The following is a 72,089-nucleotide window of genomic DNA, read 5'->3' on the forward strand; positions in this document are numbered from 1 at the left end:
GGCAACTGGGCGAGTTCCTGGCTTTCTGCGGGTCTCCATTTGCTCGTGTTTAGGGAGAGAAGAGGATGGGTGGTCTTTCATGGTTCTCTCAATGCCACTGTTCTTTGCTTCTCTAGTGTTTCGAGCATAGTCTGCTCATTTCCATGGGGGAAGCTTTGACAATAGGCTATGTAATGGGATTTGAAGGGAATATTTTCAATGGCTTCCGGGGAATTTGGAAAACACGAGTCACATAACTGCCCCCTCTAGTCCCAAATTGGTAGTAAGGAAACAAAAATTGGAGTTGGGGGCATATGACGCTCAAAGCAAATTGAATTTTCACAGCCGGGAAGAGATCTTTTAAGATCTTTTTCATTGTCAGTTAAGGATTATAACCATGTAACTTTAGGTATCAAATTTAATTCTTTTTTTATGACAAAATTTCTCTTTACGTAATGGTCTAAATTACCAGTTCACATTTGCCTTCAAAATGAGGAGACCTCTAATTAGTCAACTGCCTGGCTCTGTCACCACGAAGGTTGAGATCAAGGTCAAGGTTCAATAGCATTCGTTTGATTCTGTTCCAAGGTCACAAATACAAATTCAACCCTGCTGGCTTTCTAAAAACGGTGCGAAAGCTATGCCCAGAGAGTGTACAAAGGAAAAGCAATTCACAAGATGGCTGCACGAACAGTGGGGTGCACTGTTATCCCTGGTGAACCAAGACAGCTCAGTGTCAAGGTTGCCCTGGAAACTGAGTCGCCGGTCTGGGGTAGTGTTGTGGCGCCTAAAGCGCCGCGATAATTCTCATAATGCTCAGGAGTATAATCGGACCTAGGGCCCCGGACAGTCAAGGGCACAGAAACCATGGTGGGTGAATTATTTGTCGTCCTGGCTCTTCAGACTTCATTTATGGATACTTACTCTTTTCCGAGTAAATTGAAGACATTAAAAAAGAGATGGCTTTGGGGCACCTGGGTGGCTCAGTCCGTTAAGCGACTCGATTTTGGCTCAGGTCATGATCTCAAAGTTGGTGAGTTCGAGTCCTGCGTCGGGCTCCACGCTGATGGTGCAGAGCCTGCTTGGGATTCTCTCTCTCTCCCTTTCTCTCTGCCCCTCCTCCGCTGGTGCTGTCTCTGTCTCTCTCAAAATAACTATATAAACTTAAAGAAAATGACCTCTATTTCATTCCATAGTGCCCAAAGAAGCCGGAATGCATCAGATTTTATGTTGATTCAATAAGTTAATTTCTGAAACTAAAAGCCAAGTTCCCTAAGCCTCCATCACCCGAGTATAGTTAAGGATAATCAGTTAAGGATTATAACCATTGTAACTTTAGGTATTAAATTTAATTCTTTTGTACGACGAAATTTCAAAAAATGTCCTCACCATGCATTCTAGAACCCTATCTTTCTCTTTTTCTGGACCTCCTTCCACACACACACACACACACACACACCGTCGGGCATTCATTACAGTAGGATATTTAGTAGGAAAAAAACACTAACACGGTCAAAATCTTGAAGATACTGTCTTTTTATTTCACGACATGGGAATAACTCAAATTTTGAGTCTCAAGGACCAAAATATATTTGAGCCAAATGTTCCGAGGATGAGTCAGGCTGCCTTTGGGGCAGCAAGCTTCACATGGACAAGTGGATGGTTGAGAATGATGTCCGCAACATGGCTAAAACTATAGCACACCCACAAATAGATTCATACTTGAGTTGTCTAATTTGCATGCATGAGTATAGTATGTTCTCCATGCCACTAGTACGTGTATGCCTTTTTCAAAGTCAGTGCAGGATCCGTATTTGTGCAGGTCTGTAAGAGTCTGCTCCCTTTCAAAATGCTACCGTAATTTATCTGCAAGAGCCTTCGGGTGACGAATTCCTTATGCCACCTTTACTTCCCAGGAGTCATTTCGGAACAATAATTACCGCTCTCGGGAGCTCCAGCATCCGTTTGTTAGCTATTTTAATGTTGGTTAGCCGGCTGCGAGTGCGCCTGGCTACGCACATCCACATGCTCGGTGCCTGCAATTTGAAATGGGTAACCTTGAGCAGGGGTGGCGACCTGAGACCAAATGGCAAAATAAAGACCGGAGCAAAAGAGAGCCAGGCGGGATCGCGGAAAGGGTTGCGCTTTCCTGCTTTCCGAGGCGAATGCTCCCCCAACGCGCACCCAACAGTGACGGCCTGACCCACGCTTGCACGGGGGCCCACGTTCCCGACTGCCGCTGAATTGTTGGAGACCCAAACGGCATTCAGTGCCAAGGCGGGGGGGGGTGGGGGGGGTGGAGGGGGGTGGGGGGGGATGCCTGAATCTGAAAAGGAACCGAAAGAAATTGTACCAGGGAAAGGAGACGGGGATGGAAACCAAGTTCCCAGAGCATCTCTCTCTCTCTCTCTCTCTCCTCTCTCTCTCTCTCTCTCTCTGTCTCTCTGTCAACAAGCATGGAGAGTCTTTATTACTAGAATATGCAGAATCCCGTGGGAATTGCTGCATCTTTTGGGGTTTTTTTCCTCCTTAACTCTTTTCTTGCCAGTCCTTCTCCCTGGCTGGATGATCTGCCTCGGCGAGGGAGGAGGATGTCCCGTCCAGAAGCCGCTGAGCGGCCGGTCTCAGGAGCCGCACTCCTCGCAGTGACAGGAGAGGATGTACCGGTAGGTGGCTGTGAGCCTCATGCCCCCGGAGCAGCGCAGCCGCAGTGCTTTTAGCTTGGAGGTCTGGGGCCGGCAGCAGTGACAGGAGGAGCGGAAGGGCTGCTTGAGGACAGTGCTGAAGGACACCAGGGGCTCCGAGCGTGACGCCTGGCTGCAGTGCCCCTCGCACCTGGCCAGAAGCACCATCTGGGGAGAGAAGGGAAATGGTTACCCTGTGGGGGTGCCAAAACCTCAGCCGGGTCCCGCAGCATCCTAACACCCTTGGCCAATTCCCGCTGGATGACACCAGCGGCTCCCAGCCCCGCTTGCACATTAGAATCACTGGGCGAGGGGCGCCTGCGTGGCTCAGTCGGTTGAGCGTCCGACTCCGGCTCGGGTCATGATCTCACGGTTCGTGAGTTCGAGCCCCGCGTCGGGCTCTCTTAGGTCAGCACACAGCCCGCTTCAGATCCTCTCTTCCCCCTCTCTCTGTCCCCCCTCCTCTGTTTGCGCTCTCTTTCTCTCTTTCAAATAAAAAAAAAAATAGAAACAAAGATCCACCTGGCAAACTTGTTTTTAAAGTGTCAGCACCCAGGTCCCATCTCGAACCAATTAAATTAAAATCCTTGGGGACAGAGCCCAAGCTGTCATGGTTTTCAAAGCTCCTCCGGTGATTCCCAAGTGCACGGAGGGTTTGGGACCACTGCATGAGGCCCATGACGGGCAAATAAAAACGTGGGGCGCCTGGGTTGCTCAGTCGGTTAAGCGTCCAACTTTGGTTCAGGTCACGATCTCACAGTCGATGGGTTTGAGCCTTGCATAGGGCTCTGCGTTGACAGCTCAGAGCCTGAAGCCTGTTTCAGATTCAGATTCTGGGTCTCCCTCTCTCTCTCTGTTCCTCCCCCACTCACACTCTGTCTCTCTCTCTCTCTCAAAAATAAGTAAACATTTAAAAAAATATGTTTTGAAACAAGAGAATGAAACAGAAACAGTGTACGTTTGGGGCCCCGGAATCACATTTCTGGGCTTATATACGCCGAAGGAGCCTGAGAGTTGCACAACCCAATCTTAGAGTCATTTATGGCAAATTACCATTCTGACCATTTCCATTTCCGAAGGTAGGTTAGGGTGACAATAAAGGTTGGGCTGAAGTAACAGAGGCTGTGTGTTCTCTCTAGTGGCTCTTAACCTGGCTTTAGTAAAGAGTCTCCTTTAAGAGTCCGATGCAAACTACCAAGGTTATGCTCAGAACGATGGACACAAGCATCCAGCTCACGGGGATGGAGTGAGCTCATTTATGTCTCCCGTACATAAATCCCGGGATCCTGGCAGTGGCAGACATGGGTAGGGTAGGGTGGGGAGCTTGATTCACTAAGAATTAAAAAAGAAGGGGCACCGGGGGGGGCGTCAGTCTGTTAAGCATCTGACTCTTGATCTTGGCCCAGGTCACGAGCTCATGGTTTGTGAGTTCGAACCCCGCATCGGGCTCTGAGCTGACAGTGGGGAGCCTGCTTAGGATTGTCTCTGTCCCTCTCTCTCTGCCCCTCCCACACTCATGCACGCTCGCTCTTTCTCTCTCAAAAATAAATAAGCATTAAAGAGAAAAGAATTAAAAGAAAGACAGGGCCTGCTCATCTTTCTCAAAGGAATCCAAGATGACTTCTGGTAACTATACACGATCAGCCCCATTATCGAAGAAGATGCTCGGATGAATCCCACAAGAGGATACGAGTTGCTAGGAAGCGACCAGCTGGGCTTGGTGAAGTGGGGGGGGTAGGACCTATTGATTTATTTTCTCTGAAAGATCGCAGGGGCAGAGAGGAAATGGCAGCTATAAACCGTCTCGGTTTTATGAAAGCGTTGGTGACATCCTGCCTGCCCGTTGATAGGCAAAACAGGACCTGAAATAGGTTTTGAGAGATTATGCCGTAAATCAGCAGCACACGGGCCAGTCTCTGGTGCCCACCCCATCCCTCTAATGAGAGGGATTCCAAGGTCTTCTAAATGTGCTCATCTCTAATGCGGGTCATCTCCTAGGCAGATTAAGCAATATTCAGAGATCACCTCCCCAGACAGAAGTCTTCAGAGGTCCAATTTCAGTCCAGATGAATGTAGTGAATCCGTGTCCACAGATTTAATTCAAAGGGGCACGGACATGGCGGTGCATCATACCCGAATGATGCAAATGCAGGTGAACTGAATGTAGACCTTGGATGACCATGCAATTAACACGGTCCATAAAACGACCAGGTCAGCAACGTTGGGCCATTGGTAGAAGCACTAACCTGACCGTGATTTCACTAAACGTGTTCAAGGGTCTCAAGCTCCACCTTCGGCTCTTTCGGAAGGACAAGAACTCCAGCGCTGAAAAGACCCCGAGAACACCTCCAATGGATCCCCCTCTCTCCGCAGCTGGATTTTTGCGCAAGGAGAACGCACAGACATGTGCCATAAACGCATTTGGTGGCTGCCTCCAGCCTTCAGAATAAAACCCCAGATCCTGAAAGGGTATTAAGATCCTCTGTGACCCTGATGTCACATCTTTCCAGTCTTACTTAAAACTGTTCTCATTGTCATCACCCACTCCCTGTTCTGATCAAGCCTAATCAGTTAGGAGTTCAGGGAACCGCCCTGAATTTCCCTGCCTCTTGCCTTCGCTTGTGTCTTTCGTCTCTCAGGAATGCCCTTTCCTCCTAGCTCTGCTTAATGAAATCCCGACTATCCTCCATTGCCACGTTCAGATGCCCTCTCCTCGAAGAAGACACTATGAAAGAGTTATCGGGGCCCTGGATGGTCTCGACACACACGTGCAAATCTCCCCTCTGGGAGATTTCCAGTATATAGATCCCATCACAACGCTGGAAATGCTATAAAAGGCTAGCTTTGTTTTGTGAATGTGCGTTGGAGGGGTACAGCAGGGAGCTTGGAAGGGAAGATCGAGAAACGAGTGTCGTTACGGGATGGAAGGGATAAATGTCTGCTTTTCCAGGCTTGCTCTCGGCCGTGCCTCGCCTGTTTTATGGCTCTCACGAGGATCTTCTCACCTCTTCCAGGCCAGAGCTTCTCAAACTATAATGGGCATGTCAATCAGCTGGGGATCTTGCTAAAACGCAGATTGTGACTGAGTAGTTCCGGCCGAGGCCGGAGAGCCTGCGTTTCTCGCCGGATTCTGGCTGATGTCGGTACTGCTGAACGTCCACGCTTTGAGTAGCAAAGTGGGAGAGTCTGACAGGTTCCACACTAGATGGGCCACTAGATAGCAGTCATTTAGCCAATAATAATAATGGCAGCTAACATTTACTGAGTGCTTACAACACTTACAATCTCATTTACTCCTCATAACATTCCCCTGCTGGGGTACTATTATTATCTGTAGTATTATTATAGATGAGGAAACCGAGGCTTTAGAGAGTTTAAGTAACTTGCCCAAACTCATATATCTGGTGAAAGGCAGAGCTGGAATCAAACCCGGGTCTGTCCAAAACCAACCCCCCCCGGTCTAAATCATAGCAAAATGTTTCCCTGAAGCATGAGCCAGCTCCCACCCTTCTCTCATCTACTTTGACCTGATTCTGGGAGCCCTAACCCGATCAAAAGCATAGGAGTCTGCCCTTTTTCTTATGAACTTCTTGGGAGATAGCATCACCACCTCCGAGCTTACGCAGAGCTGAATGGTGAAAGTGCCCTCCTAAATAATATCTCCTCCGCTACCGAGACCCTCCCCCGGTTCCATCGTCCAGCGATTGGGGGACTTCCGGGGACTCCCAGAAATTCCTCGGATGGTACCACACCACACGGTGTCTAACTCCTTAACCCACTCACCCTTCGGTTCAACAAACCTTCACCACCTTCAAACATCAGTTCACCCGCCAAAATCCAGTTTGCGGGTCAGACGCACCCCCCTCATGCCTGGGGGACTTGGCCGTGTCTTACTAACACGGGAAGACTCTTCACTGTGCACTTAACTGCTCCTAACAAAGGGCATCCACACGACTCCTTTGCGAAATCAGGAAACGACCTCGTTTTGCCAGCGAGCCCGCACGGGGCTCCACCATTAAAGGAGAAGCTTCAACAGTTGGTTGGTGCTCATTGACCTTCTGTTGACGTCTCACAGCTCAGGAGGGTGACAGACACACATTATCTGCTTTGGGTCCAGTTTAATGTTTGCTGTCTTATGTTCCCCAGACAAGTGGCCTGATTCTGGGAAGCTAGGCGACTTCTCCAGCCGTCCCTTGGGAGCCCCCCAACCTTACAGTCACTTGGCTCCCGCTGGATGTGGCCAGCTCCTTCTAATACCAACAGAGCTGTGGGCTCCTTCCTGTTGTCATCTGATTTCCGTGGGCTGGGGCTAAGGGGAATGCAAGGCCCTCGGGTAATAATAACAGAACAGTAATAATGACGATATATAACACGTATTGAACATTTAGCAGGCTCCAGGCTCTGTGCCAAGCCCGTTATGTGCAATCTCATTCTTAACAGCCATCTCAAAAGCTAAGCCTTCCCCATTTTACAAATGAAGCACTGAAAAGGCAGAGGATAAGTCACTGGCCTCAAATCACATAGCTGTATAACGGAGGGTCAGAATGCTGAACAGAGACAGCTTCATTGCTGAGCCCTCCGTCCTAACCATGACAGTCAGCCTGTCAAGCCCCTGTCAACCTCAGCGAGTTGCTCCAGGTGGTCATGGGCAAGTTCAGGCTACATCGTGAGGGTTATAGCCTGCTGTGATTCCTGGGTCGCGACCAAGGATTGCACCCGGAGACTTGCGACCAAGGATTGCACCCGGAAACTTGCCTGTACGTCTTGGGCAGTTGTGTCCTCTCCTGTTGTATACACCTATCTTCTGAGTGAGAGAAAACCCAACCACAGATGGTTTTCCTCGCTCCTTGTTGAAAGATTCTTACCGTTGCCAAAGCCACTTTCCTCGTCTGTCATGTGGAACCCCTGTGAATTCCTGGCTCAGGCCATGACTGACGAGGTGTCTTCATCAGTTTCAGAATAAAGACGCAGAATAAATACTTTGCCCACAGATGGGGCGCCTGGGTGGCTCAGTCGGTTAAGCGTCCGACTCTCGATCTTGGCTCAGGTCCTGATTAGGTCTCACACTTCGTGAGTTCGAGCCCTGCATCGGGTTTTGTACCGACAGTGCAGCTCCTGCTTGGGATTCTCTCTCTCCTCTCTCTCTGCCCCTATCCTGCTCTCTCTCTCTCTCTCAATAACTAAATAAACTTTTAAAAAAAAAAAGACTTTGCACACAAAACATCCTAATGCTAAAACCGGATTTTGGCTATTTTGCTTCAGTTAAGTGATAAACTATTTTTTTTCTTTTTTCTTTTTCTTTTTTTGCCTTTTTTCTCAGCAGTGAACACGACATACCCCTTATTCCCTGGCACCTCCTGGAGACCCATTTCTGCCCTCCCCGGCACCCTCAATAAATGACTATTCAGCTCATCTCCAGGCACCCAGGTCAACCCCCGAAGGGTCCGTGCCCAGCTGAGGGTGTCAGCAAAATTGCAACCAGAGGAATGATGGGATCTGGTCCCCTTCACTCTGGTCACAGCTGAAACAGTTGCGAAACCTTTGCACACAGAGCATTGCCCTTCCCTCTATATGCCATTTACTTAAAAGCATTACGACGGTAAAAAATGCTGTCTTCTTTTCCCCCTGATTTTTGTGCCTCCAGTACCGGCCACGGTGCCTGTACGTAGTGGGCATTCAGGATAAAATCATTCCTTAGAAAAAAAACAACAAAAAAAAAAACCCCAAAACAAGTCCTGGGGCATCTGGGTGGCTCAGTCGGTTAAGTGTCCGACTTCGGCTCAGGTCATGATCTCACCGTCTGTGAGTTCGAGCCCTGCGACAGGCTCTGTTCTGACAGCTCGGATCCTGGAACCCCCTTCAGATTCTGTGTCTCCCTCTCTCTCTGCCCCTCCCCCGCTCATTCTCTCTCTCTCTCTCTCTCTCACACACACACACACACACACACACACACACACAAATAATAATAGACATTAAAAATACAAAATAAGAAAAAAAAAGAAGTCCTATCTCTCCAAGAGTTGATTCTGTGATTTTGTTATAAGTTCAATATTCCGGACTCTCCCTATGTCTTCTACCACAGTATGAGCTTCCTGGGCGGCACTGGGAGAGGGATCGTAACAGCTCCCTCCAAATCCCAAGGCGTAACCCTTGGCCTGCCAGGCCCCTTTACCTCTGGGAATTTTCCCAGGCTTTATCCCCTGAACTGTCCTTCTCCTCGGCTGCTGGGCCTGTGGCCCTTGAGTTCAGACAGCCATCTGCCCTGGTCCCAGGTCCCTGCGGGGCCACCATCTCCCAGCTCTGACTTCACAGGCCTCCCCTACCAGCTTGCCTTCCAGCCTCGGTTCCTGAAAACCCCTCCCTGGCTCGCATCCAGAACCGGCCCCGCCCTCCTCCACTCACCTGGGAAGGGAGGTCAGACAGCGGGATCTGCCTCTCTTCTGCTTTTATCCCCACTCTTAGCAGCCAGCGTGATGGCTTTCGCTTACGTTGCTTTTCGGCACGCTCCCCCCACCCCCGCCAGGTTTCCGTGCTAAACCAGAACCCCAGTGAGGTTCGTTTTCCTAATCCTTTAAGGCTATCTGAGATCCCAACCGTTATTGAGGTCTTAGTAGTGACTGAAATAGAAAAGTGAGTCTGAACACCTGTCCAGTTCATAACTTCATCATCAAGATCATAACATCGTTTCTTAACGTCTATGATATGCCCGACTCCGTGCCGCGTGCTTGGCAAACATCATCACCCATGCCCATCCATACCCCACCTTCAGATAGGCGGCATTGGCTCCAGTTTACGTGGGAACAAGTCGAGGCACCCAAGAATTACTTCACTTCTCCCAAAGTCACCCATTGGGCGCACTGTGGAGCTGGAATAGGAAACCGGCTCCCTCTCACTTCAAAGTCTGAGATGCCTCAGCTCCCTTCAAGATTCCACTAACCACTGACCTTCTGCCTGTTAGCTCTAGAGCCTTTACGCACTCAGAATTTCAGGGAAGACTGTCAGTGAACCTGCCACTCCCAGGATCCTTTGTACCCAGTCCTAGGAAGTGTCACCCCCGAAAGCTAGCAGGCACATCTTAATCTGTGGCCACACTGACCTCCCTGGTGGACCACGGTGGCCAGTCTTCTCTGCCGGACTCCATCACGGCCCTTTCCTGAACTGCTAGGCGATGGGCTCCAGGCCTCTGGAACTCAGGGCAAGGGGGATCAGATAGGCTCATGGAAGACTCCCACTATTCTTCCTATTTTCTAGAAACATTGCTGAGTAGAAATCACTATCTCCCGTGGATCCGAAGCTGAGCCTGGACTTCGAAATAGTGGCTTCTCCAGGGGCGCCTGGGTGGCTCAGTCGATTAAGCATCCGACTTCAGCTCAGGTCATGATCTCGCGGTCCGTGAGTTCGAGCCCCGCGTCGGGCTCTGTGCTGACAGCCCAGAGCCTGGAGCCTGTTTCAGATTCTGTGTCTCCCTCTCTCTCTGACCCTCCCCTGTTCATGCTCTGTCTCTCTCTGTCTCAAAAATAAATAAGCTTTAAAAAAAATTAAAAAAAAAAGTGCCTTCTCCATTCTACTTGCAATTTTCCAACGTGAAGATCCCAGCGGTTGAAAGAAATGATCTGAAACAGACACTCTCACTCTTGGACTAAACGAGGAATCTATGCTGACTACGTTTTCACGCTTTTTAATTTTTTTTTAAATTTGATTTTTGAGAGAAGGAGAGAGAGCAGGGGAGGGGCAGAGAGTGAGGGAGACACAGAATCGGAAGCAGGCTCCAGGCTCCGAGCTGTCTGCACAGAGCCCGACGCGGGGCTCGAACCCACGAACCGTGAGATCATGACCTGGGTTGAAGCCGGACGCGTAACCGACTGAGCCACCCAGGCGCCCCTGAGTACTTTTTTAGGTTTTCAGTTTTCCCTACCGGTAAAATGGGATCGGTAATGCCTTCAAACATGGGTTTGCTGGCAATGATTAGATCATATATTATGAGATGCTCTCCCTCCCCTAAGCCTGGCTCGCACTCTCCCGTTCACCTGTCTTCCCAAGGCCAGACAGTGGGATAAATGTAAGTCAGGAAGTATTAACAAGCAACAGGCCAACGGTAGACATGTGTCTAGTAAATAACAGTCTTTGAACAGCATGTGGAGGGATGCTTTTCACAGACAGGAAAGATCTAGCCTGGTCTCCTCCACTGTAAAAACCCTTGGTGCCTGTTTTCTAGACACAGGCTAAAGGTTTTATCCCGAGTCTGTCAAGATGAACAGTTTCGTTAACGAGACCCATTAGAAAGAAGACCAGCCTGAGTCTGTGAGAGTCAAGAATTATAGAATATTTAAAAGTGAAAACCAAAAAAATAAAATAAAATAAAATAAAATAAAATAAAATAAAATAAAATAAAAATGAAAACCAGTTTTTGTTCCTGGACACATAGAGCAAATCTAATCCAGAAAAGGTCTGGGTGGTTCAGATTCTGCCGGGCATATTTTAAGGCCGAGAAAGAAAGGTTTATAATTACGAGCACCATTTACATAAAACTATTGTTATATCTGACATAGTTTGGGATGTTTGGAAACAGATAGTTCCCACAGAACTACAAACATTTCTGCTACTATCACAAGTTTGTGCTATTTATCGTGGCATTCTGGAAGAAACAGACGTGAACAAAGGTGGGCCAAAGTTTGTGTCTGGGAATCATGCTGCAGCACCGTGAGTGTGTGGGGCTCAAGTTCACGGCATCTCTTCTTTCAAATACTAGTGAAGGAGAAGCTAATAATTGCTGAGGCCCACAATCTTTGAGCAATCACAGTTGTAAAAACATGTCCCGACTTCTTTCCCTCAATTTGCTTTAGTTTTTTTTCCCCCAAAGAAGGGATTGCAATCTTGCAAAAATGTAAGTTTATCTGTTTACTCCTTTTTTTTTTTTTAGTTCTATAACTACAAATGAGAGCCAGAAAGTTTTTAAGTGGAAAGTCTCTCTATTTTCCCACAGTCCTAGATCTTATTAATATAATGGGTAAAATGATTTAACTCAAATTCTGATTCCCCCAAACTAAAACAAGCCATTATCATCGAGGTGAAATCAGAGAAGTGATGGAAATTTTAAAGGCAGACAGAAGTCATAATGTTCTTAAATGGAGGGTAGGGACATTAACTTATATGGTCTTAATTCTCGTGGTTGATATTACCCAAATTTCTTAATTATACTGGTAATTTAAAAAATACTTGCCATATGAGAATGCTTAAGCGGTTTTGGTCTCAGGACTGCAGTGAAAATCTCTGAGGTTGGGCTAAAAGGATTCCTATTTACCAAATGTGGGCACATTTCATTCATGTGACTGGGGGCAGTGACGGTCGTGACATTTTTCAGTCTGAGTCTGTTCTTCGCTACTATGTGCCTCCCTTCTGGGTGGTCCAGGTGGCCGGCCACTGTCGGTGGCCTTTGAAGCATGGTACTCCTTCTCACGCCTCGTCCCAACACTGAGACATTACCCGCACAGGTTGCCTCCACAAATGAGCATACAACCTACTCCAGACAAGAATGATTTGGATAATCCACGTAAGAATGATAAATGATCAAATTGCCACTTATCTTTCAAAATCATCTTAACGTAAACGTGGCAGGTGGAGAAAGGTTTGGGCCACGAGGCCGGTGAGCAGCTATGTCATCAGGCATGGCTTTGAAGAGTCCCCCTGAGAAGTACGATTTGCTGCTCAACCACATTTCTTGCCTCTGTTTCCTCTTTATTGCCAGTGAAAGTAGAAGGAGTTTTGATAACCTGTAGATTCCACTTTTTTTAAGTTTATTTATTTTGAGAGAGAGAGAGAGAGAGAATGGGAGAGGGGCAGAAAGAGAGTGAGAGGGAGCATCCCAAGCAGGCTCCGCGCTGTCAACGCAGAGCCCGATGCGGGGCTCGAACCCACGAACCGTGAGAACATGACCTGAGCCGAGATCAAGAGTCAGATGCTTAACCGACTGAGCCACCCAGGCGCCTCTACTCTACTTTTCTTTGTCGATAAAGAACATTACTGCTCGTGAATTTCACAGCCAGGGACGAAACACACCTCTCTCCCCCGTGCTTAGCAACAATTTCCTTGGGAGAACCTTCGGGCCTTTCCTACGAACTTTGAGCAGCCTGAAAGGAGAGAAGCTGCCTGGGTGTGCACATGGTCAATTAGGCGGCTTTACTGACAAAGGTCCAAAGCATGCTGGGAAACCCGAAAAGCAGGAAAAGCACGATTCTCCCGCAAGCCCCGTGGGCCAGCCATCTAGCTCAGGTTTGGACTACGATCATGGTTCTGCAGCCCCTGACAAAGGAACACGGCTCCTCTCCCGACTCTGGGAAGTCGCACCACCTTCACCGAGCCCTTCGTCTTACCTTTGAGCTACACTTGTACAACGGGTGACTGATAGAATCAACATAGTGGTGCCTCATGCAGCGCAGAGGGTCCGAGTCGATCATGAACGAGCTGTCCGTTTTGCTGTCTGTATCTCCCATCAGCGCCAGCAGGGAGAGCATAGAAAAAGATGCAGCGAGTGCATGATTTCTCATTGTTGTAAGGAAAACTTCTCAGAAGGAACAGCAGAGGGAGGCAGAGGACTAAAGATTGGCAATGCCTTCGCCCCCTAGGATCCAGTTCCTTCCCAGCAAAGGGCACGATCTGGCCGGAGCTTTCTGGTTGTCATTGTCCTTTGTGTGTCGGAGTCGGGTCTCACTGTTTCCACTTGCAATCCACCCTCACGATATCTGCCACACAGCTGGAATGAAAACAGAAATGGTTTTCCCCGGAAACATTTACCCAGAAAAACGAATGGAGCCCTGGAGGTATTGAGTAGAATTTTTCCATGTCATTTTGAGGAAAGAGTATCGGTTTCCAGAGTGCCATTAGCACGGGCTGCCCTTCATCCTACCAGCTCCCGCCCCATAGCTTGTGCAACGTATTTATAGCCATTGGGAGGTGGACGCAATGGTTTCAGGAAAGCACATGTTGATTTCAGTTGCCGGAGCCCCACGTTTCTAAGGAGCAAGGATAGTTTGAACTCACGGTCAAGATGAAACATGTGGTTCTGGCCCCAGCGTAACTGAATACGGGTGGTCCCATCCCCATCCCTGGCTGGTGGGGGCGGGAGGGTCTATCCAGCTTCTCAGTGAGCTCTGGTGGCCACGTCAAGCGCACAGGACTAGAAAGGAGGCAGGCCAGCCCGAATGAACACAGGCGGCGTCCCAGGGGAAAGCAGCTCAGTTTTCATTTCCTAGTCCACCCACCTAGTTTTCCCCTTCTGTGCTCTGGGCCCATCCTGTTTTCGTTTGAAGCCCCGTGCCACCCAGCATCAATGACAAAGTGCATCTGAAATACGCATCTGAAATACACATTATGCGCGCCGGCCCCCAGTGTGGTTAAAGCGACACCCGCGTTATTTGCCAAAGAGTCACACGTTTCCGCAGAGCCTCTGTAGCCTGAGCACCTGGTATAATGTGACAAAGTAAGTGGTCATCAGAGCAAACACTTACCATTACGATGGGATCAGGGTATACCAGTTGTCCTGGAATTTGCTTTGTGCTTTTTTTTTTTTAATATATATATTTCTTTAAGGTTTATTTATTATTGAGAAACAGAGAGAGACAGAGCACGAGCAGGGGAGGGGCAGAGAGAGAGGGAGACACAGAATGTGAAGCAGGCTCCAGGCTCCGAGCTGTCAGCACAGAGTCTGACGTGGGGCTCGAGCTCACAAACCGCAAGATCATGACCTGAGCCCGAGCCGGAGGCTTAATCGACTAAGCCACCCAGGCGCCCCAAAACTTGCTTTGTTCTTTTAACTATGTACTTCTTGGGCAAGGGACTGAGGTCCTGAGATCTCCCCATTTCACCTCACTAGCCCCCCTCCACATGGCCAACATGGGTGCTTTTTATCCCACCAGATGACAGAGCATCAAAAATATTTGCAAACTTTTAGGAAAACTAGGGGGACCTGTCGTTACATCCCAAACAAAAGGAACATGATAATAAAAGCTTCAGACAAACTTTCAAAAGGTATTTCAGATAAGAGTTTGATTATTTTGTTCATGGTACAACATTTTTTTTAACTTCCTACTTATGGCCAGTCCAAATAAACAGGGCAAAGTAATGATAAGATCCAGATAAGAACTTCAAGTCCCTGTAAGTCAATTCGTTTTGCTCCAATAGAATGGCCCCAGACCCACTTAGCCTCAGTTAGCTCTCTTGTGAGTGGGGGGGTGGGGGATCCCAGGCTGAAAAGTGTATGTGACAAAGGGCCGTTTCAGAGAACAGCATCCCTGGTGATGGCATAATCTCATCGCGAGTGTTTCTGGGAAATCCTATAAATGGCAGGACGGGCAGGGACCAGTAATGAGGAGACCCACCTGGGCTGGAGCACTGCCATTGATTAGCTGGGAGACCTTGCACAGGGCATTTCAACTGGTCTGGCCTCAGTTTCCCCATCTGTAGAGTAGGAGAGTTGGAAAAGATGGTGCCTACCGTCCCCTCTTGTTCTAAAACGGCCCCGCCTGTTACGCATGGGTTCAGTCACCACCATCTCCAAATGTAGAAGACAGTCCTAAAGGTAAGACCATATCTTCACACGACTTTGCACCACTTTCTTTTATGAGCTTGCTAATGGCAACATCTCATGAAAACTGATCAACCTGGGGTGCCTGGGTGGCTCAGTCGGTTAAGCGTCCCACTCTTGGTTTTGGCTCAGGTCATGATCTGGCGGTTTCGTGAGTTCAAGCCCTGCGCTGGCAGCACAGAGCTTCCTCGGGACTCTCTGTCTCCCTCTCTCTCTGCCCCTCCCCACTAGCGCTGTCTCTGCCTCTCTCAAAATAAATAAATAAGCTTTAAAAAATTTATTTTTATTTATTTATTTATTTAAAAAAATTTTTTTAAGGTTTATTTATTTTTGAGAGACAGAGAGAAACAGAGTGCAAGTGAGGGAGGGGCAGAGAAAGAGGGAGGCACAGAATCTGAAGCAGGCTCCAGGCTCCGAGCCGTCAGCACAGAGCCCGACGCAGGGCTCGAACTCATGAAGCGTGAGATCATGACCTGATCTAAAGTCGGTCGCTCAACCAACTGAGCCACCCAGGCGCCCCCCCCCACAATTTTTTTATTTTTAAAAAATTGGTCAAACCTGACCCTAAAGCTCCAAACTGGCAAAGAATGACAAAGAGCATTTTGTTTTGTTTTGTTTTCTTTTCGGCCGCACATCACACTGAAACTCACCAAGATTTCACCTCAAAGAGCCAGAGCTTTCTAGGGTTCAACGTTCAGAAGCTGCAGCATTACTGACCATTTCCTGAGTTTCAGTATGACTATGTTATCCCAAGTGGTTATCTGTCTCTTTGAAGCCTTAATTAGTCTCAGAAAAGGAATTTATGGATTTCTCCTTTTACCGCTCCAGCCCTACAGGTATTTCCCCCCAGGAATCGGCGGTGAAGGGGTGAAGGGAAAGGCAGACATTCCGGTCCTGGCCCTCCCTCCCCATTTCCAGTCACTTCTCTTCAGAGCCGATGGCCGGCAGGGATGGTTAAATGAACAAAGCAAAATGAAAGAAAAACCCATAGCTTGATGGCAAACAAAACAAAGAAACAAACAAACAAAAAAAAAAACAAGCAAACAACATCCAATAACAAGACCCTATATATGTGAATGTTGAGACCCAGCTAGTCCATTTCTGAGAATTACCCTCCATGTGAGATCACACAAGCATATGGCTATTCACTCCAACATTGGTTGTCATGGCATAAAGTTGGACACTGCACAAAATACCCATCACCAAGGGACTGGCTAAATATATTATACAGCATTCACACAATGGAATACTATGCAACTGTATAAAGAAGGATGCAGTGACTCTACTAATTTGTGTGTGATAAGAACATATATTTGTGTTCATTTATATTGGCACAGAGTCGCTCTGGCAGGGTAGTCAAGAAGTTCTACGATGAGCTATTTGCGACAGCGGGAGGATAGGCATGGGAGGAAGACTTTTCACTGTATACAGACATCTATTTTCTTTGTGCATTTCCGAACTTGTAAATGTATTGCCCATCCAAAATTTCATTCAAAAAAATTACACTTTGTCTTTTCAAAACTTGGCTTAAAAATAGCAATTATGTTAATGGATGCTTACGATTTGGGCCAGTTTGAGTATTTTCGTAGTATTATAGTTTTATCTCTTATAAATATTGGGAGACGTGTTAGTCTCTTTTTTAATTTTTTTTTTTTTTAATTTGAGAGAGAGAGAGAGAGAGAGAGACCACCAGTGGGGGAGGGGGCAGAAGGAGAGAGAGAGAGAGAGAGAGAGAGAATCTCAAGCAGGCTCAGCATGGAACCTGATACAGGGCTCGATCCCAGGACCCCGGGATCACGACCTGAGCCGAAATCAAGAGTGGGACGCTCAGCTGCTCAACCGACTGAGCCGCGTAGGGGCTAGTCTTGTTTCTTAGTCAAACATTGTTTCTGGTGGATCATTTGGTTCTTAAGCACTACTGCCACCTACTAGCAACATCCTGAATTGCAAGCACAGTTGAATTTTTTTTTTTTTTCCTAAAAGGTAAAGATACTTTTTGCAAAAGTATTTTGCCAACGAATGCTGGGAAGCATATAACGGCAAAGAGATAGTTAATGTCACACAAAATGTAACTTTATTATCTGATTTTCTCGTTGAAGATAAGCTGAACCCAGAAGTGGTAATAAAGATAAAGTATAAAAGCATGACAGGGAAAATGTTACTTTACTGCTGATAAGAAATACATTTTTCATTTCCACACACTCACAAAGCATGGTACTTTTTGTTCAGTTTTCATGTTAAACTCCGAAACAAGAATCCAAGCAGCGATGTACATATGCCACAGAACTCACAGAGCTCTCAAAATATAAAGGTCAGATTCTTGCAACTTAACATTGGGATTTTTGCCTGAAGTGCTCAAATCGAATGAACCGCCACCATCGTGTGGAAGAAGTAAACCTCATGAGGCTCAAACAAAGAGCGATGTTAAATCAAGTTGTCCGAACGCCGTGTTAGTGGCGGGTTCATAGGGGAGAAGCACACAGGGTCAGGGGAAGCATTCACGAAGAGGAACACGAAAATGAGGGAAATTCACATCACTCGAGAGCCCTGATTTACGGCGGCTTAGCGGCAATTGATGTCTGTCTTGAAGGAGCTCCTGTCACTTTTCCCAAAGTTAAATTAATTCCAATTTGCTTTCTTTCTTTCTTTTCTTTCTTTCTTTCTTTCTTCCTTCCTTCCTTCCTTTCTTTCTTTCTTTCTTTCTTTTTTTAAGCCACATAGCATCAAAAATCAAATGCTGCCCATCGAGACTGAGAACCTCGGCCTGGCCAGCGATGGATTGAATGAGAAAGCGACTCTCTTGCTGAACTCAGGAGCTCCAGGGCCGCCCCGTGCGCTGGGTACGGTCTCTGAGACACGGACTTGGCCGACGTACAGAGCCCACATTCTCATCCCTCCGATGTAGAGCCTCTGCCGGCAGGAGAGGCACGTAGGCCCGCGTGCCCGACTTTGGAGCTACCCTCCAAACGATACCAGTGGAAAAGAACAACTGGTGCCCAGATTTCCCCACCTGTCATCCTCGGGGAAATAATATAGCAGAGCTTACAGCGGGCCCAGCCTCCTGGGTGAGAGATGGTGTTGTGTCCACAGATCAGCTCACTCTTGGGCTGACCTTCTGCCTGGCAGAGGCCGGACTGCTGGTTTCACACAAGTTATTCCGGCAACAGGCTAAGACGAGCGGCCTGTGCCAAGAATGGCCTTATTCTTGCCCCGCTTGCCAGGCAAGAGAGGGCAGTGCTTGGGTATCCATATTCCCACCCGGAGGCTGTTTTCAGTATTAATAGATGCAAGTAATGCCTCCTGTGGCTCCTTTCTTTTCTTTTCTTTTTTTTAATTTTTTAAAATATTTTTTACTTATTTTTGAGAGAGAGAAAGAGACAGAGCACGAGTGGGAGAGGGGCAGGCAGAGAGGGAGACACAGAATCCGCAGCAGGTTCCAGGCTCTGAGCTGTCAGCACAGGGCCCCACGCAGGGCTCAAACCCATGAACCGTGAGACCGTGACCCGAGCCAAAGTCGGATGCTTAACCGGCTGAGCCATCCAGGCGCCCCTCCTGTGGCTTCTTTGTACAAATATGTATTTAACACACATTCGTTAAGCACCTACGATGTGTCTCCTTTTGCTCTAGCAGATAACAGTTAAGGGTCGGGGGGGGGGGGGGGGGGCGGAAAAATAGGGCCTATTCTGGTGCCTTCTTCCGGCTCACTGCATCTACGAGCAAAGAGGCTTGGCCTGTTGTTTCCTGGGTAATTTTTTGGACACAAGGATCAACTCTCTTAACATCTAATTCATATCTAACACGCATTGCATCATTTCTAAGAAGATTAAGTTAAACAGATAGAACATCATGACTTCGGAATGGCGTCAGTGTAACAGACAGAATGATTTGATATTTCCTATCATTTAAAACAACCCTGGCGCCAGGGTGGCTCAGTCGGTGGAGCATCCGACTTTGGCTCCGGTCATGATCTCGCGGTTCGTGAGTTCGAGCCCCATTTAGGGCTCTGTGCTGACAGCTCAGAGCCCAGAACCTGCTTCGGGTTCTGTGTCTCCCTCTCTCTCTGCCCACCCCCCCCCCACCCCCCACTCATGTTCTCTCCCTGTCTCTCAAAACTAAATAAAAACATTTAAAAAAATTTAAACAAACCTCTCAGGCACGAGTAAGGGTAAACATGGCAGAACACACAGCCTCTCTCAAAGGAACGGCCAGAAAGAAAAAGAGAAGACTGAAGTGTGGAAGAAAGCTTGCCTTGAGAGAACGCATCACACCTAGGCTTTTCGAAAAAGAAAGAATTCTAGGTCTAATCAGAGAGTGTGAAGTGCTAAGTAACTCCTTTTCAGGAACTCCAAGAATTCCAATTGGATCTAGTCAACTAGATGCCTTGGAGAATAAGTCAGATGCCTCTTCCCAAGGCACTTAATTTATAAACTGTAAACAGCATGTTGGATTTTATAAAGCATGCCATGCGCTCAACGAATGGTTTTTGATATTATTCCCATCTGGCGGCACATCAGTAAGCAGCCAAGCAGTCAAGCCCGGGCTGACCCGGGGGCAGCGGTACTGAGGCTGGGCAACCACAAGGTCACTGGGGAGGGTGTGGCTCGCGCCCTTGTCATCTCCCCGTGTCTATTCTCCGATGGGGGGGGGGGGCGGGGCGCGTGGGGTGTGAGGCCACGCCTGCCTCCGCGGTGCACCTTGGGAGAGAGACGGCAACTTCTTTGCAAGTCGACCTGAGTCTTCCGGTCTGGGATGGGACTCTGTGTTCTCACAACCTGCATTCCTAGCCACGCATGGCCAAAGGCAGCAGTGGCAGTGATGGAGAGAGGAGTGGTGGGACAAGCAAGGCGCGGGGGGAGGACCACAGCCTGGGAAAAAGGCAGTAAATCACGATCCCGGAGGAACGAAGGGTGCAAAAAAGAAGGACTGGGAATAGAAGTGATTTCTGAGGATGAGTCAAGTGTCAAGTGTGTGTGTGTGTCCTTGGATTAAATAGTTTTACTGTCTGGGGAGGGACTGGTGTGGGAGGACTTGACCTTGAGACTTGACTGAAACTTAAAAATCCTGATTTTCGGGACCTCCAGAGGAGCCTCTCGTTAGTCAACCTCCCGCTTACCTACAGCTTTCAATTCTTCTTCCCCAAACCCACTGCCAGCCTGGGTTCAGTGTCCCATGCCCCAGTGTTCTGCACTCATTTGTTAGAAATATTAGATAATTATTCCACTGCATTCTGAAACCAGAAGGGCATTTTTAGAATTTTTTTTAAAAGATCATTTTTGTGTGTGAAAGAGAGAGAGAGAGAGAGAGAGAGAGAGAAACAGCATGAGTGGGGGAGGGGCAGAGAGAGAAGGGGACAGAGGATCCCAAGCAGGCTCTGTGCTGACAGAAGCGTGCCCGACATAGGGCTCGAACTCGCGAACTGCAAGATCATGACCTGAGCCAAAGTCAGACGCTCAACTGACTGGGCCACCCAGGCGCCCCTGAAACCAGAAACCCTTCCCCTCACTGGCTGTGTGATCCCGAGCAAGTCCCTTGCCTTCTCTGGGACACAGTTTTCTCATGTACAAAATGAACGGACTGCTCTAGATGTTGGTGGGGTTTTATCCATTTCCAACATCCTCCAACTCTATCCTACCTTCTCAGAGTACAGCAAGTGCTTTGGGGCTTCATTTTCCCCGAAGCAATACTACAGTAAGAAAGGGTTCCTTTCTTACTCCAGAAGTTAATGATTGCAGAAAAGTCCAAACAAGTTGTAACGTGGGGCCTGAAGCAAAACCAAAGGTCAAGCCATAAGAATTTGCCCTTTTGATGAGACCATATTGGTGGCCTGAAATAAAAATAGCCCTAAATAACCAATTGACTCAGTCCCTGAATGTACCAACTATAGTTATAAATTAGTGATATGCTGTTCATAGTAAGAAGTGGTTGGCGAGGATATGTAACCAGTCCCCATGTCTCTTAGACTTGTCTTAAAATTTGCAGTGTTTCTTTCCAGTCTCCACCAAATGGGGAGAGGAGAAACACTGATGGCAGCCAATCATGGAAGAAATGGTGGATTTCTTTCTTTTGATGATGGTGATATAAACTGAGTTCAACCCTCCTGCACTTTTCCTACGAATGACCTTATTCCTAAACCGAGGTTGAGCCCCAGATCGGCATCCCCTGGTGGGGCCATCTGAGATACTCTGGTTCGGGATAGAAGAGGAAGATTAGTTAGAAGGGTCGTCTTCTTGGTGGATGCAAAATGAATAAGGTCCTAGCGGTCAAGAGCAAGGCACTCTGCTGGTAAAGCATCCATAGAACCTTTATGCTAGTGGAGGTACATTCCTGAAGCCCCGGGTGGGGACTCGGATCTAAAAGAGTTGCCTGTTGGTGATGGCTCTTGGATCCAGTGCTGGGCTTCTGTGGGCTTCTATGGTTTCTATGAAAAGACCCATTCTGAGTTCTTAATGGTTGATATAACTAACCGACTTTTAGAGTACAAAACCTTGCATAAATTGGAAGTGATGACGTCTGATTACCCGTGTGTGTCAAAAAGCACGATCTGGTTGAAGTCTTTTCCTCGGGGGGTTTGGATTATTTCTGTAAATCTACCACTCCACTGAAAGCTGTGGCTGATACGGTGACGAGCTGTCAGAAAATGCTTAGGGGTGGCCTTTCCACGGTGCCACGAATCAACGACCGCCCTAAACATGGAGCCCCTTTCCATCCTTCCATCAACAGGGCGTGAAAACAGGGAGAGCAGAGCGGAAGCCATAAGAGAAGCAACAGAAGAGAAAGAAGAAGGATTTTCTTTTCTTTTTTTTTTTTTTTATGTTCAAAATCTGCCACTGCTCTTTCAACGATTGCAAATAGCCCAATTTCAGAGAGGGAAGATTCCCTACATTTTACCCACTCTTTCTTCCCCTGAAGGGGGTTTCCCATGAGGGGTGAGAGTTTTGAGATACCCAACCCAGGGGACTCAGTCCTGCCAGAGCATGAAGGTCTGCTCTCCCTACGGGAAAGAAAAGGTGACCAGGTGTTCTGGGGACCCTAGTGCCGGTGCAATTCGATACTTGCTCGGCCGCTGGACCGCTGGCTTTGGTGTGGCCTTAGGAGAAGAGAGGTGACCAACGTTAGCTCAGGGTACAGGCTTCCTTTTGCCCTGGAGCCAAATGAGTATGTTGGCTTTTCTTCAAAGTATCCAGCAAAGTGTTTCCAAAGCTGCGTTTGAATCTCCTCACCCGCAACAACGATTTGGAATGATGGGTAGTGATCTCACCTAACAGCTGTAGAGCCCTTAGTTAGAAATGGGGCATAAACAATGGGACAAACTCTCTCTTCCCAGTCTCCATTCAAATGGCCTTTTCTGCCCAACGGTGGGATTTGAATACCGAATTCAATCCTCTTGTAATCCATGCAGACTTCCGTCAAAGGGGCAAGGTGAAAATACAAACACGCCAGGGTACATTTTCCTCCCATATTGCTAAGAATTCTGAACTCATTGGGCTGTGGGTTTTCCCTTTGTATTTTTGCTTTGCGTAAACTCTGCACACTCACGGCTAGCCATGGCATTTGATTGTCAGTCCGCCTTGAACAATTCCGTTCTGCTGCCTTTGGATTTCCAACCTCAAAAGAAAAATCTAAATTCCGAAAAGGAGTAATTTCCCATAGTTTGAAGGAAAGAAAAAAAAAATCACAGAAATGTATCAAGTCCTAAAATATCGCCTTGTGCTTTAAAAAATCGGACTTTGATTTTTCACGTCCATTTTAGGCACGTATGTGCCTACATTTCACTGAGAGCTGAGGATGGGGATATTTTTTCACTCGAAGAGTTGACCTCCTTTTCTAATGCCAAGTAAAGAAGGCAACCTCAGAGTTCAAACCCCTCTTCCTGGGGGGGGGGGGGGCGGGGGAGTAGGTGAAACTGAAGGAAGCTTCCTTTTCTGAAATGGTGCCATTTGAAAATGTGGGGTGGCAGATTTTGAACATCAAAAATAATCCTTCCTCCTTCTCTTTTGTTGCTTCTCCCGTGACCGGCTCCCTCCCTGCTTTTATTCCCTATTGATGGCAGGACGGAAGGGGACGCCCTGTTTAGGGCTATTGTGACATTCTGACAGTTCATCAACTTTTGTGAATGTATTAACCTGTTGCCCTTTCATTTTTAAAGGATACTGCAATTGGTTGGATCACAGTTTGAAAGGAAAAACTGGGCTTGAGCCAGGCCTTGGAAGAGAGAAAATTGTCTGAAAAATTCTTAGCTTTTGCAGAAAAACAAAAAGAGAAACACATCCACTGCAAACCTTCTAGAAACCAGTTTAAAGCTACCAGTCAGCGTTCATGTGCAGATTTTGACATGAGGGCGAAACGGACCCCAATTGGATGAATTCCTGATTCTAAGCACTGGGGATATATTGTCGACTGAAGTTACCCATTCTTTGAATTTTCTGAGTCAGCACTCTTTCTAACAAGAAAGCGGTTGTTCCAGACTGTGAACCCCATCCAGGGTGTTACATTCTGACGACTGAAAATGGGTCTAGGGGGTGTAACTCTCAGCCATCGGCACAATCGTCCTCAGAAACTCAAACGTGGGGTGTTTGTGTGTGTGTGTGTGTGTGTGTGTGTGTGTGAATTTGCAGCATGCAACCTGAACAGCCGAGCCAGCACTCATTTCTATACCAGCCTCTCCCGCCGCGCTGCACACGCTTGGGGGTTTCGGAAGGATTCCCCACCCTTTGTCTTCTGCCCGAATCAAACACAGAAGTTCATGGTTGCTGATCTGACTGGTGAGGAGTGGGTACTACCAGCTGGAACGTTGCCACTGGCAGGGGCAGACAGGAAAATAGAAATGCTCTTAATGTCCTCCCAAAGAAAACCTTTGATGGACAAAAGAGCGGTTGTATTTTTACCCTCTCCCTTCATGCTGCCAGGCGTCTTTAAATAGATCCTCTAGCCTAGGGACTTGTATGGAATAATTCATATTAAAACCCAAGAAGTGGCAGAGGAGGGTTCTTTCTTCTCTTTCTTTCCTCCCCCCCCCACCCCCCACCCCTTGTCAAGCGAACAGGAAAAGACTCATTTTCATTCAGCTGTGTTAAATTTCTCCTTTTGGGTCTTTTAATGAACTTGAGCTAATTCAGAAAAGACTACGAAAACCCCCAGGAAAAGAAAAGGAATAGGAAGCTGCATCGTTGATTGCTCTTGGATACCTTTTGGTCCCAAAGACATTAGCAGCATCTTTCAAGGATGCTTTTAAACCCATCTTTGAAGGGTTTGCATGAGGCTCTTAAATGGGGATGCCTAATTGAGAAGCCCAGTGCCTTCTATTGGCAACTCATAAACCAAACGGTTGTTCTGCTGGTAGGAGAGAGAGAGAAAAAAAAAGGAAGGAAGGAAAGAAGGAAGGAAGGAAGGAAGGGAGGGAGGGAGAAAAAGTCCTCCCCATCTCCTCGGCCCCATGCATTTTTAGTTCAGCTCCGGCTAGGATCCATTTTTTCCCTCTCCCTTTCGCCCAATTGGGTTTCCAAAAGACAGTCAAGCTCGTGCTAGCCAAATGAAAAACCCTGTCTGTCCTTCTTTTTCCTTGGGAAGGGACGGCTGTGGGAAGGACGGAGAAAGGGGGCGGAGTGGGGCCTGAGGATCCAGGGAGCTTTGTTTTAAGCCACTTGTCCCCGGAACAGACAATAATCACATTTCTCTTAATGTAGGCCGAAGTGCATCCAGGCGTTCCCATAGCTGTCCACCCCCCAGCCCTGCGCCGGAGGAGATGTGCCGGGTCACTGTGATGGTATGCCTGTCCCAGCCAGCCCGGGGTCACTCCAGCCCCGCTCTCAACCGCCTGAGGGGCAGGCCGAGCCCTGCTCCTCTCTGCGAGTGGGTTCAGGCTCAAGGGCTCCAGAAGCCCCCCGATCCTAGCAGACCTCACGGGGCTGCTCTCCCCCCATCCCTCCCCCCCACCCCCGATGGAGCCGGACCCAGGCTGTCTGGAAACTCAGGCAGGGCAAAAGAGCAAAGCTCACAATGGCAGAAGCTCCGGCGCAGGGAAAAGGGGGCGGGGTGCGAGTGGTGGAGAGCAAAAGAAAATAAAAGCCACATGCCACCCAGGAAGATTCCAGGGCGGGCGGGAAGGAGGTGGCGGAGGAAGGACTTGCAGGCAACAAGTGCCCAGACGTGGCACTGCCAGTCTAGCTGGATTCTTTTCTGAATTAGATTATGCGAAAGAAAGCGGGGAAATATATAGCCCGCCAGCTGTTCAAAGGCTTACAACCTTGCTTTTATTGTCCGGGTAAGTTGGTGAGGTGGGGCATCAGAGGAATTCCACACATACCAGCCCCGAGAAATTTTAATATGTTCCACAGTGTCATACACAAAGAGGAAATGACAGCTGATCACAGCCCAGGGCAGGCCACAGCGATCTGGGCCCTGGAGCTTACCCACCCTCACATGGCCCAGCTCTCTTCCATTGCTTTAGCACTTCGGTCATTCCACCTGCCTCCCCATCCCTTCTGCCCCTGCTTGGCCCAGCCCGGGGGTGGGGGGGGTGGGGGCTGGGGGGACGGGGAGAGGTGGCCTGGACAAAGTAGCAGGAGCGGAGTGTCATGGGAAGAGGTGAGCCTGGCCTTAGAGGCCGCTGGCCAAGAAGCTGAGGCTGGCTAGGGTGAGTCAGGCACCCCAGGGAGTCAGAGGCATTTTAATCCAACCACGGGGGCTTATCTGCTGATAAGGACCGAGAAATCAAGGACTCTGGTGATGCTGTCTTCAGGGTGTTTTTTTTTTTTTTCCTCCCCCGAGTAACCTACCGAAGCCAGAAAACACAAGACTGCCTTATTTCAAAGGAACACTGCGTGTGGCTCTGCCTGGGACCTAGGCTTGGGGAATGACTTCCGGCAACTTCTTCCCAGGGGCCCCCTTGAATTTAGGCCAGACCCCAGAGGTCACTGGTTCGGATCCTGGGGGCGGGACTAGTGAGCGGTGGGAGACAGTGATAGCATCTTCCTCCGGGCATGTTTTTAATTCAGTGATTCATCCAGTGGCCCTGATGTCAGCTGCTGAGTAGGTGACTCACAGCCATCCCTGATAGAGACAACACGTGATCCTCTCCAAAGTGTGCTCAAGGGAGCAGAGAAAGGATTAACTGCCCTTTTTCCAGGCTTCCTCTACCCAGGCGGGAAAGGTCCGGGCCTTGTCAGCTTTGAGTGATGTGTACCCGAGATCCGGTGATAGAGGCCTCAGGGGAACCCCTTCGTCACAAATGGAAAGAAAACCCATTGATAAGCGACAATCATTTCACGTAAGCCTGGGTATCAGCAGATATTTGAAATAGCTCTTTGTTACAAGAAAGTCATTGACCCGTTTCCCCGTTGGCAAAGTCCATCGCAGTCCCCAAATCTAACTGCAGAGGGCATACAGGCTGAGAATGAAGGCATGGGACAATGCCTCATTCACCTTTGCATCCATCAGGACTAGCGGAATTTCTTAAAGGAATGATGGAATGAATAATTCACCAGTAAGAATAATAGCACTTGAATCCTGAGTCCTTAAGGTCTGGTAGAAATTGCCAGCCACCATTGGTGGCTATGATTCCGAGAAACTCACATTTTTCAAGGGCCCAGGAAAAACGAATGAGTTGGAAATTGTTAAATGTATTGAAAAATGATTTATTTTCCCCTTGACAGTGTCACTGGAACCCGGATTAAGATTGAAAACTCCACAGGCATGTTTCCATCTGTGGGTGTCAGCTGCTTGGTTACAGAGCCGCTCAAGAAGGCCTCGGTCAGTTGTCCCTTTACCTGAACCAAACGTACTTTAAAGTAAATGATGCAAAACTTTGCATTTTGTGTTCGGACATTCTCATACAATGGTCTGAATAACAGTAGAAGACTATTGTTTCGACTCAGCTGATGGCTCTGTTAACCGCAGTAGTTTAAAAAAATCACCATAAAATTGCATAGCAATAGAACCCATAGTATCGTTTCAGGCTTTCTCAAACGGCGAATAGCCCAAAGTTGTAAATGAACTCATTCAGAAGCTGCATTTCCACTCAGCAATGCCCGGGAGGCTAGTTATTAGAGAAGATCAGGCAAGTTCCCCATAAACTGAATAGGACCCTAAAGTTCACTTTCAGAAGCCAGACTGGCGAGAAGGAAATGGGCAGATATTTGCATTTGGTCTAAGGACACACTCGAGAAGCATTCTGCAGTCCCCGCTGTATGTGGCTGACACCCACAGCCGACACTGTATTGCAGGCGTCTCCACATTTTCAAATATACCAGGTACTTAACGTTACATGTCGGAGCAGTTTGCCGTAGCCAGCTCCTTGTAAATTAAAATACACGAATATTAGAAACGAAGAGACGGTTTCACAGCATCCATATCTGTTATTACTGACAGTTACAAAGGGCAAGGGAGTGGGACTCCCATCTCGCCAGAGAGCTTCCTTTGCTGCACCTGAATCTCACTGGAGAAGGGAGTCTACTCTTCTTGCAGGTTTATCTGGGCTCGTGAATTACAATGAGCCTCAGTTACAACGCGTTCTGAGTCATTAACATTCTGTACACAAACTTCCCGTCCCTCAAGAAAGAGTTATGCCCAGGCCTCCTACAGCCCAATTGTTCATTTAAAGAGAGAACTTGTATTCAGGAGCTCGAAAGAACCCTCCGAATATTCCTCAGGTGTCTGTAGGAGTCATTCCTACAGGTCCCGGTCCCTGCGCTGGTGGGAGCATCCTTCCTCGGTCACCGCTCGGACAGTGTAGCATCGGTCGAGCCGCAGGGACAAGCTGACTACTAAAAATAACCCTTTGCGATAAGGCCAAGGCAAACAGCATGCATTTCCTTGGACTTTTTGCCCAATCAAAATCCTATAGTAAACCCGTCCTTCTCTCTCCCCGGCGCTCCTGACTGCGTCTACGGAAAGCGAAGTCCTTGCACATTGGGAGGAGAGTGCAAAGGAACAGGATTCCTGCAAAGCGTGACAGAGAAAGCTAGAAATAAATGTTGCCTATTGTTTGAAGTCATTCTAAGCACTCCGGCGGAGCCCTGGCAGGAGATCAGCAGCATACAGAAGTAGTAATAAAAGTAAACAGTGCGCTTTTAAACTCGGAGGGTTGCCCGCCTTCATAGTGCCCCCATTGTAACAGGGATGAGGGCGGTGGGGAAGATACTGGGGCTCCAGGAATCCATGTCGCCCAATGCTCCTTCCCAGCCTCCTTTCACCGGGTCAGATATAAGAACCATTACAAAGTTCCATCGAACTACGCAGAGAGTTCGAAAATAAAATCTCTTTCGGTCAAACCCAAAGGGATTTTCCAGCAGCCTCTCCGAGAGGCTCCCCGGCTCTGTCACAGACTTCAAAGACCCGTTCATTTAAAAAAAAAAAAAAAAAAAAAACCCACAATGCTAGCATGCTACCGATTAATGCAAATTCAAGTAATGCAAATTTAAGTGGTATTTAAAGGTTGTCTCTTTGTCTGAGAGGAGGATGAAATGGTCGGTTTGGAAAGAAGCAATTTCCTAGGCAAGCCGTCAGCGTTTGTTTTTCCTGCTTACCTTGGGGGAAACGTAGGGCTCCTTTCTTCTCAGACTTTTCTGAGAGCTAGAAAGAGGTCCTGTTACTTCCAAATGCTTTTGTTCTTCTGTCCCTCTGTCACATGGCTTGCCTTTTATATTTGCAACACACAAAAGTTAGGACTGTTGTTTAAGCGACACAGGGAGAGAGAGAGGGAGAGGGAGAGGGAGAGAGAGAGAGAGAATGTCAAATGGAAAAGTGCCATTGCAGTCATATATCAATCAGGCGTGCGGCCGCAGCAGCGCACTAGCAAATGAGAATGCCACGGAAATGTGAGGCGCTCCTTATCGGGGACTCGGCCACTGCCCACCGCTCGGCTCCCTTCCACGGAGCATCTTACGATGGGATGGGAACGACACAGAAGAACAAGGGCAAGGGCGAGGAAGTTTCCTCCCCCCACCCCCACCCGCCTTTTGGAATAACAAGAGGCTGAATGAATATTCTGGGTTTAATTCTTTGGCAAGCATGCCCTGGAGATGGGCAGTCCGCAGGGAAGAGTCGTAGTTTTGGAAATACAGGGACGGTGGCATTCTGTTTAACGATTCAGCAGCTGCCCGAGATGAAGTTGAGATTCTAAGTATAAGGGAGGAGGAGGACGGGAATCAGAACGACTTCTCAGGCGATGCTGTAGAAGCAAGTGCAAAACGCTGCCCCGTTTCATCACGATGTGTGTGGGTGGCGAGAGCTCTTTTCTGAGTTGTTCATCCATTACATGATTTCTAGCAGCGTGTACATGATGAAATCCACAAGGGCACGTTAATAAGTGCCTTCATCTGCATCACTTAGAATAAAACTCCCCATATGGTTTTGAAACAATGAGAAAGTGCAGCCCTTGGCTCCTGGGAATATAGGAGTGTGAAACTAACAGGTAACTCTCCATACGATTTTGAAACCATGAGGAAGTGCAGTCCCTGGCTCCTTGGAATAGAGGAGTGTGAAACTAATAGGTAAGGCCGACTCACCAGCGAAACAGCTAGTTTTGTAACAAAAGTGGCAAAGGTCACTATGTGTGGGCGCTAAGTGCTTGCTAGCTGGATAACGCTGTTTAGGAGCTGTGAAAAGACAAAGGGGAATATTTCCTTCAAAAGCTTAAAATTAAGACAGAAAACCATGAAGCAATTTTTGTGGAGAACACAAAGAACCATTGAACCATTTATGCCTTATTTTATGTCACACGGACACAGCCCCAGAATGATTTTTTTTTAAATAACCCTGATGAAGAATTAAACTGAGAATATTTTTAAAATGGCATTTCACGGAAGAGTAAATGTATCATAAAACTGAAGAAGAAATTTCTCTTGGGAGGTCCATAGGGTTGTTGATGCCGAAACTGTCATGTTCATTTGTTCATTAATAAATTGATGATCACGTCATTACTTTTCCACAGAACTTTTCCTCTAAACAGTCATTGATGTTTACAAGAGGTGTCTTCAAATGTTCAGTTATACCTCTACCTTTTTGAGAAGAAGCCTTTCCTTTTGCCCCATCAGCAAAACTCTGTCTACCTGGGACCTGCCAGTTACAAACAGAATCCACCTACAAGGCCGAAGGAGAAATGACAAGTTCAAAGCCTTGCAAGAAAACCGGGCACTAGGGCCGATGATGATACTGGCCAAATGTCTTAAAAGCAGAAGATCAAAAAAGCAAATGGAAATTGGGCCTTAAAAATGGAAACAATCTGAAAGGGAAAATGACTTGTAGCTGAGTAAGAGCCATGGAAATAGTCATGAACACATTTTCTGGCTCAGTTCTCTGGGTCAGATCGGGAGGGAGGATGAACTCTTTGGCCACCAACACGTTCAAATATCACAGCTTGACGCCCATCCACCTTTGTTCATTTCTCTTAAATAAATACCTTGTGGCTTTCCCAACGCGTGGTCACCACTCCGCCCTACTATCTGTTTCCTCTGGGTTTCTCAGAGTTTATCTGCTCTGAAGGGACGTGAAGAGGTGTATGGTCCTTCCCGGTTGGAATTTTCCAGCCTTGTACAACCTGCCCTTCTGCAAGAGCACCACAGAGAAGTGTAAAGATCGCAAACACATTGACTGCTTGGCCACAGAAGACCGGCTCTCTCCCAGATGGAGCCCCACTGCTTCCTCCAGCCGTTTATTCTGTCAGGGGTGGCGAAGAATACCATCTGCTCCCTTCTCAAGAGAAAGGCTTCGCCTCCGCCCATTGGGCTCCAGAAGACCCGTTTTCCGAGCCTATCAATAGGCATCTGGCGACAGGAACTCTTTTTTTCTCACATCGTGCTTTTCAGAAAGGTCGCTGTGCCACGTATGGTTACTTTACTGGCTTGTTGTAAACATTGCTGAGGAAGAAGGGTTCCCTTTAAATTTCCACCCATGCCAAAAGGGATGAAAATACTCCTGCTGCGATTTCACATGCACTCGGGGTTCTGAGAAGGAGGTGTCTATCAGCTGGATGGGAAATCTTTTAAGGGCTCGCTTCTGAGCCTTTGTTTTCTGGTGCTGCTTTCAGGTTCTCTCTCTCTCTCTCTCTCTTTCTTGGGAGCTCTCGTGGGTATTTACTGGAGCCGCCGAGCATCCAAACACCTGGAAAGGGATGGGTAATCCCAAGACAGGTCCTGCCTCCTCCCTGCAGAATCTGAAGGGAGGAGGTATTTCCTCTCCCCTCTTTGGGCAGCTGGAGAGCCAGGTGGATGCGCCATCCAGGAGGAGTGGCCAACACATGCAGACATTCAAAGGTTATTCTCCATGGTTGTTCTGGAATGGAGAGCCCGGGGGATACAACAGCCAATGTCGGGGGCAACAGAGCCCAGCCACGTGAGGTGGCTCTCCTGGGCACACAGGGTCCAAGAAGGCATCCTTAGCAATTTGCTCTTTTTGGCTACATCGGTATTCACAATTTTATGAGCCTGGATCTCCAGCTTTCCACGTGATTCTGTGAACGGTACCCCCCATCACCATACCCACCAAGATCCTGCCAATAAATTCCTTTCTGCTTTAATTAGCAAGAAACAGTTTTTGAGATGGGCGACCTGGTGTCCTGACCTGAGCATTCAATTTTCCAAATTTAGGCAAACCAACACCATTAGCATACAGATGGAAATGTAGCCTTTACTTCTTCTTAGCCACTTCCCCAAATAAAAAAATGGTTTCCGATTCACTGACCGTCTACTATAGTCTCTGTTATAAAATTTCAAATGTAGAAAATTCCCAGCAAGACCCGTAGTTCTTATATATCAATACTTATCGAGGTACCCACCGAGAGCCAATAACATTTCATATCATATCTACATGGATAAAGATAGGAGTGTGCGAGTGTGTGTGTGTGTGTGCGTGTGTGTGTGTGTGTATGTAAAATCCAGACATACCAGCATAATCTGCTAGTCACAGTTTTTAATTCTCTATGAGAATACTAATCTTTACCATCCTCATGAATAGGATAGTATTCATTCAAAAATACCTATCCACAATAATAACAACAACTATTTAATGCTTTTTTACTGTCTGCTGAGCTCTGAGTGAAATATTCTATACGTATGGTCTCTTTCAGAGAGATACACAACAGTCCTGTAAGGTGAATACTCTTATTCTCTTTTATACTAAGGCTTTTTCTCAAGCTTATTTATTTTTGACAGAGTGAGAAAGAGAGTGCGCATGAGTGGGGGAGGGGCAGAGAAAGAGGGAGAGAGAGAGTCCCAAGCAGGTTCACGCGGTGCCAGCACGGAGCCTGACGTGTGGGGCTCGAACCCACGAACCATGAGACCAGGACCTGGTGTCACCAAAAACCTCAAACTCTTTCCACTTCTGTTGTGCTCACCGTTCTTGGCTTCTGTTCCCTGGCAGGTTAATTCGTGAACCCAAGATAACCAGTGGGGACTCTAGAAATCACCTCTCGATTCAGGGATCAAGAGGGAAGGAGGAAAGAGCTTGCTCTATGCCTGCTTCTTAGTGATCAAAGAGGTTGACCAGTAGGTGGGTAGATCGCCAGTAGCCTCTGCCACAGGGAGAGCCACCCTATATACCTCGGAGTGTGACGTGTGCTATGAGGCAAACAAAACAGTAATGAAATAAAGAGTAAGTGAAGTAGCCCAGGAAGAGGGCTGAATTAATGGGGTGAGCAGAGTTGGGCACCCCGTGGAGGTGGCATTTGAATGTAAATGCCAAGAGCAAACTTGGGAAGCAGAAATGCCAAGGTGGCTGGAAAGAGGGAGAGGGACAAGTGATAGGAGCTGGGCCGGACATGAAAACAGCAGTCTTATACGTCACATAAAGTTTTAGGGGCGCCTGGGTGGCTCGGTCGGTTAAGCGTCCAACTTCGGCTCAGGTCATGATCTCACGGTCCGTGAGTTCGAGCCCCGCATCGGGCTCTGTGCTGACCGCTCAGAGCCTGGAGCCTGCTTCAGATTCTGTGTCTCCCTCTCTCTCTACCCCTCCCCAGTTCATGTTCTGTCTCTCTCTGTCTCAAAAATAAATAAACGTTAAAAAAATAAAATAAAATAAAATAAAATAAAATAAAATAAAATAAAATAAAGTTTTATTGGCCAGTGGAGAGAGTTTGGGTCTTCCTATCAGTCGAATTGTGTCCCCTCCGAAAACCATCCGTTGCAGGCCTAACCTCCAGTACCTCGGAACATGACCTTATTTAGAAATGGGGTCTTTAGGGGCATGGGGGTGGCTCAGTCGGTTGAGCGTCTGACCTCGGCTCGGGTCATGATCTCACAGTTTGTGAGTTCGAGCCCCACATCGGGCTCTCTGCTGTCAGTGCAGAGCCTTCTTCAGATCCTCTGTCCCCACTCTCTCTGCCCCTCCCCTGCTCACTCTCTCTGTCTCTCTCAAAATAAATAAATAGGCTTGAAAAAAAGAAATAGGATCTTTACAGGGATGACCAAATTACCATGAGGTCCCGAGGGTGGGCCCTAACCTGATATGGCTGATGTCCTTATGAGAAGGGGAATCTTAGACATAGAGACAGACACGGACAGAGGGAAGATGAGGTGAAGACACACAGGGAGAAGATGGTCGTGTGACTAGAGTGATGGATTCACAAGCCAAGGAAGGCCGAAGGTTGCTGACGAACGATAGGAGATAGAAGACACAAGGAAGGCTTCTTCCCTAAGGTCATCAGAGAAAACACAGCCCTGTTGCCATCTTGGTTTCTGGCCTCAAGAGCTGTGATGCAATACCGTTCTGTTGTCTAACACCGCACAGTTTTTGATACACTGATAGAGGAAATTAACACAATTTTGTTTGCCATCGGATAGGAACGCACTGATGAGTGTAAAGCAATCATTCACATTTTTGGAAGCTCACTCTGCCTCATATGTAGGTGGGTCATGGGCAGATGAGGGGGGAAGGGCAGAGGGCAACAAGAGAGGTCACTGAACTCTCCCAGGCAAGAGAAGGCAGTTGCTGGTACTAAGGTCGAAGCAGAGCAGGTGAAGTGAAGCGGACAGATTTGGGAGGTATTTTGGGGGGTGAATGATACAAGACTTGCCTCTGAATGAAATGTGGAAGGTGCCAAAAAGAGAAGAACCCAGAGCGATTCCTTTCCCAGGGCGGATGGAGGGAAGCACAGGTTTGGTGAGGGGCAGGGTTTGGAATCATTACATTCAGTCTGGAACAGGTTCAGTTGGACATTCTCGGAAGATATCCACGTTGGAAAGGTAGAGAAGACGGTGCGATACACAAGCCTGAATTTCAGGGACAATTTCAGAGCTAGCACTATGTATATTTCAAGGATATCAACCTATGCAAGGTATTTTTAAAGCTATATGGCTGATTGAGATCACCGAGGGAGATAATCCAGCTAAAGGCTAGGAAATAGGATGGAGCCCTGAGCTCCCCTCCAGTGACGGAGATCGAAAAGAAGAGCCAGAGATGTAGGAGGAAAACCAGGAGAGTGGGTTGTCATCAGAAAACAAATGATACGGGGCGCCTGGGTGGCTCAGTCGGTTAAGCATCTGACTTCGGCTCAGGTCATGATCTCACGGTCTGTGGGTTATGAGCCCCGCATCGGGCTCTGTGCTGAGAGCTCAGAGCCTGGAGCCTGCTTCAGATTCTGTGTCTCTCTCTCTCTCTCTGCCCCTTCCCTGTTCATGCTCTGTCTCTCTCTGTCTCAAAAATAAATAAACGTTAAAAAAAAAAAATGATAGTTTTGTTTTTGTTTTTTAAACACTGAAAGCTGTTGCCTAAGACGGAGAAAGGAAATGATGGCACTGTGCTTCTCAACTTCAGAATAGACAAGAGCTTTAAAAATGCTAATGCCCGGGCCTCACTCAGGCTAATTAAAACAGGCTCTTGGGGCACCCGGGTGGCTCAGTGGGTTGAGTGCCCGACTCATGATTTCAGCTCAGGTCACGATCTCACGGTTCATGAATTTGAGCCCTGCATTGGGTTCTGCGCTGATGGCACAGAGCTGCTTGGGATTGTTTCTCCCTCTCTCTCTGTCCTTCCCCTGCTCTCTCGCTCTGTCTCTCTCTCTCAAAATATATAAATAAACATTCTCTTTTTATTTTAGAGAGAGAGAGAGAGAGCGAGAGAGCAAGAGCATGTGTGCACATGAGCAGAGAATGGGGCAGAGGGAGAGAGAGAGAGAGAGAGAGGGAGAGAATCTTAAACAGGCTCCATGCTCAGTGAGGAGCCCAATGCAGGGCTTGATCCCACGACCCTGGCATCATGACCTGAGCTGAAATCAAGAGTCGGACACACAACCCACAGAACCACCCAGGCTCCCCAATAAATAAACATTAAAAAAACACAGGGTTTTTAAAGGTGGAGACAGGGCATCTGGTATTTTAAAAAGCTCTCTTTGGTTTCTCAAGAAATTACAAATAGAACTGCCATATGATCCACTCCTGGGTATATATCCACAGGAAATGACAATGAGGGATATTGAAGAGGTATATGTACCCCTGTGTTCAACGTAGCATTATTCACAATAGCCAAGATATGGAAACAACCTGTGTCCGTCAACAGATGAATGGATAAAGAAGATGTGAGACACACACACACACACACACACACACACACAGAGGAATATTATTTGGCCACGAAAAATAAGGAAATCCTACCATTTGCAACAACTTGGATGGACCATGAGGGTATTATGCTAAGTGAAATAAATCACACAGAGAAAGACAAATACCGTATGATCTCCCTTACATGTAGAATCTAAAAAAGCAGAACCCTTAGAAACAGAAAGTGGATGTGGTTACCAAAACTGGAGGTGTGAAAAAAGAGAATAAGAAGACAAGGAATAAAAATACATTAATTAAAATAAAGTTTCCCTTAGAGCATCAAAAGCACAGTCCATCAAATAATCAACTGATAGGCTGGACTTCATTAAAACAAAGACTGCTCTGTGAAAGACCATGTTAAGAGGATGAAGAGAAAAGCCACAGACTTGGAGAAAACATTTGCGAAAGACATCAGATCTGTGAAGAATGCTGAAACTCAAAGTAAGAAAATGAACAAACTGATGGAAAAATGGGCAAAATACCTGAACAGACACTTCACCATAGAAGAAGGCAGAAAAGCAAATGAAAAGATGCTTCACATCATATGTCATTAGGGAAATGCAAATTAAAACGACAGTGAGGGGCGCTTGGGGGGCTCAGTCGGTTGAGCGTCCGACTTCAGCTCAGGTCATGATCTCACGGTCCGTGAGTTCGAGCCTCGCGTCGTGCCCTGCGCTGACAGCTCGGAGCCTGGAGCCTGTTTCGGATTCTGTGTCTCCCTCTCTCTCTGCCCCTCCCCTGCTCATGCTCGGTCTCTGTCTCAAAAATGAACAAACAAAAAACAAAAACAAAAACAAAAACGACGGTGAGCTACTAACCACATGCCTATTAGAATGGCCAAAATCCAGAACAACGACAACACCAAACACAGGCGAGGATGTGGAGCAACAGGAACTCTCATTCATTGTGGGTGGAAATGCAAAACAGTACAACCACTTTGGAAGACAATTTGGCAGTTTCTTGCAAAAGTAAACATACTCTAACCATATGATCCAGCAGTTGTGCTCCTTAGTATTTACCCAAAAGGGTTGAAAACTATACCATACAAAAACCTGCACGTGGATATTCATAGCAGCTTTATTCATAAGTGCCCCAACTTGGAAACAACCAAGCTGTTTTCGGTAGGTGAACAGATCAATAAACTCCTGTACATCCAGACAGTGGAATACTATTCAGTGCTAAAAGGGAATAAGCTATCCAGCCATGACAAGACAGAAAAGAATCCTGAATGCATATTACTCTCCAATTGTATATGTCAATAATACCTCAATAAAGCCTACATTCGTGGAAAATGCACATTCCTACGTGAAAGAAGCCAATCCGAGAGGCTACCTACCATATGATTCCAACGATATGGCATTCTTGAAAATGCAAAACTATGGAGACGGTAAAGTGATCAGTGTTGGCCAGGGGTTGGTGTGGGTAAGGAATGAATAGGCCAAACATGGAGAATTTTTAGTACGGTGAAAATAGTCTGCAAGATATCGTAATGATGGATAGATGTCATAATACGTTTGTCTAAACCCATAGAATGTCCAGCACCAAGAGTGAGCCTTAATGTAAGCTATATGGACTTTGGGTGATAATGATGTCAATGTAGGTTCATCAGTTGTGACAAATGTACCAGTCTGGTGTGAAATGTTGATATTGGGAGAGGGTGTGTGTGCATGGGGAGGGGAGACAGGGGAAATACGGGAACTCTCTGTACTTTCCGCTCAATTTTTTTTGTGGACTTAAGTCTACTCTGAAAAATAAAGTCTATGTAAAAAAAACCAACAACATAGCACACCCTCTTTCTCCCCCCACCCACCGCATGAAATGTTACCCAATTAAGCAGACAGCCTCGAGGGGCAGGGGGAAACTCCCCAGGCAATTCTAAAGCACAATCAGAATTAAGAACCAGTCTTTAACCATTATAAAAATACCCAGTCAATTCAATGAGCAATTTCACAATGTAAATTCAAGCTAATGAACCACTGCATATGTACTAATTTTAGTGAATAATCTCTTTTGGCACGGTTTTCACCATTTTATGAGAATCTTCAAAGCATTGAGAGGATATTTTTTTCATACAGCACACTGTACATCTCATCAAAGCATAAATCAGGGCAATCTTCAGTTTATAAAAAGATGACGAAAGAAAAAAGACTCTCAGCCCTAAATTCAAGCACCTTTTGAACTTTATAAAAAGTGATTTAAGAGCCACATTGTTAGTGCAATAAGAAAACTAAGATTTTTATCTAGCCCTTTTCTTTTTAAATACATTCTTCTATCCGCGAGTTACTCCAGAAAGATAGTGAACAATCATTTTATACACACAATTAGAAATGCAAAGATTCAAAGCAGTCCGAAGAACATTTGAGAAAGAAAAAAAAAAAAAAGGACATATTTAGGGGGGAAACAAATCCTCTAACAAAATGTGTCAGCTTGCTAATAAGCTCTTCCTTATTTAGGGGAGAAATAGAACTCAAATCATCAGTTAGTACTATGCCACACTACTGGGCATGGGGTGCTTCATACTAGCGGTAAGGACCCCGATATCCATTTTATTTCAAAGGTCTTAGTCCTCACTCCACAGGAGCCCTCAATAATATCGGACACAAACGAGCCACTCTTCCTTCAAATTTTTCTTCCCTGGCATCCTTTTCTTTCATGGCCTCAATGCTCTTCACTAACACCCACCTGAATGATTTATCTAGTTCATGGTTCCTACGTCACCTCCACGTCGATCTCTGTTCTCAGCCTGGTTTCCGAACTTCAGAACAGGAATTGCCACTTATTCCTGAGAAAACGCCATTTAAATCTCCCATGGGCACCTCTCACCGGGATACCAAGTGCAACTGATTATCCTCTAAGTCTCCACCATTATCTGCACCTTTAACTCAATTGCACCACGGATGCCCCAGCCTGGCAAATCTCATTAGCTCAGCAATTTGGGCAGAGTCGTTAAACTCCTTACAACCTCAGTTACTTCATCTGTTTTATGGGTAAAGAAAACCAATTTACGAGGCTCGGCGTGAAGGTTATTTGAGGCATTGAGCTGACATGATTTCAAAGATTATCGCTGTGTGTTGTTACCCTGCTGGAGAACGCCAACGGAAATGGTGAACTCAGCCCCAGCTACAAACAGGCCCAAGGTCTTCGACTCCCATGTTAAGATGCCTATAAAACTACTGGCAGGCTAGGAAGTAATGACTTTCTCTACAGAATGAAACCGAACTGCTTCAGTCATATTTGAACTTCAACTTCTTTGGTTCTTCCTGTAAGATAATAGACTCTGCTGTCAACTCTTGATTCTTCTTTAAGAATCAAAGAGATTCTTAAATTTCCCAGTATTAAGAAATAGTCACTTCCTTTAGTACCAAAGGCGACATTCGTTTGGAAATAACATTCTTAATTAACTTTGCATGTCTCCGTGATCAAGGACAAACTACGTTCACTAGTAGCTCACCAAATTCATGTTAGGCCAGTTTTCGTCTTACTTAAGGTCAGTTTCACGCAGAAAGAATTACTATAAAGAGTTTGTACTGACAGCTTCTAATTCACGTATACTTTTCAAAGGATGAATAATCATTCACTTGATGTTCAGAGAAAGATTATAGTTCTTGATCTTCCCCCCACCCCCGCCACGCGAAAAGATACCACTCATCATACTTCCCACTTCTTTATTTTTCCCCAAAGAATTGTTTTCACATATTGAACCATTTCCCCAAATTTGTGACTTTTTCAATCAAAACTTCATTTTAAAAATCACATGTGGTGGTTTGAGTCAAGAAAAAAATAACGGGCATAGAGGCATGCTATAGCTGTTCCGTGTGATGAATAAAGGCAGCTTGATTTTATCCATTTACTTATTCGATCTGTATTTATCAAACACCTATTAAGTGCAGAAGGCTCCGTCTTTCCTAATGGGGCTGATGGATAATTATGCTTTTAGAAATGTCTTCAGATTTTCCCGGATCTCTGAGGAATTATTTTCAGATCTCTTTTTTCAGTCCCACTCATTCATTTATTCAACAGATAATTTTTGAGCAGAGCCACGCCCTGTGTTAGGCCTTGGAGACAGAACAGCAAAGGACACGAACAAGGTCCAAGCTCTCGTGAAGCAGAAATTCCATTAGGGAGGCTGACAACAGGCTCATAAACAGACAATATACTTTCAGGAATTAGTAAGCGCCATGGTGACAATCAAACAAAAAACAATAGGAAAGATGGGGCTCCTGGGTGGCTCTGTCGGTTGAGTGTCAGACTCTTGATTTCGGCTCAGGTCATAATTCAGGGTTGTGGGATCAAGCCCTGCATTGGGCTCTGTGCTGGGTATGGGGCCTGCTTGAGAGTCTCTCTCTCCCCCTCTTTCTGTCCCTCCCCCACTGGTGTGCACACGCACATGCTCTCTTACAAAATAGTAATAGGGGTGCCTGGGTGGCTCAGTCCGTTAGGCGTCTGACTTCGGCTCAGGTCATGATCTCACAGTTTGTGGGTTCGAGCCCCGCGTCGGGCTCTGTGCTGACAGCTCAGAGCCCGGAGCCTGCTTCGGATTCTGTGTCTCTCCCTCTCTCTACCCCTCCCATGCTCATGTTCGGTTTCTCTGTCTCTCAATAATAAATAAACCTTAAAAAAAAATTAAAAAAATAAAAAGGATGACCTCAGGGTCTTTTGCGGAAATAGTCTGGTTAGGAGGTGAATGCAATGAAACATGGTTAAACTCTGACTGTATTTTGAAAGTAGAGCTCTTGCAGAACTGGCTGAAGGACCGAATGTATGGTTTAGGTGAAGAAGAGGAATAGGCAATGACACACTTAGGTTTTTGGTAGGAACACAATGGGTGATCGGTTGGCGTTCTCATTGCACTGAAACCGCGGATGAGGGAGGCAGAACCAAGAATTGGGATTTGGGTGTAATAGAACACCTATTGTGCAACAAGGAAAAATGGCTACCACACAGACCAGACCTGTAAGAACATCACTCATTGGAAGAAAACTCATGGGGAACAGGATTGGGGCAGATACATGAGTTCCACACGGCCCCTCCCACTCTGGGGTACCTTCGCGTCTGATGCCAGATGTCGGAGAGGGGCATGACTTTTGGGATGTGGGGCTTTTAAGCTGAATGGGTAGGGAAGAGCCAGGTTCTTCTCTGACATGATGAGGGGCCAGGACGTAAAAGCAGTATGAAAGAGTCGAGCTGTGCCCCATTCCTATCCTGCCAGCTCCTCTTTAGGGGAGGAGTGAAGGGTCCAGACCTTGTGCCGCAGCTGTAGGGACAAAGACAGCCTAGCAGCAGGATTTGTCACACTAGTGCTCACGATTAAAGGAGCACCAGCTTCAATTTGGGCATGTTTGGAGGGCTGAGGTCCAAGTCTCATGGTCGACCAGGATTGATGTCCTTAAGTACTAAGCCTTGGCCAGCTTCTACGGAGATTTGCAAGAGGCCAACTTCCTCTCTACAGGGGATAAATCACAGACAAATTAATACTTACCTCGTAGTAAAAAAAAAACTTGGACTAAGTTGGTAGAGGGGTGAAATGTGCTTGGATTCTGCAAACAGTCTGAATGTAGATTTTCTAAAACAAAAACACAACAACAAACCAACCAACCAAGCAACCAAACAAAAAAAAAACCTCTTGCTAATGGATTGATCTCGTGAGTTGAGGGGGAAAAGAGGTCTCGAGAAGCACGTAGAGTTTTTTTGTCCCGAACAGCTGATTTCATCTTGTTGTCACTCACTGAAATAAGGAAGGTTAAAGAAGTGCGTAGTGAGGCGGAGGTGAGATCAAGGAGGTTCTGATCTGGACATGGTTGATAGACACCCAAGTAGAGAGGCGGCCAGCACCTGGAGTTTAGGGGAGAGATCTGTGTAGCTGATACAAGTTTTGGGGTCATCGGCACATAGGCGCCTTTTAAAACCATGGGACTAGGGGCGCCTGGCTGGCTCAGTCAGTTCAGCATCCGACTCTTGATTTCAGCTCAGGTCGCGATCTCACAGTTCGTGAGCTTGAGCCCCACATTGAGCTCTGCGCTGACAGTGTGAAACCTGCTTGGGATTCTCTGCCCCTCCCCTGCTCTCTCTCTCTCTCAAAAATTAATAAATATTTTTTTTAAATTAAAAAAACAATAGAGCCAGGGGACTGGATCCTCTCAGGAGCAAATATAAAAGAGAAAAGGGCCACAAATTGAACTCAGCCTGAGTTATAATCAATATTTAGAAATCTGGAGAAGGCCTAATACCCACTTCTCCTAATGCCCACTAGACTCTCAGTTGCCTACACCAAGAAAAGAAGGAAGATTCAAGCACAATATAATCTCAAAATAATGCCTGTGATTTACCACATAAGGCAGGCCTGAGACAGACCGGAAGCATCCCGTTCCAAGGCCATGGAGGAGTATTTTTGCAAACACAGATACAAAACATGACGAACATACACATATTAAACCACAGCTTTCTCTTCACTCCTCCAAGGAGAATTACCTATCAGCTGAACAGAAAATTGGCAAAATTCGTCTCTTGCAGAGATTTCAATTAAAATGATATAATTATCTCAAAGTTTTTTTGGAGAAGATTTGTTTTTCTTTCGAACGCAACATCTTATCCTATTTTTAATTGGGCTATATTTTACTCTGTCCTCCCATAAAACTACAGAACTATTAAATTAGTAGACATTCCCTTCGTGGGATATGTCTGCTTTCTGCTTCAAGAGGAGGCCTTTCAGGCCAATGTTCTTTGGCCTGAGTTACAGAGCAACGATGTTTCCTATATGGTTATTCTACCGCAGATCAGGCTTATATTCTCTAATACTCTAGGGAGAAATCATCAAGGAAATTTGAAAATGCCATCGGCCTTCCCTCCACTTTCGAATCTACAGCCAGGAATTGGTTGTGGCCTAAGCTAAATGAAGTAGACATTAAATCATGGTTAGTAATATTTAATCAGGAACCGAAAGAGTCTTGGTTGGTAGGAATGGAGCAACAAGTAAAAATTAGGGAACTAGTCTGGTCCCTCTTTGTGTTAGTTTATTTCTTCCCCTCTAAAACAAAAAGATCACGAAAATGTAATGGATCGGATTCTAAAATGTGTCAGGTAGGGGCGCCTGGGTGGCTCGGTCGGTTAAGCGTCCGACTTCGGCTCAGGTCATGATCTCGCGGTCCGTGAGTTCGAGCCCTGCGTTGGGCTCTGTGCTGACCGCTCGGAGCCTGGAGCCTGTTTCGGATTCTGTGTCTCCCTCTCTCTCTGCCCCTCCCCTGTTCATGCTCTGTCTCTCTCTGTCTCAAAAATAAATAAACATTAAATAAATAAATAAATAAATAAATAAATAAATAAATAAAATGTGTCAGGTACAATATATGTGTGAGCATTGCCGAGACATTTCTGGGAAAATAAACAATAACTAATGAAGGGTGTGGCCAAAACACCTACTGCTCACCCAATATTCATGTACTCTTACATTTGTCAGCCTCCTCGTTGTTGATGGGATGATGTGACTGGTTCTGGCCAACAGGCAGAAAAGGTGTCACCCCTGGGTCACGCCATTTAGGACCTCGGGCACCAACTCTTCACTTCTTTCTTCCCATACTTTGGTGACCCGAAGGCCATGTGCTAAGATTGCAACATTGCCCGTGGAAGCAGCCCGTATCATGGAATCTCTCCATGAAAGACAACTGGTCTGGAGCGTTGCCCAACCCAAGGTGGAATTCAGGTAAATGTGAAGTAAGTCTTTGTTGTATTCAGCTACAGAGATTTGGGGGTTTGGGTTTTCCCATAGCGTATATGTATATAGTGATACAAAAGGAAACTTTCCTCAAGAGACACTCCCAAAAGGATCAATGAAATATCAAAGGGTTCATAAATAGACCCGTGTTTACTTACAAGTATAGTATATGGCAATGAGGTCTTAAATCTGTGAGGAAATACGGATTACTGGTGCATGTCTAAGTTAACAAATGAACCCCAAACCTAGTGTTCCAAAACAACAGTAAGCATTTATTGTCTCCCACAGATTCAGTGGGTCAGGAATTCTGACAGAATGGCATGGCGATAGCTCGTCTCCACACCCTGCACAGTGTTTAGAGCCTCAGCTGAGGCAGCTCAGAGGCTGAGGGCCAGATTTTTCTGAGGGTTCATTCACTCACGTGTCTGAGGCTGATGCTGGCTGTTGGCTTGAGGCTTAGTTGGGACCGGCAGCTGGAACACCCACGTGTGGCCTCTCTGCATGGCCTGGACAGCCTCACAACATGGTGGCTGGGTTTTAAGGGTGAATGTAAGCAAAAAAAAAAAGGGCTGTGCTCCCTATGGCGACCCGAGCCTTCGCAGTCACACAGCATCACTTTTGCCACATCCTACTGATTGAGGCAGTTACAATGGTTCACCCAGGTTTAAGGGAGAGAATACAGACACCGCCTTTCAGTGGAGAAGTGTCCATGTCGTATTATAAGAAGGGCATGAAGGATGGGAAAAAAATATATATATATACATGGACTTACCATCTCTGAAAAATACAATCTGTCACAGTGAAAATGAGTAATGTGTTTGTTAAGGAACCAATACTACTTTGGGACAAGCTGATTTTTGCCCTCCTACTATGGAGATGAGACTAACAGACATTTTCTTACACACAGATATTGGTTTGGACAGATTACTGAAACTCTAGCTAATAATTACATGAAGGAAGAGAGGCAGCCGATAAGCTTTTCTAAAATTAAAGATGTTTTGGTAGACCTTCCTCAAATTACAAACTAGTATATAGGTTAAGTGTCCATATGCGTTATTTTATGTAGTTATCTTGTACGTTTGGAAATAATTGGGGTCATTTACTGAGATATCTTTAATGTTCAGAGCCTTGAAAAATTCCAGACCAAAGATATTTTTGCTGCTGCATATGAAATAGAGTTTGGGTTTCTATTTCCTATGTGTCTATGTACTGTAGTAAATGAAAAACAATTTTCTAGGAGGATCTTGGCCTGGCCCATGGTGTGCCCCTGTCTCACCTTAAAGCAGAGGTAATATGGCTCCCTATTCAGTCATATACCCTTATTAAGTGATTCCCAGCTTTTTGCAAATGGATGTCAACCCTACTCCCGGGTGATCGACCGTCTGCAAAAGTATTCCAACATACAAAGGCTGACTGTCAGAACTTATCAGAGCGCAATCTCAAACCCTCTGTTGCTCTATTTTTCATTTAATGTTTGTCTGAAATAAAAAGAAAATGTCTAGGGAAGATTACTTGAGGGATATAGAATTCCCCCTGTTCGTAAAGAATCATACAGAATCCCCCCGTTCATTACTCTGCTCAGATCCCCGGGATTCCTTATAACAGTGTGTGCCCCCTCTCCCAACTTCTGCAACACTTTTTGGGAAGACATTAGAGCAGGAAGTACCAGGGAGTTTACATCACCCGCACCCAGACCCCTACACCCCCCTTTGGCCAATGACTGGTGGGTGTAGGACAGTTCCTTTGCCCCGGGTCAGGACAGACTCTGAGTTGTAATTTCTCCTCCAGAGCCCCCTGTAGGATCAGGTTCAGGTTGGGACGTCACTCGACCTCACACTCTTCCTCAGCTTCTTCCCCTTCTTCCCTCTTGTCTGCCCCGACGCCCTTGCCAGTTTCTCCTGGGAACACGTTTTAAAGAAGTCAAATTTTGAGGGCACAAATTTGAGCCCTCACGTTAGGGAGGGTCTGCTTCTGGAGAACAAGACATTAGTGCTCTCCATTTCCTTAGATATTCTACTGTGGGGAATATGTTTAGGAATTCCCTGAGCTTGCACCGATGGGTTAACAAGGCATAAAGACATAGAAAGTCACAGGATGAATGCATCCAAGATTAGGTAAACAAGATTAGGTAAACAGGGCAAAGGCATAGGAATAGGAAATCTCAGGATGAAAGCATCCCAGATGAGGTAAACAAGATTAGGCATTCAAGGCGGAAGCATCTCCCAACTTAGTACAATAGCAGAAAGCCGCTTTCACAGGAAGGAAGGACAAAAACAGGAACACAGAGGGCTACAGTCCACGGCAGGGCAAAGTTGCCCAGAGCAGAGCTAATTAGCAAAAGAAAGGTGCCTTGTTGACCCTGAGGTAGCATGCTCTGCCTTTCTTGTCCCCTAGGCAAGTTTAGACAAACAGATGTGGTGTCTCATGTCTGCTGTAAACAACCATCCTCCCGGTGCCAGGATTTTGTTTTGTATCGACCCAAACCCCTGACACCGTGTATCGTCAAAACCCCCTTTCCCCCACACCCATGAGTTAATGTTCACGATTTCATTGTCTCCTTGTGCACGTCCATCATGCATGCAGGCCCTCTGATCCTAATAAAAACGGAGCAAGGACCCTTACCTGGGGCTCTTGTCTCCTCCTGGACATCAGCCTCTCTTGTATTCTAATCCCGCGTCCGCACTCTTGCTGGACAAGAGAGAGCTCTAGACCCAGAGTCTACGACAGATGGTGATGCCAGTGGGATTGGAACCCAGAGCACTACAGGCCGACATGGCCAGGAGGCGGTGCGACTCAAGGACTGCAGGACGCCGTGGAGCGACTTAAAGAGCTCCAAGAAAAAGGCACCAGATTACAATCTCTTCCTGACGAGGTAAGAGATAAGCGAAACTATATTAGGATTCGCTGCCGTGGAACTTTTGAGAGATTTATCATGGGAGACTCCCTATCCCCCAAACAGGAACGACACATTCGTATTTTACAGTCATTGGAAAAGGTGGCCAACATTATCCTCAATCAGAAAGCACTCCTTACATTATTATTTTTTGAATAGATTTTTTTTTTAATTTTTTTTTAACGTTTATTTATTTTTGAGACAGAGAGAGACAGAGCATGAACGGGCGAGGGGCAGAGAGAGAGGGAGACATAGAATTGGAAGCAGGCTCCAGGCTCTGAGCCATCAGCCCAGAGCCCGATGTGGGGCTCGAACTCACGGACGGCGAGATCGTGACCTGAGCTGAAGTCGGACGCTTAACCGACTGAGCCACCCAGGCGCCCCACTCCTTACATTATTAATGAGTACCCAGCAACACTGCCCTTGGTTCCCCAAACAGGGAACTTGTGATCTTGACGTTTGGGAACAAGTAGGGAAAACATCTAAAGCTGGGCATTCTGAGGGGGCTAATGTCCCCCCTGAGGTGGTCCTCACTTGGTCCCTTGTCCACACTGCCCCTCTCCCCTTGAGTTCAGAGGATGTATATAAAGATGTAAAATTACCCAAAAGAAGAGGAAAACCCTGAGCTTTTTTTTAGTCAGCCTGTGCCTTCGGTGCCTTTACAGCCCGCACCTCCCCCTCCCTCAAAAAGATGGGACGATATTGAGCCTCTAAAAAACCTCACTGACCGGTTCCGATAAGGTCCTTACCCCAATGCAAAAGTACGTGAAGGAAGCTCATAAGGCCGGTAAATTCCAGCGGTTTCCCGTTGTCAGGCAAAGTAGGCAATATGTCCATGAAGGCCTGCTCTTTCCAATAGTAAAGGAATGGCAAGAATCAGTTCAGCTGTATGCCCAGCACAGCCCTTGTGCAATCGGCATTTTAGAAAATACTTGTGGCACTCATTCCATGTGGGCCTGGGACTGGGGCTCCCTTACGAACATCGTTTTGACCCCGGCCCAACACGCCATCTATGCCCAAGGGTTTCGGGCTGCTTGCGTGGCTTGTGCTAAGCAACACTTTGACGCTGCTGTTCCGGCGTCTTTTGAACGACTGTCCGGCACAGGGCAATATTCCCAACCAAGGCAGCGAGCCCAGCTTCCAATCATTGACAATAAAACAATGCACTGAAATAGTGCAGTGGATCTTCCACAGGCCATCCCTAATACAGGCACTCTAACTTTCTCACTGTTTCCCCCGATACCCTCCGGTTACTCTAACCGTATGCGGGGGCTTCTCCCTCATTCATTTCCCGGCTTAAGAACGATGATGATTAGCGCCAACTGTCTCTGGCTAAGGGTCTACCCCGGGATGGAGATTTCAAGGAATATTCTCAAGCAGCTGCCGAAACTCCTTTTGTCTCGGGGAACTTCCCTGTCTTCTCTGGCCCGATACGGACTGCCCAGATCCCACTAGTGGAAAACCAAATAATACAAAACACAACAAAAATCGCTATCTTGCTCATCTCTCTGAGCCGACAGGCTTTAGGACCACGTGAACTCTTTCTCTGTCCTCTGCGCCTTTATCTGCCTTCGGGCCTCTTGGTGGCGGCACCTCACCTTTTCTGCCTTCCCTTCCTCCTCACCTGTCAGAAAGCAAAAAACACCCCCTTAGACTTATGGCGCCTGCTTCAGATTTCCTCGCTGTTTCTGCCAGAAAAAAATTGACAGTGGTAAACTTTTTTTTTTCCCAAAAAAAAAAAAATTTTAAGTTTCTTTATTATTGACAGAGACAGAGTGTGAGCATGCGCTGGGAGGGGCCGAGAGAGAGAGAGACAGAATCCGAAGCAGGCTCCAGGCTCCGAGCTGTCAGCACAGAGCCCGACGCGGGGCTCGAACTCACGGACCGTGAGTGAGATCCTGACCCCGGCCGAGGTCGGACGCTCAACCGACTGAGCCACCCAGGCGCCCCAACAGTGGTAAACTTTTAAGGGGACACAGCTGAAATCTAATTAAGGTAGACATGTCTTTTGAATTATTAAAATTAAATAATAAAACTTCATTCTACTAAGGTTTACTAAAGGTCACATAAACTCATGTTATCTCTGTTCCAATTTGTCAGCAGGGGGACGACTTAAAGGAATGGTGAACTTTGTCCGTCTCATAGTTTTCAGGCATAATTGTTAAAATAGCTTTCAGGGTCTTTGGTAACCTAAAACTTGAACGTTTTGCTTAAATGACACATTGAATTAAGTTCGTCGGACATTTAGGCCTCTTCCAAATCAAACGGGATGCTGCAGCTTTGCTTGCTAAACATAGGTTTATGCTTCTGACTTCTTATGGCAAAAAACCCACAAAAACTAAGAATATTTAAACCCATTAAAAAAAAAAACCATGCTCTATGCTTAATAGATTCATAAGTCTGCCACCTAAAATATTTCTGATGTAACAGACAGTTCATAATTGCTTACTACTTAGTTTTCAAGGGAGACTAAGGTTTCTAAAAGTTAACATTCTGCTAAATGTAATTAAGGTTAATGGAAATAAGTAACTTCGTCTATAAAAAAGTAAGAGATACGTAAGAAAGATACAAAAAATGAAAATACATTTTTGTTACAGGTAATAAATAAATAAGTAAATAAATACACACATATATTTATAAATAAATAAATACATACATATATTAAAAATAAATATACACATATATTTATGTATGAACATATACATATATTTATTAATTATAAATAAATATAATTTCACCAAAAGGGTAAAACAGGACACAATGCCCTTTTTAAGTTGTTTTACTTAAGCCTTGGTTGGAATTGCCCATTCCTTATAATCCACAAGGCCAAGCAATTGTAAAACGAGCACATAATACGCTCCAAAATGAGCACAATATGTTAAAAAAAACAAAAAGGGGGAGATACTCCTGACTGTCTGCGTGACGACTTCAGCTCCTTCTGAATTGTGCTATGATTACTCTTAAGTTTTTAAATCTTAATCCTCAAGGACTACCTGCCGCTGAGCGACATTCTTCAAAATCAGATAAACCCTCTCAAGCTAGGACGCTATACAAAATCCCTGAATGGGGGTCCACACAGACTGGGCCCACTAAACAGCACACCCGGGGTCGAGAATATGCTTGTGTTCTTTCAGATTCGAGACCTCTGTGGATTCCCTCTCAGTTGGGGAAGCCGTACCATGGCATGGTGGAGACCCCCAGGATATCTTCCAATGAACCAGGACATCCAGAGAATGACTCTGAATGAGTAGCCACCACCCCCACCCCCTTTTTCAAGATGGAGGATGCCTCTTCATGGACTCCTCATCCTGAAACCACTCCACAGACCATCAGCCTCCAAACCATCCAAAAGCAAAAGAAGGACCAGGAGCTGGTCATGACGGTCCTCAAACACAAGACTGGAAGAACCAAGAAAAACAAAAAGGGGCAACTGTGGGGAATAAGCTTAGAAATTCCCTGAGTTTGCACCGATGGGTTAACAAGACATAAAGACATAGAAAGTTACAGGATGAACGCATCCAAGATTAGGTAAACAAGATTAGGCATTCAGGGCGGAAGCATCTCCCAACTTAGTACAATAGCAGAAAGCCGCTTTCACAGGAAGGAAGGACAAAAACAGGAACACAGAGGGCTACAGTCCACGGCAGGGCAAAGTTGCCCAGAGTGGAGCTAATTAGCAAAAGAAAGGTGCCTTGTTGACCCTGAGGTAGCATGCTCTGCCTTTCTTGTCCCCTAGGCAAGTTTAGACAAACAGATGTGGTGTCTCATGTCTGCTGTAAACAACCATCCTCCCGGTGCCAGGATTTTGTTTTGTATCGACCCAAACCCCTGACACCGCGTATCGTCAAAACCCCCTTTCCCCCACACCCATGAGTTAATGTTCACGATTTCATTGTCTCCTTGTGCACGTCCATCATGCTTGCAGGCCCTCTGATCCTAATAAAAACGGAGCAAGGACCCTTACCTGGGGCTCTTGTCTCCTCCTGGACATCAGCCTCTCTTGTATTTTAATCCCGCGTCCGAGCTCTTGCTGGACAAGAGAGAACTCCAGACCCAGAGTCTACGACATTCTACTAGCTTTCTGTGAATTAGGGTGACTCACTAGAGAGTAGGATACATGGTGTAGTTCTTTTTGGTTTTTTCTTTCATTTAAATTCAAGTTAGTTAACATGTAGTGTGGTATTGGTTTTAGGAGTAGAATTTAGTGGTTCATCACATATAACACCCACTGCTCATCCCAACAAGTGCCCTCCTTAATGCCCATCACACATTTAGCCCATCCCCTCACCCAGCACCTCACCAGCAACTCTCAGTTTGTTCTCCGCATTTAAGAGTCTCTTATGGTTTAGTTCTAACGGATCAGAATCTAGACACCAAGGAGATCCCTAGGAGATCTGTGTGTACATTAATGTTCCAGAAACACTTTTCTGAGAAAGTGCTTTATGAACTGGTTCAAGAAGAAGTAAGACACTGGAATAGACCAGAAATAGAAATGAAATAGACTGGAGTAGACCAGAAATAGACCGTGGAAGAAATCACAAACCTTGTCAAAAATGAATTATTGAGTTATTTTCATTTTTATAATATTCCAATGCTATTTAAATAATTCCAAAGTAGAGAAAGCAATGGAAAGTTTCCAACTCATTTTACGAAGCTAGCAAAACCACGATGTTAAAACCTGATAAAGATTAAACACTCAGAGACAAAGCTTATTAAATAGTCCAGCAAATATGTACAAACAAAAATCCTAAACATTGCATTCATTAACCGAATCCAGCGTGAAAAGAAAAGAATAGTACACCACAATAGAAACAAATTTATACTAGGAATGCAAGGGTTATTTAATATTTAAAAATCGATTCACGTAATTTATCACATCAAGGGAGAAGAGAAAAAAATTCAACAGACATCCCAAATTAATTAATCAGTGATAAAATTAAATACCATGCATTACAAATATGTGTAGTAAACTGGGACTAGAAGAAAATTTTGCCAACATGATAAATAGCATATTTTGCAAACCAACGATTTACGTCATTCTGACAGGCTTTTCAATTGAAGAGAGGAATAATATAAGGATGCTTCACATCATCACTATTCTTTTTCATTTGTTGTAAGTCCCAAACCACATAAGGAAACAAGAAAAGAAATAGGAGGCATAAACACTGGAGAGAGAATAGAAGTAATGCCATTTTGAATTTTTTTCTTGAAACTTCAAGAAAATCATCCACGAAAAGGTTGTCACTACTAGGAAGTGATGGGCACCAACACAAATTTACAAGTATCGATAACTTTCACATATTAAAAAATATATATTATTTCATTCACAAAATGAACAAAAAATATAACCTATTTACAAATGATCTTAACAAGAAATGTGCAACACTGTGTAAAGAAAACAGGGGCGCCTGGGTGGCTCAGTCGGTTAAGCGTCCGACTTCGGCTCAGGTCATGATCTCAGTCTGTGAGTTTGAGCCCCGCGTCAGGCTCTGTGCGGACAGCTCAGAGCTTGGAGTCTGCTTGGGATTCTCTCTCTCCCTCTCTCTCTGTCCCTCCCCTGCTCATGCTCTCCCTCTCTCAAAAATAAATAAAATAAACTTTCGTAAAATAAAAAAGAAAAGAAAACAAAAATGGACTTAAAAGAAGAGTTTAGAATACAATGCAGAAGCACCCTGTATTTCTGGATAGGAAAACCCATTATTACTAAAGTGTTAATTTTTCCCAGTTTGCTTTACAAATGTGATACATTTCTAATCTAATCCAACACCAACTTCACATTCTTGCAACTTGACCAAAGGCTTTTCAAGTTTATCCAGAAGGATAAACAGGCAAGAATAACCAAGAAAATTTTTTAAAGAAAAATGAGAAGGGACTTGAAGCCAAATGTTGAAATATATTATAAAGCCGCAATAATTTGAACAATGTGGTGTGGATGCAGGACTAGCCAAACAATTCAAGGTAACAAAAATAGAAAGTCCAGAACAGACACGGGAATGTTTAAGAATTTAGCATATGATAGCTGTCTCATTTAAAAACCATATTTTTATAGAACTTGACTAAATATTTGTGGAAAAATTCATTTAACTTCATTACATTCCAGAATAGATTTCAGCTGGGCTAAAAAAAAATTTAAATTTTTAGGGGGAAAAAAAGCACGAACTATTCCAGAAGAGAATATAGATACACATTTATGTAATTCTGGAGTGCAGTAGGCTTTTCAAATCATAACACTGAAAGCAACATCACAAGAAGAAAACACTGGTATCTTTCACTCTATAAAAATATTAATACATAAAAGCAACAACAATACATATTATAAATTCAAGCCTAATGTACCCCTCTGGTGGAAGAGCACAAACAAAATTGAGAAAACATCATGACTACATATGAAGCAGAAAAATAAAAAGAGACACCATAAAGAGCTTTCACAAGTCAGAGAAAAAAGTAATGTTGGAATTGGCAAAGGCCAGGAAAATGTAATTCACCAAATTGCAGAGCCGGTCGCTTTATTTTTAGCAAAAGTGTAGCTTCTTTAACAACAGAGTGCAAATCAAAATAACCACAAGGTATACATCACCTTTTGTGTAGTCAACTGACAAGGCTGAAATAAAATTACAACACACTAAGTTTGGTGAAGTGTGCCACCACTGGTACTCCCAAATACAGCTGGCAAGAGTGTAAATTTTATAACATTCTGTGTAGAAAAGTGGTCAGATATACATATACATATATGTATATATATGTATATATGTGTGTATATATATACATATATGTATATATATGTATATATATATGTGTGTGTGTATATATACATATATACATATATATGTATATATACACACACACATATATATATACATATATAGACGTATATATACACGTATATATATGTACACGTACATATACACGTATACACACACACACACACACACACACACACACACATATATATATATATATATATATATATATATATATATATATACGTGTATATATATGGACCATTGGGCTTCTGGGAATTTGTCCTTAAGGAAATAATTATACATTTCTCCAATGATTTATCTGTAAGTACATCCACAGCCTCATTTCTTATAATGGCCAATCTTGGAAACCAACTCACTATTCTCTAATAAAGGATTGGCTCAATAAATAAATGCCTTTATCTAATGAAATACCTAGAAGCCATTAAATGTATTTTTTAAAGAATATTTAATGACATGGGAAAATGTGCATGATATATAGTTTAATTAAAAACAGATTGAAAAATAACATGCAGTTTGAACTTTTTGTTAAAAATTACATTCATGCATAATATAAGACAGGAAAAGCACATACCGGAATGTTAACAATGCTTTTTTCCTAGATGCTGGGATTTCAGATGATTTATACCATCTTTTTTTTTGGCTTACCTGTCGGTTTCACATTTTCTTCAGCGAGCACGCACTCTTCTATAATCAGAAATTGTCAATACATTAAAATGAAGTCAAAAATACTTTTAAGAAGTCAAAAAAGAGAAACAAGCAGTCTCGTGGACCTCTTGGTGTGTCTGATGGAAAAATCTGTTGTCAGTATGTGTTTGTCATGACAGGCAGTGCCTCCTTCAGGGGAACACCCTGGAGAGATTCTTATCCATTCTTGATAAGAACAACCAATGACAGTTGCTCTTGTCCCAAGCAGTTGACCTGTTTTTATCTGATGGACCCTATGAACCATGTAAACCAGAAAGCTGGGAGACAACCTATGTTCACCTCTGTAAACAAGAGTATGAATCTATGTGACATGTAATTGTTCCGCTTAAGAACCTTGTCATCTTGTATTTTGTGTATTCCAGTAAGTTAGCTTAAGTCTTTCCAGGAAAGACACAGAATTGGTATAAAGTTGTAAGTACACCCGCTAAGGGCTGTGAGGTAATACAAGAATTTCCCAGCATGCAGAATCATAAAGCACAGCAGAGGGGAGTCGGTACCAGCCCCACAAAAGAACTCATTTCTTAAACAGCTGAGAATAGGTCATTCATTCACTCAACTAACATTAGTTGAGGGGCTATGATGTGCCAGATCCTGTTCTAGGTGCTGAGCAGCCGTACAGCGAATAATGAGAAAACTGCATAATTCCTGTTGTTCTGGGCTGAATTGTGCCCCTTTCCCGTTCACGTGTTGGAGTCCAAACCCCCAGCTCCTCAGAATGTGACTATATTTGGAGATAGGGTCTTCACAGAGATCATCAAGTTAAAATGGAGTCACTAGTGGGGCGCCTGGGTGGCTCTGTTGGTTGAGCATCTGACTTTGGCTCAGGTCATGATCTCAGTTCATGGGTTCGAACCCTGCATCGGGCTCTGTGCTGACAGCTCAGAGCCCGGAGTCTGCTTCGGATTCTGTGTCTCCCTCTTTCTCTGCCCCTTCCCCGCTCATTCTCTCTCTCTCTCTCTTTCTCAAAAATAAACATTAAAAAAACAAAAACGGAGTCATTGGTGTCAGCCCTGACCCAGTAGGACTGGTGTCCACATGAAAACGGGACCTTTGGACACAGACACCCATAGAGGGAAGACAACGTGAAGACACATGGAGAAGAAGGTCGTCTTACAAGGGCAAGGAGACAGGCCTGGAACACATTCTCCCTCACGGCCCCCAGAAGGCACCAACACCAACAACACCTTGAGTTTAGACTTCTGGCCTCCAGAAGCATGAGACAATGAACTTTCTTTGCTTATGTCATCCAGCCTGTGGTACTTGGTTATGGCAGCCCCAGGAAATGAAGCCAGTCACCATTGAGGGGGAAAAGGAACCAATAAGTAAACAGACAAACAAGTATAGCATTATGAGTGGTGAACTGTCCGGGTTGAGTACTCAGGACAGCTTGTTGCCGTGACCTGAGGGATGAGAAGGAAGAGGCCCATGACTTGGGGGAAATCATCCCAAGTAGAGGGGCAGCACGCATGCGAGTCCAGGGCAGAGAAGAAGTGAGCAGGTTCCAGAATGTAAGAGTCAAGCTAGGCCGAACAGGTCCTACGAGGAGGCACTGGTGACAGACATCCGGACCCACTAGGAGTCCTCAGCACCCAACGTGGGCCCCATCATTCATTGTTCACTTGCTTTTTTGGTCGAGTCCTTCGTTGTAAGAAGTATCTTCCATCACAGACACGTGAATCCAGAAAGTCTGGTGGAGTAGAAAGACCTTCTTCCAGGATTCATCTTTTTTCTATTTTGGTTTAGTTCCTTTTTTTTTTTTTTTTTTTTTTTTTTTTTGGTCTTTTTATTTATTTATTTATTGAAAACATTCCAGGAGGGGCGCCTGGGTGGCTCAGTCGGTTAAGGGTCCGACTTCAGCTCAGGTCACGATCTCACGGTCCGTGAGTTCGAGCCCCGCGTCGGGCTCTGGGCTGACGGCTCAGAGCCTGGAGCCTGCTTCCGGTTCTGTGTCTCCCTCTCTCTCTGCCCCTCCCCCGTTCATGCTCTGTCTCTCTCTGTCTCAAAAATAAATAAACGTTAAAAAAAAAAAATTAAAAAAAAAAAAAAAGAAAACATTCCAGGATAATCAACGTACACGTACGCGTGTTCTATCAGTTTCGGGTATAGCACCAATATAGCAACTCACCAGTTCTATACGTCACTCGGGGCTCATCACCACAAGGGCACTCTTAATTTTGGGAAAGATCGCTTCGTGATACTGACTCTCTGTACTTGTGAAACTCTTTTCCCTGTCCTAAAAACTTCCGGGTGCCTCTAGCATTTCTAGGTCACTGCCTGATCCTGGTGAAATGCGTGAAAGAGTGGCGGCCACCAAGTGAGGACTTAAGTAAGCAGAAAGACTGTGACCCCATGGTCACGTGTGGATGGAGGTCTACACCTGGGAGTGTCTCGGAATCCATTCCGTTCTTTTCACGCCCTCGAGGTCATTCATCAACCACCTGCGGCCACTCATTCAGTTGCACCCTTCGCCTCTCGCTGTCACTGAGACAGAGGGTGTCTTTCACCCCCTCATTTTGCTCTGAGGTCTAATTCCCAGTTGCCCAGTGGAACCATTATCTGGCTCTTCAGCAGACAGACACTTTAACTGGGCTCTGATAGTGTCCTCTCACTCGGATCAAGATTTTATTCTTATCACCAAGTTCCCCAAATGCTTATTTGGCTAACAGCAAATGCTCACCATGCAGTTACTTCAAAATTGATGCTATTGAAGGCTCTGTCACACATCAAACTGATCCTTCAGTAACTGCATTAAAATAGATCAGGGGCGAGGGGGGGTGGTGGCTCAGTCAGTTCAGCGTCCGACTTCAGCTCAGGTCATGATCTCGCATTTCTTGGGTTCGAGCCCTGCACCGGGCTCTGTGCTGACAGCTCAGAGCCTGGAGCCTGCCTCAGATTCTGTGTCTCCCTCTCTCTCTGCCCCTCCCCTGCTCGCACTCTGTCTCTCTCTCTCTCAACGATAAATAAACATGAAAAAAAATAGATTGAGCCCTTTAAAGTTATAGATTTTTTGGACTCATCATTCTGAGCAGATTTCTGTATTCATTTTATACACAGTACAAAGACAAGACTAAAATGGCTTCAAGACACTGATTCCAGTTAAGCCAAAGCCATTTTTTTTTTTTTTTTTTACAATCTAATGAAAGTCATCTATTCTCCCCCTCAAATCAGTGGAACAGAAAGGAATTCTTTAAAATGAAAAAAAAAAAAAAAGACCCAAGAATATTATGAACATGCTATGCAATATAAAATTTAATACTGCAGGCTGATTCTCCACTAACTTTTTGTTTGTGCATTTCTAATGTAGACATACGGCATTGAGAGCCCATCTAGAATACTAATAAATAAATAATGGCTGAGCACAGCTGAGAGAACGCCCCACTATATGCACAGTGTAAGTGTGCACAAAGTAAGGCCGATTTGAGGGCACCTGGGTGGCTCAGTCAGTTGAGTATCTGACTCCTGATTTCTGCTCAGGTCGTGATCTTGTAGTTCGTAAGTTGAACCCCGCCCCCTCCCCCACGCCCTTGTCAGGCTCTGTGCTGGTGGCATGGAGCCTGCTGGGGTTTCTCCCTCTCCTTCTGTCTCTTTCTAAAAATAAATAAGCTGAAAATAAAAAAAATAAAGGAAGGCTGATTTTGAACATACTCCCTTGCCAGTTTGTAATAGAATGCTAATATTATTACTCTTTTCTTGTCATTTGCATACTTGCGGATAGCCAAGTAGCCCCCACCCCCAGTATGTCTGTTATGGGTACAGAGCCCCAGGGACCTGTATCCACGGGAGGTGGAACTGTTCTCTGGCAGTTTTCCGGGTCAGTGAATATTTTCCACCACGAGCCCAACATGTCCTACCTGTCTTTGTCCACTCCTACAGTCTCCATTGTTTCGCTCCATTGAGAAAATACTTTTGAAACATCAGGGAATGTTGCTGGGTGGTTTCCCAACAGCAACACATGGGAACTTTCCAGCCAACACAATAGCCTTTTCTCAATAGGTCTTTGCTTTTACTTCCTTATAGCTTGTCATACACTTGGCCCTTTCCTCCTTGAAGTCGTCCCCATGTGCCCTCCATGGCCATGCCTTGTGCATTCCCATCTCAGTGGTTGAGCGTGGAACCCACTAGGTGTTTCTTTCCACTGATTTACGAATTACGAACAAATCAATGCCCCTCTCCTCTTCGAAAACTCCCGAGACTATCCCATATTGATCTGACCTGCCACTGACTGCATACTATTTATATCAGTTTGGTCAATAACCAAACGCAGCTTTGTGACACTTCTTGTAATGTAGCCTTATATTTTAGTGAATTCTTACACTCTTCTTCTTTGAGACAGAGACAGAGAGGGTGAGGTTAGCAATTTGAGATGTGACCTGACGGTCCTCCCCCCTTCTAGGCACAGGCATCAACTTAGGGAAAAAACAATTATTAGCACAGAGTAAACGGGAAAAAGTGTGCCCAGGTTTTTTGGGTTTTGAATATAAAAATAAGCTTTAAATTTTTTTAAAAATGTATTTAAATTCAAGTTAGTTAACAGTTAGTATTGGTTTCAGGAGTAGAACCCAGTGATTCATCACTTACATAGAACACCCAGTGCTCATCCCTACAAGTGCCCTCCTTGCCTATCATGCCTCTAGCCCATTCCCCCATCCACCTTCCCTCCAGCAGCCCTCAGTTTGTTCTCTGTATTTAACAGTCTCTTATGGTTTGCCTCCCTCTCTGTTTGTATCTTATTTTTCCTTCCCTTCCCCTATGTTCTTATGTTCATCTGTTTTGTTTCTCAAATTCCACATGTGAGTGAAATTATATGATATATGCCTTTCTCTGACTGACTTATTTCACTTAGCATAATACCCTCCAGTCCCATCCACATGTTATAAATACTACTCTTTTTAATCTCCAAACAGTATTCTGATATCTATATCTATCTATATCTATATCTCTCTATATATAGATACAGATATAGATATCTATCTCACATCTTTATCCATTCATCAGTCGATGGACGATGGACATTTGGGCTCTTTCCATAATTTGGCTACTGTTGATAATGCTGCTAGAAACACTGGGGTGCATGTGCCCCTTCGAATCAGCATTTTTGTATCCTTTGGATAAATACCTAGTAGTGTGACTGCTGGGTCATAGAGTAGTCCTATTTTTAATGTTTTTTGAGGAATCTCTATACTGTTTTACCGAAAGAAAAAAAAAAGGCTTTTGAAATTTGTGGAAGAGCCAGTTTGAAAGCAAAGGATTGCATTCCAAGAGGAGAGTCGTTTCCAGTTTTAAAAGTCAAGGACACTCAGGAGCCATAGACTGCCGATTGAAAGGCATGGAGAAGAGATAACAATGACCTGAGCTGGGCAAAGGCAAAGAGAGTCAGAGCGGGGGGAGGGGCTTTTGCAGGAAGTAGGAGATGGAGATAGAAACCTGTGGTCCCTTTTCAGTTGGAGTGAACTATTCTGAACAAGCTTCCCATGCCCTCCTCTGTGGAATGAATACAGATAAGTGACAGTGGCTCTTGAGGGTTGGGAATGGCCGGGCAGAAGGACGTAAGGGACCCTTGGGGAGCCTCCATGCACTCCATTATGGTCCAAGGAGCAGTCCCGGGTTTTCCCAAGCATAGGTGTAACCGAGAGGACAACAATGGAACTAGAGCATCCTGAGTTTGGGCAAGGAGGACACAGGTAACTGGCAGAGCTCCACTAACCAGAGACCAGGTGGAAATATCTGGGTGGGTGTGAGCAAGCATGAATGCCAATGACGTGCAGGGACCGGGGGAGCAGACCCATCCTGGCTCCTCTGCTGAAGCTAAAAACCCCAATCCTTGCCTGATACTGAGCCTCTGAGAAGTGGGCTACCACCCCAGAGACAAGGCAGAAAGGGGAAGCTTTGAAATGACCAAGAAAACCCCGGATGGATGAAATGTATGTGGGAAAAAAACTACAGTGAAGTTTCTTTTTACCAAGCATGATGGGAGCTAGAGATAACCAGTCATACAGAGGAGTTTTCGAGAACTATAGTAGAAAATCAGAGTTGCTGGAGGGACGTGGGTGGGGGGATGGACTAAATGGGTCATGGGCATTAAGGAAGGCACTTATTGGGCTGACCGCTGGGTGTTGTATGTGAGCGATGAATCACTAAATTCTACCCCTGAGACCAATATTACACTACATGTTAACTAACTAGAATGTACATAAAAACTTTTTTAAAAAAGAAAATCAATACAAGTTGCATGTTTTGAGTACCTGGGCTCAAGCCTAAGGAACTTTACCCACAACTACTCATTATCTCCCCAACTAAACACAGGTATCTAGTTTTTGGGTTTTTTTGTTTTTTCCTTTTTACATTTTTTGGTTTTCCTCCAAAGCAACCAGAAGACCTGAGGGTGCCTGAAAAACGGTCATCGAATGACTGAATGATCGATGAACTGATTTCAAATTCTAAATTAGTGGCTATCTTAAGATGGAAACAACAATGGCCTAAAGTTTTACATTTCACCCGAAGATTGAGAGGACTACATTTAAAAACTGGATGCTTCAGGGGCGCCTGGGTGGTTCGGTCGGTTAAGCGTCTGACTTCGGCTCAGGTCATGATCTCGCGGTCTGTGAGTTCGAGCCCCGCGTCGGGCTCTGTGCTGACAGCTCAGAGCCTGGAGCCTGTTTCAGATTCTGTGTCTCCCTCTCTCTGACCCTCCCCCATTCATGCTCTGTCTCTCTCTGTCTCAAAAATAAATAAACGTTAAAACAAAATTTTTTTTTTTAAATAAAAAAAAAAACTGGATGCTTCCTCATCTTTCTACAACGCATCCATTACTCTGCTCAGGAAATAGACTTCTTGTTTCAGGGAGGTGAGGTGTAAGGTATGTTTAGTAATGTCTTCTGTGGAAGCCACAATGCCAATCTTGGAGAGATGACACGACCAAACTCCAAAGGGTCATCCGAAAATACCTTTGCACTTCAGCATCATAGTCATGAAGCAAGATGTTATGATGCAGATGAGTAGGGGAAAACGCTCGTGTAGACACCATTTGGGGGAAACAGGACAATAGAGTTAAACGCGGAACTATAGAACAATTCTGTAGAAATATGCCATGTATAGCTTTTCATATAAAATATCTGAGTTAGGGAAACAAGGCTTTAAAGAACCATTACAGGGGCGCCTGGGTGGCTCAGTCGGTTAGGCGTCTGACTTCAGCTCAGGTCCTGACCTCACAGCTCGTGGGTTCAAGCCCCACGTCGGGCTCTGTGCTGTCAGTGCAGAGCCTGGAGCCTGCTTCAGATTCTGTGTCTCCCTCTGACTCTGTCTCTCCCCTGCTCATGCTCTGTCTGTCTCTCTCTTTCTCTCAAAAATAAATAAACATTAAAAAAATAATAAAGAACCATTACAAGTGTCCAATTAAAAAGCCAACATAAAATTGTAACAAATGTACCTCTCTGGTGTTGGGTTGATGGTGGGGGAGGCTGTGCATGTGTAGGGGCAGGGGGGTAATGGGAACTCTCTGTAACTTCTGCTCAATTTTGCTGTTAACCTAAAACTGCTCTAAAAAATGAAGTTTTTTTTTTTTTTTTTTTTTAAGCCACCATACAAAATCCGTAAAGACAGAAGATCACGGGTTGCCAGAGGCTTAGGGGAGGCGGGAACAGGGAATGGTCGCTTAATGAGCAGGGAGTTTCCTCTTGGGATGATGAACATGTTTTGAACTAGATAGAAGTGGTGTTTGCACAACAACCCGGATGCACTAACTGCCACGGAAAATGATTTAGTTTCTGTTATGTGAATTTCGCCTCAGTTTCTTAAAAAGCCACCATACGATAGATGGGCTTTCCCAAAAACACACTGCATGGAGTTATAATCTCCCAACATGGTTCTCAAAAAAGGACTTCCGTGGTCCAATTTGCTTTGAAGGAGTGGACCCGTGTCGTCTTCCTGGATATATCCACCCTGCATTAGTGTGTTACGGATGCTGAGTGGTCCTGCAGTAAAGCTCTTGATGTTTGTTTACACGAGGACTCTCATCCCCCAGCTCTCTGCATCCTATCTGATAACATCACACAGAACACAGTTGGGGAAATACTCTGCTAGATCTTTCCAAGACAAGAAAGGCTCAACCTGTTCTCGTTTTAACTGTTCTAGGGAGAAGGTTTTTAGACGTCAGCCTTTCTGGATATTTGCTGAAAACAACTTATCTTTCAAGCAGAAATAGCATGAGGTCTTTTGCTAATGTTCAAAGACCACAAGAGGTGGCCTTAATAAACCCAATTCTCAGTGAATGATGGGATGTGTGAGTAACAAAGACATAATACGGTTCTTAACTACCACTTGGCTTGTAGGTAGGAGGGCCACGCTGGGAAAACTTATTATCCCGGCCATGCAGAGATCAGCCAGCCGTCGAGTTTGCGATTTTATTCATTTGCACAAATGGCATTTTATATATACTTCAGAAAGTATAGCACAATATGAGGGCACATCTAAAAGAGCTGACGTTTTAATAGCAGATATAAAAATGTCCAATACAAAGGCAATTTAATAAAATGAAGTGGCTCAAGGCGACTGCTTCGTTGCAAGGAAATGCATCCTCATGAATCTTCGCTCGAAAGCCATTTCTTAGATTCCCAAAGTGTTGATTTGATAATAATTACCACCGATAAGAATATCTGTGGAAAGGAAGAGTCTGTTTTATGCTTGAAGTCAGTTAATCTCAACCCGGGGTGGGATTCCATTTTGGTGTGGGGCAGTGGAGTGCCCTTCCCCCAGAGAAGATGCATCAGAATCTCCGGGGGGCGGGGGGGGGGGGGAGGGGGGAAGGGGGGGATGGATGCTTATTTCAAAATGAATTGTCATTGTTACAACTGCAGACTGGATGTGAGTCACGATAACTAATTCACCTGGAAGACGCAATCACACTTACGAGGGTGTGGCAGTTTCAGTTCCTCAAAGGGAGACGTGCGTTAGGAAGGGTAGCGAAACATAAAGGAGCACGTTGTCTAGAGGCAGATTCGGCACAGACAGGCTATTTCTTCACCACCCACGCCACATGTTAGCTTCCCGAATGCCCATGCCTCAAAAGTCCCATAGGTCCGGACTTCTCCCATCTGAGGGTGAGCGGGTGGGGTGCGAGTTCCAGGAAGCGGCGTCTGACTCAGGCCTTCCCGAGAAGGGCGTCTGGCTCCGTAGTCCCAGGATTCCTGGCTTTGGCCTCTGGGATCCCCTGTCCTACCTACGCTTCTGACTTTCCTCAAAGTCCTAGAGCCAGGCCCCATAAGATGACTACCGCCTCGACATGCTGGGTTATAAGGACACCTCTAGTGTGTCCGCCCGCTTCAAAATGCCGTCACGCTCGTGTGGACGCACACATCCATATGTACACGAGCACGCATGCACACAGGCCCTGCATCCGCTGACCCCGCCCCCCTGGCCACTGCCGATTGGGCCATGGATGCATAAATGACCCACCTGGACCACTTATTTTCTCCAAGGAATTTACAGTCGAGGACCACAGGTACTGATCGGGGGTACTGGGAGCTTGGACTGCAAGCTAAAGAAAGGTTGGGCTTGGGAATACCCTGTTTGACCATGAATTTCTAAAGAGGCAGAGAGAGCCCTGCTGTGCCTCTGATGGTTTATCAGGTCCTGGTTCAAGGCCCTCCTGTGTTCTTCCCTCATTTTCTGGTTTGTGACATACCTCTGTATTGTTATAATAAATCTTCCTCATACATTTTTGGGTTTTTTAATTATTTATTTTGGGGGGGGTGCATGCACACGCACGAGCAAGGGAGGGGCAGAGAGAGAGGGAGAGAGAGAATCCCAAGCAGGCTCTGCTCTGTCCTCACAGAGCCCGATGCGGGGCTCAATCCCAGACGCCATGAGATCATGACCTGAGCCAAAATCAAGAGTTGGATGCTTAACTGGCTGAGCCACCCATGTCCCCCCTCCCCGCCCCCAGCCATTTTTGTTTTTAACCTAAGATAGTTCATGTACTTTTCTGTTACTTGCAATCAAAAGATCTGTCATTAAAAATTAAAATTGTAAATTATGAGTTCAAGTGTCACCATTTATCTTTATAGTGTTCAATGCCAATTTTGAAGGCGTATATAAGAGTACTCAACTCATGTGCAAAATCACCAATGTTACTCAATTCATATTTTACAGCTTGTTACATGTATATGTCTTTTGTTCTTACCAGAACACCGGAAACGCTGCATAGCATCCAACGTGTAACACTGCATGTAACATAACAGATTTCCAGGTTCCAAAGTTTAGGACATGGCGATCTTTGGGGAGCCATTCTTTTGTGTAACACAGCCTGAGTGCCTTGGCTGTTCCACGTGGCTCGCGTCGGCTTCCCGACAGCATAGTGAGCTCAGAATCCGCAGGCTTCTTACACGGGGGTCGGTTGGCTCTTAGAGTGAGCTTTCCAAGCAGAAAAGCTTCAGTGCGCCAGCCCAGGGTCAGCATGGAAAGGGAGTACACGGAACAAGAGTACAGGGAGGCATGGCTTACGCAGGGCCACCATTGCAACAGGTTCGACTGTTCCTCCCAGTAAGCCTCATGCATCCTCCTCAAATGTCCAAAGTTACAAAAGAGAGAGCATTGTGGATCGTGCAAAATATCTGCTAGCTCAAGAAATGATGGCTCCTTGGAGATACAAATGACGATGGACGTCTTGGGACATGATCAACTTGTGCACATGACACAGGTTCCCTGAGCGCCTCCTGGGTCCCAGATCCTGGATGCGAAGCTCTTGACCAGCCACCGAGAGCCTGAATAAGAAAGGTTCTTTAGAAGCCACAGAGGGTGTCAACTATACCCTCACAGGCATCTACTCAAAGCCAGAAACAACAGTTGGTCCCGGAAGCTGCTTTTAAAGAATAATAGTGGGTCACATGTGTTACTTTGTCTATGTGTAGAGCAAGATCAGATGTCCCAGTGTGGTCAGCCTGGATGGGACGTGTCTGACTGGTTCTAGTCATCCATTGATGATTCTTGCCTAACCCAGTGATCATTAGAATGATGCTAAATGGTGACTTTTCCATTTCTGACGTTCCTTCTAATTCTATTTGGGACCTTTCTATTGTAAGAAAGAGTATTATCTTCTCCTGTATTTATTTATGTACACATTTATATTACCATGGTGTGAAATAATAGAAAACATATGCATTGGTCTCTGCCCCTGGTTCCTGACACAAGGCTCCTAAAATCCTTGTAATTTCCCAAGTGATAAGAGCACTAGAAGCATCTCTTGTTCTAACATTTGGCCTTTGACCCATCCTTGACACGGGGCTCCCGAAACCCTTGTAACTTCCTAAGTGATAAGAAAGAACATCAGGAGTGTCTTTTGTTCTACTATTTGGTTTTTGACCCTGGTTCCTGACACAGAGCTCCTAAATCCATTGTAATTTCCTGGGTGACAGAGAGCATCTTTTGTTCTGGTAAGGTGGTTCTTCGTGGCTCCTGGATGGTTTCAGGATGGGGACTGGTCACCAGAAAGACCAAGCCATGATTAGAAGCTTGGAACTTTTAGACTCACCTGCCATTATTTGGGAAGGGGAGAGGGGCACACCTCAACTCCACTGGGACACAAGCTCCTGAACTCAGGACCCTTCCAGACCTCACTCTATGTATCTCTCCATCTGGCTGTTCTTTGTATCCTTTAAAACATTCTTTGTCATAAATCAGCACTAGTAAGTAAACAGTTTTCCTGAATTGTGTGAGCCACTATGGAAAAATAGCCAACTCCAGGAGGGGGTCATGGGACCTTCCAATCGGCAGCTAAGCTGTACAAGAGCTGTGGGTAACCTGAGACTTGCTACTTGTGATTGGCATCTGAAGTGGGGGGCAGTCTTATGGAATTGAGCCCTTAATCTGTGGGGTTTATGAGAACCCTGGGGATGGTCAGAATTGAATTGAATTTTAGGCCACCCAGCTGGTGTCAGAGAATTGGTCACTGTAGGAAAAGTCCCCCCCAAATCTAGTGTCAGAAATATTCAATGTGAGAATAAAGGAAAACAGAGTTTTTCCTAGACACATGGACACATGGATTCTTATTTTGTTTGGTGGGTTATAACCCTTTATTATCATTGTTTATTTTAATCTCAAATGGTCTCCAATTACCCAATGGTAGCCCTTTCAAGGCCGCTCTTATGTCCTTTTGTCATGTCTCTATAACTCCTTGAGCCCTTCCTTACTGGATGGCATAATAAGATGTTCCAGACTCATCTTGTACTTTCTCTGCCCCCACCGTGGAATCATCTATTTCTCTAAGAAGTCTAGATTTGTTTTTTGGAGATAGAAACCAAATCTAGGTGCAAGGCATGCTCGATCGCTTCTACGGTGTCTCTAGGATTGCTTCTAGGCCAACCCATTGGACAGAGGTAGCAAATAGATGGAGGCATATAACAAAGAAACATCCATATATGTACAGAAAACAGAATTTTTGGAGAGTGGGCAGTGCCCAGAAGAGGAAGAAAAAGAAAGAGACTGAGGTAGGCACCTTAGCGGTCCAAGTCAGATTGCCCAGAAATTATAAATATCTTGGGTCACATGGCAAAGGAGAATTAAAGTTACAAGAAGAATTAAGTTTGCTAACTGGCCAGCCTTAAGATGGGGAGATGATCCTGGATGATCCAGGTGGGTCCAGTGTAATCACAAGGATCCTTAAAAGCAGAAGACAGAGGCAGAAGACAGGTGGCTAGCATGAGAAGAATTAACTAACATCAGTGGCTTCGAAGATGGAGGAAGGGGTCCCACGAACCAAAGAAAGCAGGTGACATCTAGATGCTGAAAAGGCAAGGAAACCGACTCTCCTCCAGAGCCTCCAGAGAGGGCAACATCTTGGTTTTATCCCAGTGAGACCCATGTTGGACTTCTAACCCACATAACAGTGAGGTAATAAAAGTATGTTGTTATATGTCACTAAGTTTATGGTCATGTGTTACGATGGCCATAGAAAACGAACAGTGACAGAAACTCTTTTGTCAGGTCAGAGCTTATAAAAGCCTAAGTCACCTCTGGGCAAAGCAGAGAGGATCCCAATTATTTTGACTTGAAAGAGCCTCAACCCAACTTACCTGGGGAAACACTCAGTATTGTTTCGGGCATGGAAACTGAGACCCTCGACGATAGTGGGTCCAACAAGAGACAATTTTATTTCTGTAAGACCTAAGTACAGAGGGTGCTGTGTCTCAGAAGGCAGCAGGGGCCCAGGCTCCTTCTATCTCGTTGCCTCCCATTTCCAGGGTATTGCCCTCATTGCGGGGTCCAAGATGGCTTGCCACCACATCCTTGTTTCAGCCAGTGGACAGGAGGAAGAGTGACAGGTAGAACTCTTCTCTTTTGAAGTGCCCACATGTCACTCCAATTCACATGCCAATGGGTAGAACTTAGCCACGTGGCTATACCTCTGTACAAGTGAAGCTGGGTGGCCTTGTGCCATCTTAAATGTCCTACTAGGACCGAGCAAGAGGAAAACAAAAACAGAAGACAACTAGCCACCTTTACCATATGGGGAACTGGTGCTCCTCAGTTACGTTGCGTGTTTTTTATGCTTGTGAAAGTAATTGTTTCTTGTCTTGTGTAATTCTTGAGAAAGAGAGTATTAAGCTCAGGGCTATTTCCATTTTGTGTGCAGATTCTTTTTTTTTTTTTTTTTAATGTTTATTTATTGAGTTTGAGAGAGAGAGAACATGCATGTGAGCAGGGGAGGGACAGAGAGGGAGAGAGAGAAAATCTCAAGCAGGCTCCATACTCTCAGTGCAGAGCCTGATGCGGGGCTCGATCCCGTGACCCTGAGGTCATGATCTGAACCAAAACCAAGAGTCAGATGCTTAACCGACTGAGCCACCCAGGCGCCCCTTACGTGTTGATTCTTAGCCAAAGCAGTCAATCAGTAGCACATATGAATCATTATATCTGCTGGTTTCCATATCTATTTAGCTGTCTTCTGGTTATCTGAGGTTCACTCCTGATTCAGGTCCTTGAGTCTCCATGCTGTGCTCGCTGTCCCAGGCTCCTTCTGAGGCTGGGAAGAGAATATATTCCTTGCCTTTTCCAGCTTCTAGAAGCTGTCCACATTCATTGGTTTATAGCCCTTTCATGCATCTTCAAAGCCAGCAACTGCAGGCTAAGCCCTATTCACATCACATCACTCTGACCTCTTCCATGGTCGCATCAGCCCCCGACTGTCCCCATCTGCTTCCGTCTTCCACTTTTAAGGACCCTTGTTTTTCCATTGGGCCAACCAGATAATCCAGGGTAGTCTCCCTATTTCAAGATCAGCTGATTAGCTACCGTAATTCCCCTTTGCCGTGTAACCTAACGTATTCACAGGTTCTAGAAATCAGGACAAGGACATTGCTGGGAGGGGCATTATTCTGTCTGCCACAACCCCTGTAGGTATTCCCCTTCCACTGAAGCCAAAAGCACAATTAAGTCTCTTTTCTGTCTTCCCCTGGGCTTTTCTCCACCCCACCCCTAAGGTCTTTATTCAGCTCAAGAACTGGCACTTGAGAAACCAGCTTTCAACCAATTGTCACCTTACCTTATACGTAATTGCTTTGCGCATTTTAAGTGGCATCACTCTTCACCGCTCTTGAAAAAAAGTTAGCAAAGCGAAAAGGCCATCCTAAGCCACACTTTTAAGCTGCCTTGCACTTGATTGCAAGTTTTAACCACTTGACTTTGGGTTGTTGGCACTCAGTACAAAGTTAGTAGCAGCCCTTAAGAAATGGAAGTCAACCTCACGCGGATGGATTTGACAAGCCCTTTAAATAGAAACCTTAATGTCACTTGCGATTTTGGAAGTTATGCCTGAGGCCTCAAAGTTGTTCCTGAACAGAAGAACAAGGGAGGAGGGCGGGGACAGAATGAGAATGTCCTCGAAAGGTTTTGAGATTCCAATCGTTTTCTTAGAATTAGCTAAACTGCAAGAACACCCTCAAGGTCTGGGGCAGAAGGGTTTGGGAGCCAGAGCGCCGGAAGAGGAATAGAAAGGCTGGATGCCCACCTACGCTTTCGTTACGAACTTGTAGGCACTAACCATGATGCCTTCACGTTTCATCATCTTCAGGACAAGGAGGAAGATGCTTGGTGTTCAATACCCCCATGCCAGTCGAGGCCAGGAAAGCAATCCTTCTTGCTCCTGGAGTTGAAGAAGATTTGAGAGAATGGTCTCTTGCTTGTAACTCTGTAATAGTTTGCGTCTAGTGGGACTGAGTAATAAATGAGTTGGTCTGGATGAGCTCCAAGGCCCCGTTAGGCCGTGCCGGTCTTGGGGACACAGTCTTACTCAATTGACGGCAACTGCCCTGCCCTCGCATGGCCCCAACCTCTGCTGTGCTACGGGACCAAGGCCTCTCTGTGGCCTGGGTTGTGGCTTTACGCTGCACTTCCCTCTGCCTTCCTGAAAGATGAATCAGACTGGCATGACTCCTGCCACTCTCTGAGGGAACTAAGCAAATGTGAGCGTGCATGTGGGTGTGTCTTTTCCTAAGAACGAGACAGTGGCATTTCCAGATGAATCAGTCTTATCCGGCAAATAGGGTCCATGCTTTATTTCCTTTTCTTGGTTACAGACGACAAGCCAGTGTACTATTTACATTTTACGCTGTATGTTTTTAAAAAATGTTGATTTATTTATTCTGAGAGAGAGAGAGAGAGAGAGAGAGAGAGAAAGCATGGGTGGGAGAGGGGCAGAGAGAGAGGGAGAGAGAGAATCCCAAGCAGGCTCCAGGCTCTCAGCACAGAGCCCAACGCGGGGCTCAGTCCGATGAATTAGGAGATCGTGACCTGAGCCAAAATCCAGAGCTGGGCGCTTCACCGACTGAGCCACCCAGGCATCCCATTCTGAATGCTTTCATAATGTAACATGCTACCTTAGCCTGGCTGGGCTGTAACAAGACACCATGAGCTGGGGGGTTTATGAACAGCAAACGTTTATTTCTCACAGTTCTGGCCGTGGTTGTCCAAGATCATGGCATAGACCGGGCCTTCTGACTGTGCCGTCACACAGGAAAAGGGGTGACAGAGCTCTCTGGGATCTCTTTTATGAGGGCACTAATCCCATTCTTGAGGGCTCCACCCTCGTAACCTAATCACTTCTCCCGAGGCCTCACCTGAAATTACTATAGCTGTGGGGATTAGGCTTCAGGATGCAAATCTGGGGGGGGGGGGACACAAACATTCAATCGATAGCATATGGGGTTATGAACAAGGAATCGTCAAATTAGGTGCAGGGATAAAAACCCCACCTACAAGTTTGCATGTGTGTGTGTGTGTGTGTGCACATCTTTCTGATAAGAAGTTCCATAGCTCATCAGATTGTCGACAGAAACCATGGGCCCCCAGATGATAAAACTAACCAGTGTGGAAGAATGTTCCATTGCCAGAGAGTCAGCATCAGTGATGGCCGTCGTCTGACAAAGGCATCTCAGAGAGCCAAAGGAGCGGATGCAATAGCATTAATAATTTGAAGCATTGCACATCAGGCATCATCTAGTAAAAGCCCTCTTGAGCAGCCACTCCTTAACAGACTCCCGAGTAACCAATGCTTTCTGCTTCATCCGTAAAGTACACTCCTCGCGGCCTCCAGCCTTGAGCCCACCTCTCCCTCCCATTTTTGGTCCCACCCGTGGAGGTAATCCGCACCGTGATGCAGTGACGGTTCTTGCCCAGGGAGTTCATGCCAGGATGTTATATTTCTGTGATTTGGCTAAAACACATCAGAAATTGACTCAACGTGAGCATGACAAGAAGGTCGCAAAGTTGGATTCTTGGCGGATTCTTAATTAGGCCAGGTTGATTTCTTTTTAAAATAACTGTAGAAGTTTGAGGAAAATATGTAAAGGGTCCTGCACTCGGATTGAATGACAAGAATCTTACTTTCTGTTTCACTTTAATTCTTTTTAGTGTTTATTTATTTTTGAGAGAGAGACAGAGGCAGAGACAGAGTGCGAGTGGGGGGTGGGGGGGGAGGGGACAGAGAGAGAGGGAGACACAGAATCTGAAGCAGGCTCCAGGCTCTGAGCTGTCAGCACAGAACCTGACCCACAAACCGTGAGATCGTGACCTGAGCCGAAGTTGGACGCTTAACCGACTGAGCCACCCAGGCGCCCCAAATGTCTGCTTCACTTTGGTCCTTCATCAAAGGATTGGGGGATTCATGCAAATTTGCAGGTTTGGAGTGAAAAGGAAAAGGTTAAGAAATGTGTCAATCATTTTTAAAATTTTAATTCCAGCACAGTTAACATACAGTGTTATAGTAGCTTCAGGTTCACAATATAGTGATTCAACACTTCTATGCAGGAGTCAGTGCTCATCTTTTTAAATTATTTTTAAAAATTTTAATTCCTGTGTAAATCAAGTCTGTGATTCCCAGACTGAACCAACTTTCTCTACGAAACAAACAACTATCAATCCCCACTGAATTAATTTAGAGCAATTCTGCTGTATTGGGATCCCAATTAGGAGAAAAAATGGAGGGGTGCCTGGGTGGCTCCGTCGGTTAAGCATACGACTCTTGATTTTTGGCTCAGGTCATGATCTCAGGGTTTGTGAGACGGACCCCTTGCGTCGGGCTCTGCGCTGACAGTGCAAAGCCTACTTGGTATTCTCTCTCTCTGCCTCTGCCCACATGCACACTTTTGCTCTCTCTCTCCCCCTGTCTCTCAAAATAAATACATAAATACACTTTTCTTAAAAAGGAGACGGGGAGCCTGGGTGGCTCAGTCGGTTGAGCGTCCAACTCCGGCTCAGGTCATGATCTCACAATGCGTGGGTTCAAGCCCCGCGTCGGGCTCCGTGCTGACGGCTCAGAGCCTGGAGCCTGCTTCGGATTCTCTGTCTCCTTCTCTCTCTCTCTCTCTCTCTCTCTCTCTCTCTGTCCCTTCTCCACTTGGGCTCTCTCTGTCTCTCTCTCAAAAATTAAAAAAAAACATCAAGAAGTATTTTTTTAAAAAGGGGGAAAACATGGATTCCAGGACCCACGATTTTCAAGGATGTTGATATCGGTACTTTGACCCAGAACAGCGAAAGTGAGTGGAGAGTTTCAACTCTCTAGAGGAGGAGTGTGATGCCAAGATGGATGTTTTTATGCCAATGGAGGGAAAGAGGGAAAGAAGGAAGACTGAGCAGAAGGAAGCCGTAGAGTACAGGGAAGCTCTGACGAAGTCCCAGCAGATGGGCGGCACTGGAATAAAATGGAAGAAATGGCCAACGGCTGACATGGCCCAGCTCTAGTAACCCCCGCCGTGCCCAGTCAT

General features: G+C 45.7%; 1 protein-coding gene across 3 annotated transcripts; it reads right to left on the reverse strand.

Annotated features, from left to right (window-relative positions):
* Window positions 1-2,281: 2,281 nt before the first annotated feature.
* LOC122235498 (norrin cystine knot growth factor NDP) lies at window positions 2,282-53,925 on the reverse strand. Of its 3 annotated transcripts, XM_042975139.1 has the most exons (4): window positions 46,099-46,334; window positions 28,767-28,907; window positions 13,034-13,413; window positions 2,282-2,831 (listed from the first exon to the last, which is right to left on the reverse strand). In XM_042975139.1, the coding sequence occupies exons 3-4, from the start codon at window positions 13,205-13,207 to the stop codon at window positions 2,604-2,606; spliced, it is 402 nt and encodes a 133-aa protein (XP_042831073.1). In that variant the 5' UTR covers window positions 13,208-13,413; window positions 28,767-28,907; window positions 46,099-46,334; the 3' UTR covers window positions 2,282-2,603. The 3 variants fall into 3 exon arrangements, with proteins under 3 accessions (XP_042831073.1, XP_042831072.1, XP_042831071.1); XM_042975138.1 differs by lacking the exons at window positions 28,767-28,907; window positions 46,099-46,334 and adding an exon at window positions 53,779-53,925; XM_042975137.1 differs by lacking the exon at window positions 46,099-46,334 and having other exon boundaries at window positions 28,767-29,177.
* Between the last annotated feature and the right edge of the window lie 18,164 nt (window positions 53,926-72,089).

The sequence above is a fragment of the Panthera tigris genome, chromosome X, assembly GCF_018350195.1.
Source record: "Panthera tigris isolate Pti1 chromosome X, P.tigris_Pti1_mat1.1, whole genome shotgun sequence".
Classification (NCBI taxonomy): Eukaryota; Metazoa; Chordata; class Mammalia; order Carnivora; family Felidae; genus Panthera; species Panthera tigris.

Bases quoted from the DNA above. Each gene is read 5' to 3' on its own strand.
- LOC122235498 (XM_042975138.1), bottom strand. From the start codon at position 13,207: ATGAGAAATCATGCACTCGCTGCATCTTTTTCTATGCTCTCCCTGCTG. The intron at 2,832-13,033 runs GTAAGACGAAGG...TTCTCTCCCCAG, and splicing joins TGTACAAGTGTAGCTCAAAG to ATGGTGCTTCTGGCCAGGTG.